At 48.4% G+C, this 71756-nt stretch overlaps 7 protein-coding genes across 7 annotated transcripts; 5 read left to right on the plus strand and 2 right to left on the minus strand.

Annotated features, from left to right (window-relative positions):
* Positions 1 to 4559: 4559 nt before the first annotated feature.
* On the plus strand, positions 4560 to 6190 carry UCRPA7_6658 (putative glycosyltransferase family 31 protein; the record flags this gene model as incomplete). The annotated part of the gene is made up of 3 exons (XM_007919200.1): positions 4560 to 4674; positions 4744 to 5534; positions 5606 to 6190. 3 exons carry the CDS (start codon positions 4560 to 4562, stop codon positions 6188 to 6190), a joined length of 1491 nt encoding a protein of 496 aa, XP_007917391.1.
* A 9599-nt stretch (positions 6191 to 15789) lies between these two features.
* Positions 15790 to 16899, minus strand: UCRPA7_6659 (putative integral membrane protein; the record flags this gene model as incomplete). The annotated part of the gene is made up of 1 exon (XM_007919193.1): positions 15790 to 16899. One exon carries the CDS (start codon positions 16897 to 16899, stop codon positions 15790 to 15792), a length of 1110 nt encoding a protein of 369 aa, XP_007917384.1.
* Positions 16900 to 23418: 6519 nt separating this feature from the next.
* On the plus strand, positions 23419 to 24060 carry UCRPA7_6660 (putative extracellular conserved serine-rich protein; the record flags this gene model as incomplete). Its single annotated transcript, XM_007919195.1, has 3 exons — positions 23419 to 23470; positions 23548 to 23850; positions 23909 to 24060. The coding sequence occupies 3 exons, from the start codon at positions 23419 to 23421 to the stop codon at positions 24058 to 24060; spliced, it is 507 nt and encodes a 168-aa protein (XP_007917386.1).
* Positions 24061 to 37250: 13190 nt separating this feature from the next.
* On the minus strand, positions 37251 to 37712 carry UCRPA7_6661 (putative six-bladed beta-propeller -like protein; the record flags this gene model as incomplete). The annotated part of the gene is made up of 1 exon (XM_007919192.1): positions 37251 to 37712. One exon carries the CDS (start codon positions 37710 to 37712, stop codon positions 37251 to 37253), a length of 462 nt encoding a protein of 153 aa, XP_007917383.1.
* A 4356-nt stretch (positions 37713 to 42068) lies between these two features.
* UCRPA7_6662 (putative trichothecene efflux pump protein) lies at positions 42069 to 43584 on the plus strand (the record flags this gene model as incomplete). The annotated part of the gene is made up of 3 exons (XM_007919196.1): positions 42069 to 42308; positions 42371 to 43508; positions 43559 to 43584. 3 exons carry the CDS (start codon positions 42069 to 42071, stop codon positions 43582 to 43584), a joined length of 1404 nt encoding a protein of 467 aa, XP_007917387.1.
* A 7299-nt stretch (positions 43585 to 50883) lies between these two features.
* On the plus strand, positions 50884 to 51399 carry UCRPA7_6663 (putative metallo-hydrolase oxidoreductase protein; the record flags this gene model as incomplete). The annotated part of the gene is made up of 1 exon (XM_007919191.1): positions 50884 to 51399. One exon carries the CDS (start codon positions 50884 to 50886, stop codon positions 51397 to 51399), a length of 516 nt encoding a protein of 171 aa, XP_007917382.1.
* Positions 51400 to 53232: 1833 nt separating this feature from the next.
* UCRPA7_6664 (putative sda1 domain-containing protein) lies at positions 53233 to 55446 on the plus strand (the record flags this gene model as incomplete). Its single annotated transcript, XM_007919197.1, has 1 exon — positions 53233 to 55446. The coding sequence occupies one exon, from the start codon at positions 53233 to 53235 to the stop codon at positions 55444 to 55446; it is 2214 nt and encodes a 737-aa protein (XP_007917388.1).
* Positions 55447 to 71756: the final 16310 nt, after the last annotated feature.

A 71756-nucleotide genomic window follows, 5' to 3' on the forward strand; every position in this document is an offset into this window, starting at 1 on the left:
GCTGACCAGAACAAAAGTCAGTCGAGAGCATGAATGATATTACACCCATACATCAGATTACAGTATCTTACTTCTCGCTCAACACGCTACACGCACATCTCATTCCAGGCTTTCTCGACTTCCATATTCCCTGCACTGAGAAGACAATATATCTGCCGAGTGTCACATTATTCCATCCTAGTCATTGAAAGATGGTGGGCAAGAAGAAGGCGGGGAACCTCAGTTTCACAAGAGATCATCAACCCCACTTGCAAGTCACTTCCCATTGCACCACTGAATGTACGGCGGTAACGATCATCAATGTTCAATCCCACAAGGACAAGTAGTTCCCTCTCTGTATTTAACCATTGTGACGTCCCTTCTGTATCTTGATTAATCCCTTATGGAATCACCGACGTATCTTGGTATTGGTTCATGGACCCAATTTGAAGCTTGGGACTGGTGGCTAATTCGGTTGGCTTGGATCGCTCTAGCTAGGTATCCAGGTAGGGGCCCTTAGAACCACTTCCTTTATGAACCTTGATAACAATCATGTCCATGAACCAGAAATACGCGACGAAAATCTTTCTTGTAAATCAAGTGCTACCGTCCTTCGAGGTTAGCTGGCCGATAGGTGTTTACCAAGGTAGGGTAAGGTGGTTTGCGCCTTCATGTCCTTTTCTTCCAGGACCAGGGCTCATAGTGCCGCAACTTACCCTTCAAGAACAAATAATGCTCGCATCGATTCCAGAGGGCCAGACAGCTTTCGCCGCATATCTACGGAAATGATGCTCCATGTTGCCGTACTACTCCTCGTGCTTCTACCTAAGCATCTCAGCGTCGGGTATGGCCACGATTCAGAGTCGTCCGAGGCGACAGGAGACCTCGACGCCAAAGCGCCCTTCGGAATCCCACCGAACAAGTTCAAAGAGGCCACATCTAGACCAAATTCATCCGCAGCATACCCCATTGCTGGCTACGATGTCTCCGTGCCCGCTGGCCAAGATCCCAGCGGAAACGGCAACATGATCGACGGATGGAGGCTATCTGCAGCAGTCGCTGCCGACGTGGCTTTGACAGATGCAGACGATGTTCCCGAAGACAACAGGTCACTCTTTACAGATGCGACGACCTTGTCGATATATCCGCCCGATGGCTTAGAGGTTGACGAGTCGTGGAAGATGTGTGCAGTAGTGTATACCGGAGTGTCCGGCGACGCAGCAACCTCAATGGCGGAGCTAGACGGGACATGTGAGGCTGTCCTGCAAAGCGACTGTATCAGACAGCTTCAAGTCGCCATGACTTACGGCGGCACCACCAAAGCCGGGGAATGCTCGAGTCCTGGCATCCCCATAAAGTGCGAGGGGCAGTTCCCCAACGGGGTGAAGGGCAGCGCTTTTGGTATTTGATTTCATCCTTCTATTTTCTTCTCCTCTTTCCTCTTATTTGCAAAAGGCTAACGTTCTCCAGCGCTGAGCAGCTCAACTATTTCGAGAAATCGCTTCTATGCATTTGGCGCACCGCCAACATCTTCTGGCAACTCGACAGCGCTGGAAGAGGCGACTCGGAACATCTGGCCAGTGATAATCGCATGGGGCCACCTGGCTGAGAATGGCGATTTTCAGGCTGTCAATGCGTACCTGCAATGCGTCCGGGCAAGCAACACGACAAGCACAGGAGGCGGTGGAAGTGCTTCGAATCCATCAGCCAGCGCACCATCGGCGACACCGAGTGCAGGAACAACGAAGTTAGGCTCGAGCAGTCGGTGGGCATTCGCTCTTGCGACAGCGATGGCTCTATGGCTTTTGGATATAAGGCTGTGATGTTGACGGCCCCAGAAAGTCCGGTAGAAGTGTAGCCGTGCCTCATATCATATGCACGATGCATGTCAGATCTCTCGATCAAAACATTGTCGAGGAAAATCGATATCTCAAAGAGTTTTTATGATTTTGTTAAATTAAAGGAGGATTGACCAGCCTGGTTCCCGAGCCTTGTTTAGCAGGTAGTTTGTTGACTCTGGGAGAAATACTGCTCTAACTTATCGAAGCTTTAATACTAAATTCGATTAAATGCTCTCATGTCGTTCCCAGAGCTTCAATTTGTTATATTTTGAGTGGAGCATTGGTGTCCCGACATAGTGCATATAGAGCGACTAGCAGGATAGATTGCTTCGTTGATAAAGCACAGTCACCTCCAATTTTGATGCTGCAATAGCCTATCCGAACCTCAGGCAATGTGGCATGCTCGGGTCGATGTCCGAGGACAGACGATTCTCATGTTCGGAGGCTTGGCACGATTTACCCCAGACATTCGAAGCAACCTCGTATTCTTCGAACAGGGGTTCAGTACATGGAAACGTATCTGACCCTAAGTGCCATACACAACGTGACAACGGCCAGTGATCCGACCCAACGCGGAGGATGACCGCGAAGAGCCTCAAACGGAAACTGCAAAGCTCGGAAGGCTTTTCTGCGGATATGGCTGGAAACCGACGTCGACGGGTTCGCATCACCAAGCTGCTTTGGGTGACAACTCAACAATGTTCTAGACTCGGCTTCAAACAGGGGCGGCGTGGCTGCAGACAGAGTCGCACTCGGGCAGACGCAATGCGCCGACCCCGCACCCATGTCTGGGGCCAATGCCTTCGCATGACGGCAGCAAACCCGAGGCGGCCACCTGTTGTTCTCTCTCCCTTCTTTTTGAGTGCTTACAGCCATGTTGCTTACCTTAAACAGACTGCACAGACTAGGTTGTCTTCGACGATCACCGGGTTTCATCCCCCGTCTCCATATTGAGCTCTCAGGTGCTGTCTAGAGATCTTATTTTCACCACCATGCATCCGTTTACTTCTTCACTCATTCATCGAGCCGGCTACAGTATCCAGACACGCGAGGCGTGCTGCTAAAAATAGGGGCGAAGAAGCTTAAACCACTAGCGCTGGTGGGAAATTGATGGTGCTTGGCGCTACCGCGAGATGCACCCCGCCAGAATGGTACAGTACCTCAGTACATACAAACACTCCCTCCTTTTTATTTTACAGTTGTCCCACTAGCGGAAGGGGTCCCGAGAACAGGCTCCGTAGGTGGGTAAAAACTTGACTGCTAGAGCTGCTAGAAATTGTCGAGCTCGTGTGGAAATTCCTGTGCTGCGCCAGGTGAGACAGTCCAGGAACGGTCCCTTAGATTGATTGAGAAATGCACCGGTCGCAAGTGGGAATGCCCGTGTAACTCTGTATGCCGCGATTTAGGGGGACAAGAAACCTCCTTTATAGATTTAGAGACACGGGAGAGGTTCCTCATTCAATTGCTTTCATTGATAGCAAACCCTTTGTATTGATTCACTACCGCTTCATAAGCACAGGGCTGTGGTGGTGGTGGTGTGTTTTATGACACCTTTCATTCCTCTGGTGAATATTCCGAATTGGTTAAATGTTCCTGCATGTCAGAAGGGCAGGGTTGCCATGTGCTCAATTGAGTGGCCAGGAGGGCCCCGAGACTTCCGTAGTACCAGTAGCATTGCTGAGGATCTTCGCCCGCGCCGCCCGTCACCTCATAGGCCCCTGGCCGATTGCAAACACTTTCGGCCGGAATTCTGTGGTCTGTGAAGCAGCCGCCCCTTATTGATCCGCTTATGATCGACACGATATACGGGCAAACTTTGGAATCAAGCATTCGAGAAGATTGGCAACACAATGCAATAAGCGTTTGAAAATCAGTCGTGTAGACGATAGAACCAGAACCAGGTAGTGTGGCCCAGGCGCAGCATACATGGGCGCCCGATGAATGAATCCGGGTATGAGCAACCGCAACCTGCTTCCCACAAACAGAGGTGTCCGCTATGTGCCGTGGATCGCGTATCGTTGAGGTATAGTGCCTGGCAAATGTAAGATGGTGGTGGTGAGCAGTCTTGCGCGCAGCCAGCAGTGTACACTAGATTTCTCCATCTGAGACGTCTCTAGACAGATACGCCACCCATTTTCCGGGTTCGCGGTTGGCGACACTGCCGGGCGGGTGGCTTGCCCTACACTCTCATAAACGTTGCCGAATATCAGATCTCGAATTCCTGGGAATGCCCGTGTTCTGTGCCCATCTCGTACGTCTCAGGCTCATGGAGGCGATGTGGTGGGCTTATGGTTAATAACCTTAGTTACTTAGGCTCATGCGGCCCCCCTTTCAGGCGGGATTTTGATCCCCTCCCAGATCCCTGGAAGCTCCCCGTTCCCACTCCACCAACCCGTTTTTTTTTTCAAGCTCAGCCCGTCGCATCACAAGCCCAGCACCCATTAAACATTAGCGCAGCCACCAGCCTATCCAGGCTTCCAACCAGGTCTTCCACGCCGTATCGGTAGCCACGGCCACCTGCACAGGTGCACCGGAGGCGCCCATCCCTGCCTCGTATTGGGTCTTTCGGCTCATTTCCCAGGCGGGCACTGCTTGTGCGCTGCTATGGCCAAGTTAAGGAGAGCACCAGACAAAAAGAACGCCTTTGCCAATTCTAGTCCTTCACTAACCGTCTTTTTGCGTGGCCATGCTGTCTGCGCATCCCAAATGATCCTAAGGCAGCGTCAATCTCCCTTCAAGATGCTGTCGCGACGCTCCCTCGCCGTGGTCGGGTTCGCCCTCATTTCGCTGGTTGTCCTGCTCGTCACATCAAAACGGCTTGGCGATTGGGGGTTTGACAGTCCGTATTACCACGGTAGGCCTCCGCCGCCACCAGGGCCGCCGGGTGGCCCTCCAGGACCCTCGGGACCACCAGGACACAAAGACCGGCCGGACCATGGATCGAAAAACGATAATACCAATGCGACGGACGGCCACGGCCACGGCGATTCTTGGGATTCTGGCATCATGGTCGGCACCGATGATTTGCCCCCACGGCCAGGACGCGATCCGCTCTGCGATGCATTCCCGGACACGTCGGGCATCCTTCTGGTCATGAAGACCGGTGCCTCCGAGGCATATGGCAAGGTCCCGACGCAGCTCATGACGGTGCTGAAGTGCCTTCCGGATTTCCTCATCTATTCCGATATGGACCAGCACATTGCAGGCTACCACATCCACGACAGCCTGGAGACGGTCCTGCCCGAGGCGATGGAGGGCAACTCTGATTTCGACCTGTATCGACGACAGAAGTCCTGCCCGGTCGACCAGGACAACTGCAACAAGCTAGGAGACCCAGCGTCCGAGGGCTGGAATCTCGACAAGTACAAGAACATCCACATCGCCGAGAAAGCATACAACCTGAAGCCTGATTACGACTGGTATGTGTTTGTAGACGCCGACACCTACGTGCTTTGGCCAAACCTGGTGCAGTGGCTGCACAAGATGAAGGCGTCCAGGAAGCGGTATCTAGGAAGTGTCACCCTGATCAACAACTTCAGTTTCGGCCACGGAGGAAGCGGGTATGTCGTCTCGCGTGCCGCAATGAAGGATTTTGCTGGAAAGAACCCGGGAGTTGCAAACAAGTACGATATTCGTGCCAAGAGCGAGTGTTGCGGCGATTACCTCTTCGCTCTGGCGTTGAAGGAGCATGCAGGACTTTCTGTAGAGCAGGTGGTAAGTGCAGTCCCCGTATAAGCTCGGACAAGGCGTCTTTTTGATGAACCCATCGCTAACGCAGACTCCAGTGGCCGACCATCAACGGTGAAAAGCCAAACACGCTTCCATTTGGGCCATCGCACTGGTGCCACCCGATCGTGACGATGCACCACATGAACAGCGAGGAAATCTCTAGCTTCTGGGAGTTCGAGCGCCGACGATACGCCGCACAGAACCTGCCCACCGCACCGCCCGTCCTGACTATGAAGGACATCTACACCGAGTTCCTTGCCCCGAAGCTGCAACACAAGCGCGAGGACTGGGACAATCTCTCAGACGATTGGTACTACCTGGACAAGGACTCGAAAGACCACGAGTGGGAGGACTGGCGACTGGGCCGCACCCGGCAGGAGTCTGACATGAACGAGTTGGAGAAGAAAGCGCACTTGAGCTTTGAGAACTGCCGCAAGGCTTGCGAGAGCGTGGACGAGTGCTTCCAGTTCCGGTGGTCAAATGACTGCTGTGGGTTTAGCAAAGCTTTCATGCTGGGCAAGCCGGTGAAGAAAGACAGCAACGAGAAGAAACGCTCAATGAGCGGCTGGGCCGTTGAGAAGATTCATAAGTGGATCGATGAGCAGGGCGAGTGTAAGAAGATCAACTGGCCGGGTCTTTGAGCGAGCCACATCCGAAAGGCTCGCAGCACCGATTTTGGGGTCAGTAACCGAGAGCGACGACGATTCTGCATCTTGTCGCCATCTCCGGGGAGAAGCCCTTGCGACGGGCATCGTCAACGACTCTGATAATTGGCCGCGTTGAGCCATCGATCATTCGAGCTCTGTACTATTGAAACACCCCAAGCGCGGCAGGAGTCATGCTTAAACCTCGTCACAACTTGACGACCAGCCTGCACTCCGCTCATCGCGGTGAACAAGTTGCGCTCTCTGTTCCTCCGACTTGAAACAGACAGAAAGAGGACCGGCAAGCACATAACTTTATGGCAAAACGACTTAGTGGAAATGCAATGTAGTGGCGTTGGTGGCTTGATTGATTCCATTTTCCTCATTACACGGACTTGCGTGTTATTGCATCATTTGGAACGCGGCAAGGAAGAAATAGATCTGTCACGGCGTAAGGTACCGATAGACCATTGAAGGCATTCCGGCCCGGACGGCACCAGCATACGAGGACTGGTGGGAGAGGAAGTCCCATCCGCAAATGACATATGTAATAAAATAAGAAGCAAACTGAGCGCTGCGAAAGGCAGGCTCGTCGATATAAATGTATGTATGTATGATAAAAGAAAAAACAGCAGGCGCCAGATTACGTACGATGCCCCTTTCCCTTGCCTCGAAATACCCGGACTGTGGGCCGCCGCTGCCAATTTGGAGATGAAGTCGTCGTAAGCAGGTGTTTTTGGTGCGCAAAGAGCCCCGGAATCGCTCCCGCCACGCGGCCGCCCTTCGGGGCCTTCGATTGCGGATTCGAGGGAAATCTGCCTCCGCCCCTCGCTTGCAAAACTAAAACAAAACAGGGGAATCACGGCGGCATGTGCTTGTTATGGCAATGCATCGCGTGCAGACCCGAGAGCCCGGTAGCCTATGATCGACAGCTATACCCTCAAGTCTTTCGCTTCTAATTGCAGTCGTCCTCGTCCTTCTTCCTGAGGTGTTCCCGACAAGTCATAATGCTAAGGACTACTGCTAAGGACTACTGCACGGCACTTGGGTCCCCGCTTGCCCTTGTCAATTGCCGGTGGTTCGGCACGCCAAACCTCTATGGTGGCCGCTGTAGGTTCAGCAAGCTCTCTAACACTTTTCAACCTCGGAACAGGACGAGACAGAATGACATATTCCGTAGTAGGAACAGTGCCTAGACGTTCGATGAGAGTCGATACGGGAACAGCAAGCGGTGTCTTCCTTGTCATCGTAATCCTTCATGTCAATTTGACCAATTTTCGATAGCCTATAGCTATGTTGCATTCGAGGCTTCCCATCACATCACAGAAAGCAGTAGAGTATTTGTGGGCACGTGAGTAATGCTCACTATAGAAGTATATCGCCGGAGTTAATTTTTCACGCCTAGATATGCCATGAGCATGTATCAGTCTAGACACTCTTCAAGTAGTGTTATTCATTCCTTTACAGTCGGCCTGTATGGCTCAAGGTTGGCTCCTCAGATACCCTACCCCGATCGGCAAATCAGCTCGTGGCGATTGAAAAAGCCCAAGGCGATCGGACATTACCAGTCATACCTGTAACGTAATGTCCGGCTACAGTAGGCGAACGGATACAACGTAAACGCCGTTCCTTGCGAAGCGCAATGTGCCGTTCAATATCTTCAACACTATCGCAGCGCGTCATGTCAATTATCGATGAAAATGAAATGCATGTTGGAAAAAATTACAATGTCTCTATTGGGTATCTAGGATTGACAAGGGGGAATACCTTAATGCTACACCGGCCGGAGTTCAATTGAAATGTGCGGCTGTTCCGCCAACCTGAAGTAGCCGCATTTCCCCTTACGGCAATGGCTACTCGGACTTTCCCATCTTTGAACCTCATGATAGCATGTTCTAAAGACAGACTTTCATTGTGCTATCATCAGTATTTTTTTCAGGATTCAAGACGATACGAATCCTTCGGTCGTCTTTGTGCATTATCGGACATTTCTAAGCCGACATGATTACTGCAGCATGTTATGCAAGAGGAGCCATTGGCTACCTGTTACGGCAGGTAGATTGCAACCTCACGGCGTCATTCGTGTAGCAAGCGCCGCGGGGAATCGAGACACTTCCTAACGCCCGTCTGCTTTGTGTATATACGCCTGCTTGTCTTTGGATAAGACTCTTCATTACTTCGATCATATCAGGTTGCTAGTATATTTCTTGCAAGAGACAAACATGGCCCTTGGCACCCTCAGGTTCGTGGACATCGCCAGCGCGGCCGTTGTTGTGGTAGGTTCACCTCAGTGTACCCCGCTTCGACGCTTCAGATCACTGACACCATACAGCTTCTTGTCTTCGCAGTCGGGAACTGTGTCTATAACCTCTTTTTCCATCCATTGCGAAAATTTCCCGGTCCTATTCTTTTCCGAGCGTCACGCCTACCCTGGATTAAACGGCTTATCGATGGAACTCTTGCACCAGATATCTTGGACCTAACCAACAAATATGGTCCTATCGTACGCATCGCACCGAATGAACTTGCTTTTATTGACCCGCAAGCATGGAAGGACATATATGGTCACCGGACAGGTAGTCTGGCAGGCGATGAGGAGATGTCAAAGTATGAGGTATTCTACACTAGGAAAGGACGCCCGCGGTCAATTTTGAACGAAACCCGAGATAATCACACCCTTTTGCGTCGGCAGCTCTCGCATGGGTTCTCCGAGAAAACAATGAGAGAGCAAGAACCAATAATTGGTGGCTATGTTGATCTGCTCATCAAGAGGCTAAAGGAGCGCTGCATCGAATCGAACCAAGACGAAAAGTTCCATTCACCGCCACTGGACATGCGCACTTGGTACAATTGGACTACGTTCGACATCATTGGGGATTTGGCGTTCGGTGAGCCCTTCGGATGTCTTCAGAATGCCAACTATCACCCCTCGGTCAAAGCCATTACTAGCACACTCCGAACTGGTGCATGGATGACCGCCGTAAAGTACTTGGGCTTAGATGGAGTAATCACAGCCCTGATGGTATACCTGTCCAAGTCACGCGGTAAGTTCGTGAATGACACACGGGAAAAGTTGGAGAGACGAATGGTTCTGGGTGTTGAAAGACCGGATCTGGTTGAGGGATTACTAAAAAGGAAGGACGAATGGGTGAGCAGACATCCCTTGTTTCTCTGACTGCCTCAACGGACTACTCATACCTGCTCTCAGAATCTCGATATGGGTCGTCTGCAAATGAACACCAGCATTTTGATCATTGCAGGCTCAGAAACGACTGCAACCTTGCTGTCAGGTCTGACCTACTTGCTCCTGACAAATCCTGATGCCATGAAGAAACTTGCGGCCGAAATTCGGACAACTTTCGAATCGGAAGATGAAATTACAATGGCATCGGCTGCCAATCTCCCTTACATGCATGCGTGTCTCAATGAAGCTCTTCGTCGATATCCGCCTGGCGCCTCTGGCTTCCCACGCGTCGTCCCAAAGGGCGGCGCTAATATTGCCGGCACTTTCGTACCAGAGGAAACGGTAGTTGCGGTCTGGCACTATGCGGCGTATCACTCGACGAGAAACTGGAGTGATCCATTCTCGTTTACACCAGAGCGGTTTCTCGAAGGCGGAAAGAATGAAGAGGATAAAATGGAATCATTACAGCCATTCTCCGTTGGCCCGCGAAATTGCATCGGCAGAAAGTGAGTGGGATCTATGTTTACCGTTGTACACTTTGCTAACTCTCATTCCAGCCTGGCCTATGCTGAGATGCGTCTCGTTCTTGCACGACTTGTCTTTAATTTCGACATGAGACTTGCAGATCCAAACAGCAAGTGGCTTGATCAGAAAGTATACATCCTTTGGGACAAGCCAGAACTCAACGTTGTCTTGACTCCAGTACGGTAAGATTTGTGTATACTTTCTGGCTTAACTCCTCTGGGGCATTCCATATGAAGTTACAGATCAGAGGATGCGGATTGACTACAGCATCAGGGGTCCCCAAGTTTTTTTTCGTCATTTGACAAGACAGTTGGGGTTAGACAAAACCAGTCATTTCAATGACAACGAGGTGCACCTTGTTGTCGCGAGAATCTCTACCAGAGAGCGTTCGTAATATACGACTTCTCCGTCTACATAATGGGTGTCAGCACAAAATTGATATTCAAAGTCGTGAGCAATGTCACAATTGCGGCCATTAGATATTAATCGTTTCGAATCCTGAGAAGCAGTATTTCTATTTCCGCAACTTGCTGTAATACTCATAATCACAAATCCATGGCGATTGTGCGCAAAACTTCGCATCTCTTGCTACAAAGGCTTTGAACGAAATTTTAGGAAGATTACCTGCCAGATTATATCTTTGCCCTCGGAATTATTTTACCACGAAGAGTGCTGATCTAGTGCGTCATGCCGTGTGCCTTAGCATTCTCAACTGTTGCCCAGTATCTCTTTGCACTTCTTTCTCGCAGCGTTTTGCCAAACTTCATCATCACAAACATGGACGAATCCCATACGAGGCCGATCGCGGCAACTGTAATGAAACAGTCAAGGCAGCCCTGGGCTTTGATCCATGGAGTAACCCTATAGCTAATTAGCTCCAAATTTTACTAGAGGCTGGCACGAGAGGGAGACACATCCCATAAGATAGCCGCCCCATGTTCTATAGACTCAGTGTTAGTGAGATGACCGTTCCATACGGAGGTGAGCAAGAGTACCGAAATCATTTAACTAAAATACGCGCTGACTGGCATCCGGTAGACCCACGTAGCCCGTTTCATCGGAAGCAGGCTTTTGATCTTGGTGATGCTGGAGCCGGAAGCACAGCTAACAACCTTGCGCTTGGTTGCGACTGTCTTGGTCTGATACACTACTTTCATGGTTTTCTCAATAATGATAAGGGAGAATCGGCTGAGACTGGTAACGTCATATGTCTTCATGAGCAGGATGGAGGAATTGGATGGAAACATACAAATCACCGGACCCAAGGTGTTTCAATCACACGTGCTCGAAATCTGGTGCTCCAAACAATTCTAACTGTTGGAAACTATGAATACATATTTGCCTGGCTTTTCTGGCAAAATGGCAACATCGAGCTTGAGACACGTGCGACAGGTATCCTTTCCACGTCTCTCATCGACCCCGGCAAAACTTCCGAATGGGGCAATGTCGTATCAACTGGTGTTCTCGCAGCTAACCATCAGTACTTATTCTCCTTACGGATCGATCCAATGTTAGATGGAACACTGAATAGTATCATTCAAGAAGAGTCAATCCCGGTTTCACAGTCCGAGGAGGAGAACCCGCACGGAAATGCATGGCGTGTGGTTAAAACGCCACTTCTGGTTTCGGGCTACGTAGACGCGTCGCCGATGACAAACCGGTGCTCCAAGATTGTGAACGAATCAGTTAAAAATCCAATATCTGGCAATGCTGTGGGCTTGAAACTTGTACCTCAACTGTGTCAGCTTTTACTGGCGGGTGAGAACTCGGTAGTCCGTCGGCGGGCACGCTTCGCGACGCATCACGTTTGGGTGACTAAGTACCGAGATGGGGATCTTTGGGCTAGTGGAAAGTGGACCAACCAATCTTTGGAGGAACGCGATGGTCTTGCAGATTATGTCGCTCGACAGGAGGATGTGAGAAATCAGGATATCGTCGTGTGGCGTACATTCGGAATGACACATAACCCTCGCGTTGAGGACTTCCCAGTTATGCCCGTGGAGATATCAACCATCTCCCTCAAACCGGCGGACTTTTTCACGGCGAATTCGGCAATTGACGTCCCTCAAAGTACACAGTCGGCTAATAAGAGTCAGCTGGTGTCCGAAGAAAAGATCCAGCATGCTATGAGCTGTTGCACAATTCGACACTCCGAATCACAGTCGAAATTGTAGGAAATCGTTGAATAAGTTTTGGTACAAATAGCAAATAGCAGGAGGAAAAAATTTAATAAAAGCACCTTTATGCCGAGTTCAAACCAAGCATCACGCTTGACACTACGATGAAATACAGAAGTTTTGATATATCTCGAGACTCTTGGGTTGAGAAATTTGAGAAACTGTAAATAGAGTTCTTGTTTCAATATGTAATGCGAGAAGGGCCAAAGACAACCAAATACATTTTATCATACTCAATAATACAGAAGGCAGACACAACCATGGGTGCATTAAAGAATGACTATCCATGGCTCTGCCATAACGGACGAATCTGTTCATTGCATGTGGAGTAACGTGGAGAATGGCCTCATATTGCTTGATGAATTTGATTTATTTTGATTCTGATCATTCCGTCAATTTTCCTAGTCTTCACTAGACTTGGCTAAGATGTTTTCCTGAAGAAGACTACCGAATGAACATTTGAAGGAATGGTACAGATTTTGTGCCTGCTCATACGGTGGCTTTCATCCATTTTCAAGTCTTGGACTAGAGAATGTGTCATAGAAGCCAAACCCGAAATTCAGAGATCAAATTTGGAGTTTTCTTTTCAATTTGTCAAATCCTTGTAGTTCATCATTCAGACATCTTCATGTTTGGCATCAACAAAATCACGTGTAATTTGATTGCTGTTGATTACTCCCCCCAGCATCAACCTCAACCTGGATTTGGACATCTTATTGTGATTTCAACCCTCTATATGACGTGGCGGTGTCACAAGCGCCTTACCTTTGTATCTTGGTGGGTTCGACGTGGCCGGTTAATGAATCAGCCCTCGTCATTGTGATGTGGCTGTGGCGAAACGATGTCAGATCCCAGAGTCTCCCGAAATTTCCACCCTCTGATAATTGGGCTACCAAAGACTTGTGAGACTCAACTATAGGAACCAGCTATAGCGAGAGTCGGTATATATATATATGAGTTTATCTGCCCATAGTATCTCATAGTTTGGCAACTGGAGTAATTTTGACGTCCGGCTCCTTTCTCATTCAACCTCAATGGCTGCGCCACTATTTGTCACACGACAGTACACCTCTGAACAGTTCGTGGAGTCTTGTGGTGCCGTTCTCTTTGATGTACCACTCCTCTCTCAGGCAGAAGAGCACCACCCAATCAAAGTCTGCTTGTTACACAATTTGGTCGACGACGTATGGGTGCTGTCTAAAGGGCGACGAAACTGCCACGAGTCTCGCCTTGCTGCAGCAATTCGCGAGACAAAAGAGGAAACAGGGTTTAGAGCGAAATTGTTACCAATGACAATTGCCACTCGCGCCCCCTCTTCACGCGAAACAGCAGACGTGGCTGATATTGCTCGGAGCTATCCAAATCTTACTGAGCCTTTCATGATGACTGTCAGGGAACTCAATGAAGGAGGCCAAATGAAGATAATATGGTGGTATATTGCTGTTGTGAATAAACGAGCAGCAAGTACAAGCGCGCGAGGAGAGAGCTGGTTTGATGCGGCTTTCTTCTCGGAGGAGGAAGCATTAGGAAAGCTTACATATTGCGCTGACAGGGATGTTTTGAATCAGGCGTTTTTCGTTCTGAAGCGCAATATGTAACGTGACAGACTTTCTTCTTCAAATTCAGCCGGGCATTATAGCAGGAGCTTATAAGGCATTGAGACTTGCAAAGAATTCAAACAAGACTGTGTGAATACATAATATTGGATAATAAATGAACGACGTAACGTGGCCTAATTGCTGCGCTCATTTCACTCCACTTAGATCCAGCAAGACAACTCTGAAATTGGGGTAAGTCAACCAGAAATTGCCAGACTTTCGGCTTTGAAGAGAATCCTAAAAGATCTGCTAGACAGGACTGCCGCTTATTCGTAATGCCGGGCCATGGTGGTTCCATGCAAAGTGTCATCCCGCTTGCCCAACCGTGGAGCGATCAGGGTCCTTTTATATTGAATCTGGCAGCGAAAGGCGGGGAGATTGTGGAGTTCCCGGCATTGAGTTGCATGAGTCGGGAGCAGGCTGAGAGGAGAAACAATCTAAGAGCGGTATTAGGCGAAGCACATGGCCGTCTCGACCCCGGATAATTCTACGACCCCCAAGTAAGTTGTCAAAGCAAGTGCAAGGCTAAGCTCTATAAACATGGACTAGGGCAAGAATTTTGATTCTGGAGGGCTTGAGATAGACCGCTCTGCAGTGACTAGAATACTCACCGGGAGTAAAGAGCTTGCCTGAGACTTCGTTCTTATAGAGATCGAAGCATTACAATGGCAATTCCTTCAAGGATGCTACTAAACCTTGCTTCAGTCCTAGGCTTAGTCCTATATCCCATGTTCTCACATTGTATCAATGCTGAGGCGGCAAGTGTTACTTCAGGACCCCTTTTCGGCGAGATTGCAGTCAAGATTGATGCGGCTCCAAGGCCAACTACAACTAGACGACCAACCACAGAACCGCTAGAGATCAGTGAAGATGGGAGCTGCGGAAGTGGCATAACCTGTCTCGAGTCGGACTATGGGGATTGTTGCTCGCAGTTCGGGTGGTGTGGAAACACAACTAATCATTGCGGCCTGGGCTGCGACCCTGAATTTGGATATTGCGACGAAGTGGAACCGGCGGCGACATTAACAGTCACCGAAACAAGCACAGTCATAGCCCGAGTAACTCGAACCGTTCTTTCGACGATTCTGACATCGATCACACGGCTTCACACCTCAACTATTTTTATACCACGGACGACTAGCGCAACTGTCATCACTATAGTCCCGCAGACTTCATTGATTTCAGTGACGAAACTTGTCACGAGCACTGTGGTGTTGTCCGCCACTTCGACGTCCTTTTTGAATGTCGAGAGAACAAGCACAGTACTGGAAACCGAGAAGTTGACCAGCACGATCTTCCAGCTGCCAAATTCGACAAGCATCATACTATCAACCTTGTTCACGACGCTTTCTCAAAACGTCACTAGCACAATTTTATCGACGTCAGTTGTACATGCGACCAGCACGTTGACAGTGTCGTCGAATCAAGCGTGTTTTTCCTCTTTTGCGAATACCACACTGCCACTGCCTACCAGGCCCGCCTAAGCGTATGGCTTCCGGCTCACCAATCTCAGAAATGAAAGCAATTGGCCGTAATAACTGGCTGGAGCCAGGAGGTCATAGGCCTTTAGCTAGGGCTATCTAGAGATCTACCTTTACGTGCCATCGATGCCAATTTTCCAAAGAGGAAATTGACTGATAAAGAAGCTGTTGCAATAAATCACTTCTAGAGCATCTTGAGACGCTTCACAATGAGCTTCTTAACAGATTTTATGGTGATTTCAGTGTAATCCTCGTTGATTCCTTTGCTGAATTTATTGACACAGTAGCCCTGACTTGTCCCTGATGGCTTCATATTATACACTAAACTCTCTTTTCCGATATTTCCCTTCGCTAAAATCCCTAACGTCCATGACTTATATCCCATTGTCCCAATGGCTATGCATTATCATTAAAGGAGTAAACAACATCTAATGAAGTGTGTCATGGCGTCAAATGTAGTCCTGCGTCGAGCGTCCTGGCAGACACCTTCGGCGGCACAGGGTATCCTTGGGGGTATCATTGCATATTGCGCATTTTTCAAACCAGTCAGATGGACTAACGCTTCGACGCTTGTAAATTCAATCAAGAAGTCCAAGGGACTGTGGCGAGTCCTTAAATCGACTGACGGAGATCAATCGTCTTGCTGCAGTTGAAGTAGCAGCTTGAATCTCTCTGCAGCTGACTTGTGCTCCCGGGCTAGTTGTTTGGGGTCGTTCGTCTCGTACTGGAAATTCCACAGTCTCTGAGCCTCGCTCATCTGCCCAGGCTTGTCCGTCCCCCAGTTGTCACCCTTTGAGCTCTGACCTCCGATGTGCTGTAGTAAGACAGGGCGAAGGGCCCACCGGCTGCCGATCTCGATGCCGTGGGGCTTCTCGTTGGCTAGTCGCTCTGCCAACGTGTCGACGAATCCGATCCGGCTCTCTTCGTACCATGCGGTCAATTTCTCGATCTTGGATGACGGGTACACAATGCCCTGAGCACAGCATCCGCCGCGGGGCATCTCGCGAACACCAGCTCTCGGAGGCCAGATAGACTCCTTGCCGACCGAGAAGAACAGGTAGGTAAAAAGCCCGAAGGACATTGCAAGAACAAAGAAGGTTGTCTTGGCGTACTTTGCAATCAACGGCTTGCCCCAGACGGTACTCCTGAGGTAGACGAAGCCGAGTATATACGCAAAGAGGATGCAAAGCCCGACTGACGTTGCATATGCGATGTACTTTGGTATCTCTTCGTCCCGCCAACCCTGACTGTGTTCTGTGTAGAAAAGACGAAGATAGAACCACCCATTCTCATCCTCCTTGGTCCTCCTCTCGATCTCGTTTATAGCGGCTCGCACCCTGTGAAACCAGCCGTCCAGAGCTAGCACGTCATCCTCAAGCATGAGAACATATGGAGCGTTAGTGGCAGCACACTCTCGAAGCAGGTGTGTATAGTCGCCCAGATGCTTCTCACGGTCTGGTACTCCAGTCCTCTGTCTTTCTAGCTCTAATTCTTCGATATGCTTGAGGTGCTCCGGCGTCATAAGCTTGCTCTCCTGATACGTGAGCACGCGGTCTGCCAGCTTCTCCAGCCACGGCTCCGTATAAATTGGATGGTCTGTGGCATTGATGTGTCCGATCATGGGCATGAAGAACAATTGGTCACGCTCCTCTTGCGTCAAGCCCGTGATCCAGCTCGCCAGAGACCAGCGTGCATACACGGCGCCGCTCGGCCTTGAGATAGTGTTCATACCGATGCACATCCATGGCGCCTTATGCGACTCTTGCCGGTGAAACGACGACGCAGTCGATGTGTTATGCTCCTTCACAAAGGCGAGGGCCTCTTCTTTCCTGATCGTGCTGTATATCGGTTCGTAACCGCGCTTCACATCGAAATATGGCGAGGTCGGATCCCGGTAGAAGTGGGTTCGGGCATACCACCGACAGAGGAGGTATATTGTGAGAGGAACGAGGAACACCAGTAGATGCGGGTTGCGGGCCGCTCTACGGTAGATTGGTTTCGCAAGCATCTCGACAGATTCTTCGGCGCTGAAACTGGGGCGGTCAAATCGCTTCCGAAGGAAAAGACTTTGCAACGGTCGACTGGGTCATTTCCTCGACGGTGCTCTGATTCATTTAGAGGACCACATGTAAGCCATATGTCGTTAGCGATATGATCGTAAAGCAAGATGGTTTGGAATCATTCTATGGGCGAAATGTTCATGATTCCAGGAGAAATGAGAGCCCAGAAGCCTCGAGACCGTAGAACAGCGCGACGCAGTGTCAGCCCAAATCCTTCGAAATCATGCCCTCTTGGCTCTTGGCGACTGCGCCGCATCGTCAGGGGTCACTAATTGGTCGTTCGTATTAGGAAACGCACCGTCTGCACGCAGGCCCTCCACAGGAGATGCGGCACCCCGCGGAGAGACGGCGTGCACGGGGTGGCTTCGAGCAATTCACGTCCATTGGCGGACGGGGATTCGGCAATGATAGGCCCAACTAGGCCCAGACGGCGTGCCATAGCCTGTAGGGTAATTGACGCCCCAGAATACGAGGAACATCCCCTGAAACATTGCACGATGAGCAGCCATGTAGGATCTTGCTGCCTGGATGATTGGCGTCTGACAGACTCTTGGATGGCAGATTTAAGATGCTGTTGGGTTTCATTCGCATTATCTTCATCAGTTGCTAAAAAAATTGACGGGTCGGGAGACTGGCAGACTTAGGCTAACGAATGTCTGATCGTTGCATGTCTCAGAGACACAAGACCTGATTCCATGTGTGGCAGGCATCGCGCGCTGTTTTTGTTTTCTTCTGTGGTGTGGCGCCCCATTGAAGAAGCTTAAAACTCAACGATCTTAATTTCCCAATTTTAGGGCGGGTCCTGACGTCGATAAAACAGGGATCAGGTGTTAGTCTCACGAAACTCTTTTCCACAAGGCTCTGCATGGTCCAAACAAAAAACACCATGAATGAATTTTTGGTCAATAATCATCGTGACAATTCTATTTTCTCTTGAAGTCATTGACTTTTCAAAATGCAAAGATTGATCTTGCTCGAACCAAGCCTTATTCTGCCGATGTCAAGGACAAGAACCACAGTACCTGCTATTTTAGTACCAAACTTGGTGCAATAGCCTACTGCCGCTGTAGGTAGGCTATGTGTTTTTTTTTTACAAACCATCATATCCCGCCTGTTCTCTCGTTTTCTTGTACCATTATTGAACGTACGGCAAGGTCACATGAGGTCCATATGGGTCCTTCTCCCACTGAGGCTGTAAAGCAGCGGACCCAGTCTCTTCCGTGAAGCTGGCCGTAAGCTCTTAGGGGTGCCGCCACGGTTGTACAGTTTTGATGTGTTAGCAATGCCCGACATGCCACATCGTGCCAGGCTGGTCCACAATTGACTGGAGGGAAGGCATCCGAGGTGATTTTGATGATGATGAGATTTGGCTTGGCATAATGACAAGTGATATGACTTATCAGGTTCCGCGACCAGACTTTCTGATTTCTTTGATCCGACTACTGCAGTAGCACCAAAAGTAAGCCCAGCGCAGCGGATACTGGAACGACAGGTGGTGTTCGACTCGGGGCTGCGGCTTCTATGCTGGTGGAAGAGGTTGACGTTGGTGTTTGTGTCGGCGTAGAACTACTTTGGTTTCCAATGACCGTCGATGCACTTTGAGTCGACGTCAGAGCTCCGGATGCTGTGGTGTCATCGCTACCAATCTGAAGGCACGACTTCCAGTTCAAGCAATACTGCCTCGGTCCGCAACACTTCGTGCCGCAGGGAGTTTGAAAATCTGCAGCATCACAATCGCTGGGTGTAGCTAGGGCTGATGCGGTGGTCGGGCTGGGCACTCCTCCGCCGTCTGTGGCCGAAGCGATGGAGGCAAGACTCTGCGGATTGAGCGTGACACCCGGACACGCCTCAAGACAGGTCCGCCATTCTTGGCCACTGTTCCAGGCGGCCTGGTAAGGTAATTGATGATATGAGCATTCCCGTGCGCAATTATACGAACTGCACGGTATTGGGCCAGCAATGTTGAAAACGTAGGCACTGAAGAAGTGGCCCAGACCATAGGAATTCTCGTCGTCAGGAGCCTCGGCCGAGGACCAAGGGAAAGTGCCATTGGAGAGAAAGAATAGATTTGTATATTCCGGTATGCCGAACGGCCACGATCCGCTAATGTTATACGGATCAGTTGAAGTGCCTGGGATGAAGGCAAGTCGGTAGTAAAGTCCCGAGGGACCTACTGAAGTGGGGATTTCAAAGGAGTCCTTGAGCTTTGAGAGAGAGGTAATGCCAATGGTACAAACAGGCCAATTGCTGATGCTGTCGTATAACATCACTGAGACTGGAGATGTCAGGCTTGACAGGTCGGCGTCGCTAGTGAAGTTTACCGGAGTCAGCGCGCCGGCGGTCACGTTCCGCGCAATCTCGACGTTCAGCGTGTTGGTCTTGTCCACTTGGCCGCAGGCAAGTCCTGCGAGCCAAGCAACGCCCGCGGCGGTGGCGGTACCTGTACGCCAATGCATATTCGCCAAAAGGGGGTGCGGCGGGCTAGGAATCGCTATTTCTGCATCAGATCTAAGCGTGGCGCCGTGGTGCGTCCAGGCCAGAAGCGAAGCACACGTACAGGCTCAAGTGTCCGATATATCAATTCGACGTGGATGTGCAGAACTTGGCTCGCTTTAACCCCCTCTTAGATCAGAACCCTCACGGTTGGAGCCAGGAACTCGAAGAAGATGAGAAAATAGAAAACATTTCAAACGTAGGCAGCCTGGCTCCATAATTAGCGGCAGTGTGGATGCTGGAAACAAGCTGTTCCTCTTTCGGTAACCTAAGTGCCGCACGCGCTGTGAGGCGCAATCTCATTTCGCGATTTCAGGCCATCTCTGCTTTCAAACAATTTGCTGACTGGAAAGTTTGTTGCTAAACATTTAGATCCCCAGAAAGAGACGACACACGAAAGGTACTAAAAGTAGCAAAACTACAATGGTGTTAGGCCAAAAGTTTAGAATGCAAAGATTGGTTGACGCCCAACATGATGAGAATTTGAATCGCCATTATCCCATGTCTTCATGTTACGGCATATATGTTATAAAGACAAGCTGCTTCGCGTTCTTGTTAAGTCAATGTATGACATTGAGAAGTATTGAGCCATGTGAAACAAAACTTTGCAGCTTATTATATAATACGCTCCTTGTTTTCCTCGTTGATATGAAGTATACAGGCAGTAGATGACCCCAACGCCGTGTCTTGCCCAAGTTGTTACAGACATTGCGAATAATAATCATTCTGAAATCGACAATTCGTTCCAGAAGGGCAGTTACCACATCCATTCCAGTTCTTCCCAGCACATTGGTCATATTTCTTGGCTCCACATCCACTGGTTTGGCCTCCCCCTGCTTGACCACCTCCTGTCTGACCTAGGAAATTATTATGTTAGTTCCCCAAACAGAGAATTTTCACTTTGTAAGCTGTGAGAGCAATATAGAAAGTCATACCTCCGGTCGTGGTTCCACTCATCAGAGCTGGCGTACCTATCTGAGTGGTCTCGTCAATCGTGCATATGTTTTTGCAACTGCCTGAGCGAGTGTAATTCGGATCGGTGTTGTTGAATACTACGTCGATCCATTGGATCTGCAGATATGCAGCCTGATTGATAGTCATGTTCCCGCTCCAGGTTCCACCATCACTCCATGCATTGAGCATGATCCGGCTTGGATCTCTTGGGGCCTGGAAAGTGATAGTTGATGACACTTGACCGTTCACGAACCACGTGCTGGAACCCGGGGTCCAGTCAAGTCTGTAAAGCGTCCAGTCGCTCCATCTTCTACCACCAGAAAGCGTAACATTACGTGTTGCCTGTGGGACGGGATCTCCGTTGGTGTTAAATGATGGTTGGTTTGTATAGGAGACGAAACTGGCAGGATCGCTTGTGCGAATCTCAAGGTCAGCCTCTTGAACAAGAGTCTGCTGCTCAGGACCAGGCGGCGGACGATATGTAAACATTGCTGTGACTGCGCCAGGTGCACCTTTGGTTCTTGCTAACATGCGTATTGACACATACTGGAAGCCGGACGAGTAGGATTCAATCTCGGCGGCCGTCTGAAATGTCGGGAGCCGTGCCGTTCTCATGGTCATATGGGTTTGTGAAGATGTCCCTGAATCCTTGTTTCGCTCGATGTAGATGTTGTTGGGCGAATGAACCATCAAAAGAGTAGCATCGCTAGAGTCATCATCCGATCCATTTGCTGGAGGTGTGTAGCTATTGTTCCAATTCTGCGCTACCCAGAAGCTGGTCCATGATGGATTGGTGAAATAGTCTGCTGTCGCTGGAGCATCGGCATTCGACGCCGCATCTGGAAGGACAGAAGGTTCCTTGACGTATTGTGCTAATGAGCGAAAATCGAAAAATCGATGGTGTGCAAAGTAGTGAGAGGATGTTGCATTGGTCTTGTAGCAGTTACAGGTCGAGTCTGTGGTCAGGGGATACGCCCCGTCCACCCCTAAAGCCCACAGACTGAGACCCAGTATCTGGAACTTCTTCACCCAGTTACCGTGATCAAACATCGTGGTGTTGCTGTCAAAACTTAACGTAGGCACCAAGAGAGAAACCTTCGTCTACAGATCGGCAGAGCAAGTCACCTAGAAAGCGGAAGCAGGACGGCACATTTCATATGCACCTCAACCTCGCCCGGGCGAGCATCGGCTACGCAAACCATTTCAGCAAATCCGGCGGGGAAGGCGACGAAACCAGGGAATCGTGGCGAAAGGCACATTCCCCGATTATTCGCAATTTTAGCAGTCGAGCAAGCCTTCGAGGCAGTCGTCGTCAGCTGTTAGATGTTCCTTTGTGGAATATAACGAAACAATTATATGTAACGATGTTGATTGCTAGCGGAGCTCGCTTAGCCGACGAGATCGATTTGAGCGACATGGCCAGTTCTGGTTCGCCCGGCTCTTCGTTCGTCTTTTATTCAGTTGCGTGCCAAGACATTTACCCGCAAACTCCTTGATTAAGAGTCTGGGGTACGCAAGTAGGGTTTGACCTCTTTAGCCGAGCCTATATACGTTCTAAAATCTTTTCACGCTGCTCTGTCGGCATATGAGAGTCCGTTGCGGGCACAGAAACAGACCTATAGGTCGCTCGATTCATGAACCTCAGATCTAGTTGACTATGGTGGCATGGCTCTCAGCATGTCTTTTTTACTCATTATCGAGTCTAGTCAACTGCTAGGGTCAAGACGTTGGAAAGTGGTGTTTTCAGGAAGCCCAGCGGCCAACTCTTGTGACCCAAATCGCCTCACTAGCACATTTCCTGTGATGTTTAGTTCCCCAAGCCGCTCGCAGAGTTCTGACATCCCCCGGTGAGCCGTCGAGATCTATGTCTGCTTCCGGAAGCGTCGAAAATTTCAAGGCACCTAGATACAAAAATTTCAGGGTTCGTGGCTCTTGAAGCGGATGGGTTGTTCAATATTCGATTATCGCTTGGGGTTTTCGATTCTTATAACTCATACAAGGCCGCGGAAATTTCCGATGTGTAGTCTTTGAATCTTCTGAAAATGGAAGTAGGTATCTCAAACAGCTTGTTTGTGATATCTTCGGTACTTGTGTTCTTGGTAAGCGCGGCGTGAATCCTAATGCTGTGCCTCAGACTGCTTTGATTGGTAAATTAGCTGTGCCTCCTCAGCCCTAGAGCGAAGGGGTTTAAAAATATTCCTGGGCCTTGTAACTTCGCCTATTACTTAGTCAAAGAACAGGGGAGCCATCTCACTGGGATCCGTTCTGCTCGGAAAACTCATACCAACAATGTCCAATTTGGTGTGTAGATTTCAGCTCTCTGCAGCCAGCAGCATAACGGTAAGCTGACACAAGCTTGGCGCAGGCAAGCCCACAAGATAACAAGCCTCAAGCGGCCGCAGGGCCACGCTAAACATGGATCTGAGCAACAACTCTAATTAGCTGAACGGCGGGACCGTTGCTGCTCGTGCTTATGTGTGGCCTCGCTTCTGATGGATAGACTGCATAGTAAGCCACTGCGGCTTAGGGGGCAGAGGCTCAGCCCGCCATGACCTTTGTTGGCTTTGATTTCTCGTTCGACGCCGTACGCCATGGTGATTAGCGCTGACATGGGCTGGATTACCAGACGGGTCAAATTTGTATATGAAGCATCAGTTCAACATTTTCCTGTCGTTTTGCTGTCGTTACCCAAGTCTTGCTATTTGTCTTTACCATTGATCGCGTTCGTCACTGTTATCCTTTCCTTAATCAAAATGATGTACAAAACTGCTCTAGCTTTTGCCAGCTTTCTTGCAGCGGCATCTGGTAAGTCAAATAGATACCAAGAACCAATTCATTCCCTATGTTGTCGAATCATCGCTGACTAGACGGTTCGTAATTAGCTCTCCAGATCACCGAACCGACCCTCAACGACAAACTCGACTTTTCCAAGACCAATACTATCAAGTGGAGCTCGGTAGACACAGATCCCGACTCATTCGAGATTGTCCTGGTAGACCACTCGTCCTCGCCGCCAAGTCAGTTGACTATCGCCGATTCTGTTAAGACATCGGATAATTCATACTCGTTCTCAAACTTCGTGGCTCCTGTGGGTACAAAGTACCAAATCAACTTTCTCGGAAACGAAAAGACGAATTCCGGCATTGTAGCACAATCCCAAGAGTTTGCGGTCACAAAATCAGGGGGTAAGCAAATGTGCCCTTTGAACGAGGCTTGACATAGATAATCTGACCTTTATTATAGTTGCTCCTACTACCACCACATCGTCTGGGCCTACCGCAACGAACTCACAGGCTGCTGCAAGCACAACATCCGGAACCAATGCGGCGGTCGCCAATGGTCCCACCTTCGGTGTAGCTGGTGGAATCATCGGTGCGCTTTTGATGCTGATCTAAGCACGAATGCTAGACTGTTCTATGCGCATGTTTACAGAGGCACAAATGGATTGAAACGTTGAGGAGTCTTTCAGAAATCATGTTCATCAGCACGGCGTTTTGTAAGAGCGGCAATAAGTCTGTACAGGCTCGGCGTAAACTTCTGTAGATCGTCACCGTTTCTCTGGATAATCATAATTAATGGCAAATCCTTTTATTTGAGCGCGCAGGTTTCAACGTCATAGACTGGCACAAACATGATAAGGCGCCTTTTTGCATTCGGTGTATAACGGTCAATCTGTAACATTTGGTGTCCTTCTAAGGGATCGCCAGGTTGTTACAAACAAGTGCTTAACGTGTCCTATCGCCACTTGAACGCTGCTTCAAATGAAGTTTGAAGGATCCGCTGAAGCGCTGCCTAGCGACCATCACTCGGGATGTCTCGGTCTCCCTCCACCTTAGGTGTCTGCGACACCTGTGATGCTGAGTGCACGCCCTCTAAAACATCGGCCTGGACAGCAAGACGAGCTTTTCTCCACTGTGCCATTGTATCTAAGCAGAAACTCGATAATTCCCACGCAAAAATGATGGGCAAGGCTCGACTCAGCCGATTATAGCAGCCTTTGGACCAGATTTGAATGAGAATTTCCCAAAGGCTATGGGCCGGAAAGATGTATCCAATTCTATAAAAGCCCACGCTTATGTCAAAAGGCATGACTGTACTGGTAATATTCAGTATGATCCAGGTAAAGGTGAAGAAAGGAATGAAGGGCATGGGCAGTGTCGCTGCCACAGCATCAAGAACCAAGTAATTGATGTGCATGACAACCCAAAGGATCATCCATGTCTCTAGTAGTTGTACAACGCCAACAGACCAGTCTTCTTTGAAAGCCCAAATGTACGCTACCGACAGGAGTGCGCCAACAAAGGTATATGTTATGGAAAAGGCCAGCCGGATAACAATGATTTTTTTCGCGGGGACGTTCACATAAATTTGGAAACCGTTGGCAATTCCGTTTGTGGCTAGGACGAAGAAGAATTGCATCAAAGTAAAAATAACAACTGAGGCAGTGTTGTAAAGCACGCGCGTGCCTTGTGGTGTTTCTGCGAGATTGGTGGATGCGTAGTCGATAGGATTAAGGAGCACGCCTCGACTGGCTTCGTCCATGATATTAAAGTTCTGCAGGATCGCTGTGAGATTGCTGGCATAGTATGTGGAACGAGTAGTCGCAAATAGCAGCTGCATGTTGCCGTAGATATTGGCCTCAGCAACGACTGGATAGCGCATCTCATTCCAAACCAAGACTATGGCTGAAGTTGGATCGTAATCCTGAGCAGCCGAAGCCTCTATTAGAGCTTGTTTGAGATTCAAGGACGCATTCTCTGTTGCATAGACTGCGGCCCAGTAGTCCCCTCGACAAATAACGTCTCTGATGGTCGTTGGGTCGTCGAATCCCGAGGATGTATGTTCGTGGATTGTTGGAAATGTATCACCGGACAAGCTCGCTACCGCTTGTCTCAAACTTTCGCCGACGACACCCTGGTCATAATCGACAAACAGAACATCGAGCTGCTTAGTGTGATGACTACTCCGAAAAAGAGCACCATAGAGGTAACACAAGTTGCCTAGGAATAGGATTTGAAGCAAGACGAAGCTTGAGATCACTGCTATAAAGAAGGGCTTTCGGATATTGCTCCAGAAGGCATTGCGGGAAGACTCATCATAGAACGACATCTTGGTGTGAAGCAGAAAGAAAGCCAAGAGGATGGAAGATAAGACCTTATAGTCAATGAGAATGGAGACAATATTAATCAAGGTAAGAAATGGAGCTGGAGAGGCGGCGCACACTGTTGCTTCCCAGCTGTCCCAAGACACTGGGGAAGAAATAAAAAGCACTGCATTTTATATCACGAACGATAAAAACACCTGTAGTAGTCTAGCCGGGGCGGAATCAATGAGTGGTGCTCGCTGTGCGCATGTGTTCGATGGAAGCTATGTAAGAAGAGAGAAAGGGGGAGAAATAGAAGAAATCGAGCGCTTCTAGAGCTGGGGGCTTCGTGAGGTCCATAATGATTTCAAGGAGTTCATACTCGGCCCTTAAATGGGTCCTCTGCCGAAGCACGCTAACTGGCGAGTGGAGCCCCTGTGGGCGACAGATCCACCAGGGATGTCGCAGCGTCACACCGTTTTTGATTTGTTCGCGGCGCTGGGGACATTTGGCAGCAAGTATAGCTCACAGGAGGAACGCTGTGATCAGTCCAAAAACCTCATCATCATAATTTTGCGTAATGTGGTGTACCGACATAATCTAGGTCACAGCTTAGTACAACAGAATGGTTGATGCTTTTCAGGTTTAAATACTCCTATGTTAAATTTCTAGTAAAGGTGTATCACATTACACCATGTATCAGTGCCATGGCCAAGATGTACCAGCCTTCACATAACAAACGAATGTGAAAATCCCGACCACCTCCGCAATTACTATGCTAGTTGTCGTGGATAAGCTCAAGGCCTCAGATCCAGAAGATACAACTGAACTCTGAGACATTGAGATCGTTGGCGGAGACGTACCTGTTGCCATCCCGACAGACTTGCAGACGGAGATACTTCGGCTCACTACCTTCGGATCAATGAGGTGAGCTGGGTGAGTCTTGCTGCTATAAGCTCACCTTGGTCTGTTTTCTCGGGTTGGCCGAGGTGATCTCCAGGTGATCCCTATTAAAGCCTTCTGATTTCGTTAGGTAACCAGGGGTCTAGTTACAGTAATGCACCACTTGGGGTGGTTAACAACTATCGTGGTGTAACACCGTTATTGCCAATCGAAGGCCAGGCAACTTATATAGTTATCTGGTAAGGTGTTCTATTTAAGTTAATCAGTACTAAGTCCTACTACCAGATAGCTAGGGAAGCCATCCTACTGAAGTAGGTTGTAAGAAGGCTAAGGTCTAGTCATATATCCTAGGTAAAGAACAAGTGGAGAGGTTATTTCTCAATTAACCCCTAAGCTAGATATAGATAAGTAGTAAGACTATCACTTGCCGATCAGTCTCTAACTAAACAATAGTAAGCGATTATATTAAAATTCTAGATAATTACATAGATCATAATGTACTGGCTTGACCCATACAGGGAGATGACTATCTAGGCAGGGGTAGATAAGCACTTGCATTTTGGTGATATAGCTACGTCGAGGTAGGTAGCATATATCTATCTTTGATGTTGAATGGGAACTAATTCCTGTGCTTCAGGGCTGAAGGTATCCATTCATTGTTGAAGTCACACATCAAGGCTTCTACCTTCCACCTTTTCGACGTCTGGCAGGCGATTAAACACGCCATTGTGAACCAGCTAAAAGAGCTTGAACATGTATGAGTTACTTAGCAGCTGCGAATCGCCCTTGATATCTCTGGAGTGCTATTTGAAGCATTACGATGTTGGGCTTCGCACCATGCCTTGCGGAAGGTGCAAGAGCAATGACAGCTGCTTCAGAGATCACCTTAAGCTACTTGCAGTCATGTCTTCACGTCTTCACTTGGGCTGCCGTGGTCGCACACATTAAAAATATTAGAAGAGGAGAGGCAGAGCCTCTTACTTGAACATTTCCATCCACGTTGGCACTTGAAACGAGATGTGGCTCAGCCACAGCCTGTGCTAGAACCAGACCGAGTCGCAAGCCACCTCACCCAGAACCGCATCCTTCCAGAGACAGATGCATGGCGTGAGCCCTCTGGATTTGAGAGAATCGAAGGCACCAGGAAAGTCCCAAGCAAATTCAGCAAATGTCACGCCGTTGGCTACAAAATGACCTCAAAGAACTGTCCCCTGTGATTAGAGTCACCTAGGGAGGTATCAAGGGAAGAAGTAGATCAGGCTTAACCCCGGGACACAAGTCCACAACCAGACTCAGTTGCTGTTCCCATTAGTCCAATAGAGCAAGCCCGGACGGCCCAAGAGGCGACTTCATCTAGCAGGGTGGTCGAAGTCTAAAGAATTCTATCGGCACTCTCCCTCCATTGCACCTATGTTCTTGATTGCATCATCCCCCGTATCCGACAGCTTGACTCAATCTACCTTCACTCGTGTTGCTATTTCTTCGTATCCAACAATTCTTAGTAGCTTAGAGGCAGACATCACAATATCCACGTCAACAGAATCTTCGGCCACAATCCCAAGTAAGCTCAGTGTGTGGACTTTACTCGTCGTACACCGGTAACCGCGAAGCATTTTACTGACGTAAATGATGGCAGTTCATTACAGCAAACTTGCAGAGCGAGCTCGCTAGAAGCTCACCTAGATACGCTACTTAAAAAAATCTATAAGAACCACTTTAGGTAAGTAGAGCCCCAAATGATGCTATAGTAGGTAATCTAGATGACGTCTGTGATTTTAGATAAGCTATCGATACTATAGCTAATGTAAGCTCTTTAAAAAAGAAGATTACTCTCTATTGAAATCAAACTAATAACCTTTTTACTTTATATCTTAATATAAGTCTATATCTTTATTAAATTTAATTATTTTCTTATGAATTCTAGCTATTCAGTAAGAGTCATAGCTCGACTCTTGACCCTTACTCGGACTCCTTTACTGTCTAGTCTCGGCGCTGCAACAAAGTAGTCATGTAAGAACTTCACATCATCCTCATCAGTTTCAAAAAGCTCCATATCCCACTGTGCTATCACAGAGAGTGCAAGGCACAGCTCTGCATTGGCAAGGTGAATCCCAAGGCACTGCCTTGGTCCCTTATTGAAGGATAACAGATATTTACGTCTTGACGCACCGTCTGATCCTAGCCATCTTTCGGGTTTGAAAACCCATGGGTCCGGGAAGATGTTCTCATTCGTATGCAGGACAAGTGTCTGTACGCCCATGACCGTCCCAGGTGGATAAACGTAATGACGGTCGGTCGATTTATCAGCATACGTGATATGGTTGTCAGGATCGATTTGTGGATGGCGTCCCGAAAGGCCAAAGAGGAGTCGGTGAGCCTCCGTGAGAACGGCATTGAGGTAAGGAAGCCTCTCCAGTTCAGGCAGCGTAGATGAGGGTTTCTCCGCTAGCTCTTGCCTAAGTTTAGCCATGATGGTGGGATTCTCAAGAAGGTAATAATGGGCTATAGTTAACGACGTCGCCGGGGAATCGGTGCCAGCCATAACAAGCAATGTTGCTTCATCCTCGAGTCTATTTAACGTTTTTTCAGATGGAGGAAGCTTCGGACTTGCGATCAAAACATTGAATATGGACGTGTCTCGCTGGGCTGTTTGCATACTGGATGGTTTTTGATCAAGTATCTCGACGATCTGCTGTCGAATTTGCCTGCGGAACTTCATCATGTCTTGGACGCCCGGGGGGGCATATTTTTCTGGCAACAACGCCAGGAGGTCTCGGATCCATGGGAAGTGCTTGGCAAAGTTAGTTGTCCGCAAGAGACTGCGAATATTGTTGCGAAGTACGTTGGCTCGTGCAGGGTCAGCAAGGAGATCATCATTTCGCCCAAAGCTATACTCGCACGCCACACTTTCTCTACTGTAAGTTTATGTGACGTATAATGAGTACTTAGATGCACCTACTCGTTAGTGAGACCGAAGTACAGGTCTGACAGGTTCAGTATCTCTGCGCTGATAGAGGACCGCGCGAATGTCTCGTCTAATTGTTTAGTTTTGCGCTCGATCAATGAGGGTGCCAGGCGTAAGATGGCTTGGTGGGAGAAGAATCCGCTGAGTGGTTCTCGGCGGCTTTTATGCAGCTCATGCCCAATTGTAGCACCGAGACCCTGAGCAGTTCCCAGTGCCCTAACGCTGTGTAGATCCTTGTTACGTCGCTGGCCAGGGCCAGGTGCATATATCACATCTACAAACGATGGATCTGAAAATGACAGTTCTCGGGGCGATATGCGGACAACTGGACCTTTTGAACGTTACTCAGTTTAGCTCAACCAGATTAAAATGATTAACCCGATATAACACTTACCGTACTGCTCATGCATTTCTTTGATCTTGAATACATATTGGCCCGGCAGGATAACATCGTAGTAGAATTCGTACCAAGACGTCAGGGCTGCGAGGACTGGACCCGGTGTTCCTGCTAGAGGGGATAGAAAAAGACGGTAACTAGCGATGTAGAGTGTATAAAGTATAATCGCCAAAGGCGTCCAATAAAACAGCCATGAAGCTAATAGCAGTGTCTGGGTCATGGTGGGGGCTCACGAACGATGCGTGCATATGGCCCGACTACGCGACTTTCATAGCTAAAACAGGCATGCATTCGAGGGGGGTATTTATGCTCGACAGCTCCCTAACCTTGCGCTGCACCCAACTTCGACGCCTTCCTTACCGAGCTACGGACCTACCTCGAGACCACTGACGATCTGATCCTGAAGGATCTAGCTCGACACCCTCAAGTGGCACAAGGACGCTTCCACCTTCTTCGCGGAGTTTGAGCGCCTCTCCTATGCGTGTGGCATGGGAGGCGAGAATAGCGGAAAATCCACCCTGCTGCCTAGTAAAGTACCCGAAAGGCAGCGGTCCATCGTCGCTCGTCAGAATCCCCCATCTGTGACTTATAAAGACCACCGTGACCGACTGTTGCACATCTGGGCTTACCGATCCCTCCAGTGCTAGTGCCAAAACAGACAAGGATTCCCCCAGAGCCACTTACGGGAAGTGGGGAAGAAGGGACACATCGCCATCTCACTGCTTTCCGGAGCGACGGGAGAATCCATTGGTTCAACCCCATGCCCTTTGGTCTAAAGACCGCCTCAGAGGTGTTCTAGAGGACGAAGCAGTGGACGTATTCCTACTGGTACATGGACGACGTGCTCATATAGGGCGAAGACGAAGCACGGCTCGTCGCAAGACCCGGCGCGTTTTGGCTACCCTCGAGGCACAGGGGCTCACTGTGAACACCGAGAAATCCGCCTTCAACCTGCCCTCCCTCCTGTTCGCAGGGGTGTGGTTCACTTTGACTGGGGTTGGTTTGGTTGTTTGACCCCCTTTGGAATCGCTAGCAGAGAAGCTCTGCGGAACTCTTCCAGTGGGAGAGTTAGTTGTTAAAATACTGTTTGGTAAGCTTGTCGCGGTATATATATCTCTCTTCAGATGACTATTCTGCGGGGAAGATCTTCCTTTTGCTAGATTGCTCATTTGTCACAGCTATGAGCCCGGTTAGCATATACACAATTCCGCTGTGCTATACTGTAGACCGCGCATACGACGCTTTCAACGCTATCGAGACCTACTCGCCATGACAAAGCTCACCGACCAAAGCTCTTGGACCACTTGGTATCAAGAGCTCCAGATAGAAGCGAGCTTATATGGCAATTGGCATCTGATCGATCCGGAAGCAAAGGACGTACTAAGTCCTTTGACGGAAGCTGATTCTCTAATGACCCAAGAGGAATATATCAACAGTTTATATATATCCGCACTTAAGGAGTACTCTATAAAGCTCTCCTTATGGATAGAGAGTCCTGTACCTCAAGAGCAAAGAGAATCTGAGCCTATCAAGCCTACCATCAAGACAAAAGAGCAGACAAAGGACGATTATACTGTCTACTTGAAGCTCTATACGATAACTGAGGCTGAACGATCACGGCAGAGAGACAGATACCAAGCAATCTACAATTGGATTAGGAAAACAGTGGCAGCAGAGCTCTTCACTCTCACTTGCATGAAGCTAAGTATAGAAGGGACCGAGCCTACGCTACAGGCGATCATACGAGGCCTGAAACAAAGGCTCGCCCCTTCGGAATCGAACACAACCCTATCACCTTACTATAGGATCTAGTCCTATTCTGGGGCCTGAGGGTGAAGTAGCGGTCAAGCGGAAGTTGCAGGAATCTAAGGAGTCCTCCCGGGCTCATAAGTGTGACGGACCGTAGAGCACGTACGAGCATGCAAATGGGTAATGGAAAGTTCATTGAACTATATGGATCATATAAAAGAGGATTAGGGTGCTCTCACACCATATATATACACTGCATTAGCCCCTGTCACTGGTTAGGGAGCTTACTACTAGGCTTAGCGGGGCTCCCTTTTGTCACAAAGCTACTAGGCGATGTTGAAAGGGATGCAGATCAGAAGTAACCCGAAGCGATGCTTCTGTAATGAATGATGATGTTCCTTTGTTGGTTGGGATTGTAGAAGAGGAAGTAGTCTCTCTATCGTAACTGGTCGATGTATCCGTTATCCAGTCGGTTTGCGTGAAAGCTCCCCAGCAGGGTCCTTCACCCTCTGGCGAATACGAAGTCACTGCCATATTATTAGGACAGAAAATGAACTATATTCCCAGTTTTCTGCATAGTCTACAGCCAAGGCAAATGTCAACCCTCTCGGGTCGTACGCTGATTTGTAGTTCATGACACTCGACGTCAAATCCATCCCCTTTGAACCGGTGGGCTGGGGGTTTGATACTATCGGTACAGTCACACCCGGAATTGGCGCTGTCTCGCACACAGTGGCTTCCATCTGGTCTTTATTCTGTAATGTACCTTCCCATACATAATGGTCGGGCTACTGGAGCAGAAATGTGGGGAAGACACTAGGACCTATCTATCAATATCACCTTGAGCGGCGTTAGAATAATTCAAAGACACTGATAGAGTGGTAGTGATAGAAACTGATGAAGTGTAATCCCAGAGAGTAATATACGCCACTTGTGTTCCTTCCGAGTTCGTGAGAATCGCCGTATATTCATCAGGGAATTTCGTGGAAGTCGTGGTTGTATTATACACTGTATTGATGACTGTCACTATTGTCGACGTCATTGTCGTAGTTTCGAGCTCAAAGCCCCAGGGGAAATTATGTATATTCGCAAGGTCAGTCCGGCCAAAGAAGGTCGGCTCGTCGTTGATTCTGCAGTTCGACTCGCCATCGCAAATCGAGTTTGAAGTAGAAATTTTGGACGCTGCTGTTTGAATAAATGTTAACAAGAAAGGTGTGTGGTAATTACAATAACGTCTTACCATGAGTTGTGCTTATTACAACCTGAACGGCTACAAGAAAAGGAAAGATATGCTTTGAAGTAGGCATGGTTTCAAGATTAGAGTCGGTTTGCTAGCTCGAAAATACAGCAACAACCTATGTCACTTAGCCTTTAGTGATGGTGGTTGTAGCATTATTATACACCACATTGATAGAGCCATGTGGGTTCTTACAAGGCTCTGATTATTACCTGTGAAAAGTTAGATGCCCCATGGCTTACAAACGGCCTTTTTGCTGAGCGAAGAGGTGTATGTGATGGGTAACAAGGCTCGCCACCGATGCAACCATCATCCTCTAATAGCCATTTTCAAGCAGCGTTGCGCAAGATTTCAAAGACCATTAGGTATGACAAACGTAGTTCTAGCCTGGAAATTCACGCCATCGGTTGGTTCTTTGAGCAATATTTCTCTAAACAGGAGCAACACAGGGGATGGCTACATGAGCATGACGCTAAAAGGTACCATGCAGAAGAGCTGGCATGACACCGTAGGCAGCCTTGCGAGAGGATAAATTTGACACTGAAATAGGGTAGCAGTAGGTACTGCTGCCCGATCTCAAAGAAGCTTGTAGCACACCCAAAACAAAGCATCTGCGATGTCGGAGAATACTGAGATTGCTATGGCGCAACAATCTTCAAATAGAAAGGAATAGCTAAGTGAAGTAAATAAAAGTAAAGAAGTATTAGAAATGAAGTCAGTCGATAACTTTGCAAGGGTAAGAGCACGCTCCTCGAACTTAGCACTCGTAATTCTCGTAGGCTGAAGCTGAAACACTTTAAAGAATCCCTAAACGTTAGACAACGTCAAGAGCTGTAACCTTTCATAACTAATACATATCTTCTATTTCGAAGCCCTAGCTTCACTATGCGTGACTGGAATATAGGTCCGGTCTAGTCTGACGACCGGTGAAGTTCCTAAATATCCTTCGTGCATATTGCTATATAGCAAACAATAATGTCCAATTCGGAGGACAGAAAGTAGCACGTTGGAACAAAAATATGGCATCGTAAGATTAACACATCTATCTCCAGCTTGCAATTCAAAAGTAACATATCAGCTATTCACTTCTTCGTATGAGGACAGACTTCAGCTCTGCGACATCTTTCTTACATCAAATGGTACAGGCAAGCTAAGAGACATCAGTTTGACCGCCTACAGTAGGCGCAAAACAACTTATCCGAGCTTTGCTTGTCACCATGAGCAGGGTTTTATTCTGGACTGCTATTTACGATAATTGGGAAGTTATGGTCAAGCCACTCGTTATCTAGCTGACCTGTAACAACAAGAGCGTGAGACTACTGAACGCAGCCATTCTAAGAATTAATACTTCCCCCACCGTTCAGAACTGCACACCGGTGCAAAGAGCCCCGTCTACATTGAGGTTTTGTCCACTGATAAAGCTTGCTTTTTCGCTCGCAAGGAACACGACAGCATTTGCAATCTCCTCTGGGCGGGCCATACGCCCCATCGGATTGAGCTTCAGCTGTGAATTGTACAAGTCTGGGTTGTCCCTCTCCGCTCCAGCCCAAAAGCCATCCGCGACATAGGTATTTCCAGGGGATACTGTATTAGCTCTCACGCCTTTCGGAGCTAGAGTGTGAGCTAACTGTGCTATGTAATGGATTACTGATGCTTTCATTGCCGCATATGGAGACGGCGCGCAAAAGTCGATGTCACGGCCACTGACGGAGGCAATGGCAACAATGTTGCCCTTCGTTTTTTCGAGGTGTGCCATTGCAAGATCAATCAGATGAAACGTGCCCATCACGTCAGTGTTGAAAGTTTTATGCCAGTTCTCTGATGTGTTGGGTATTGCCAGCGCGGATACATTGGCCACAACGGCATCAATTCGGCCGCTTTGTCCTGTGCAACTGCTAACCCATGAGGACAGTTCATCCGGCTTGGAAATATCAACTGTTGCACCATAAACCTTAGATGAGGGAAAGTCGGCAGCTAGTTGCTTCTCGACGCTTTCGACATCACCCGCTGTTCTAGCACAGAAGTGCACAAAGGCCCCTTCTTCCAAAAAGGATCTTACGATAGAGCGCCCGATGCCTTTCGTCCCACCTTATCGCGATCAGATGTGCAGATATGAATACAAAAACGTAAGAGGCTCACCGGTGACCAAAACCACCCTACCAGTTAACCCTAGATGCATTCTCACTTAGTGTAAGCAACAAACTCTCACAGTCTCAAGTTCACGAGTCGAGTAATGTCAGTCAATCGTGAACCCGCGCAGTACTTAGGACGATATTATCAGCCACCTTTCGGGGCAACCCAATTTTCTTATCAGTCACGTTTTCCAGGAGGCTACAGCTCTTCACGTCATTGGTGGCACGACCTCCTCCCCGCTCCTTATCTGATTCAATTTCGCGGGGCTCCCAGTGGCGGAAGATTCATGAGGCTTGAGCCTAGATGCTCAAGTTGAAGGTTTATCGCTCTTTCTTGTAGTAGAATAGAGGCCATAGATACTGCTACTCTGGCTCGGAACGTAATTCAGTACTTTCCAAACCAGCACATCTAGTTCTGTAGACATCCCATCTATAGTTGCATTAACAGTCCAAACAGAATAGGCCTAGGTTGAATCCAACAAGCTCTTTTCGAGTCGTCCGTGCCAATCAATCTATCGCATGACTAATTCTCTATCATTTTCATGGGACGGATCTGGCAGAGGTCTGTCTATCTAGATCATTTCTGTATTACAGGGAGTTTGCATGCGGCTATCCGATTGACTTACGCTTGTATGGCTTAGATTTACGAGGTATGAGCTACGGTACCAACCACGCACTGTCAGCAACACATAAGCCCTTAGACCGTGCTGTGGGGTTCAAGATAATCCATTAAATAGGTTGCTTCAGTCAGCCTTTAGGATTGCGCAACTGAAATGAAACCTTCTGCTATCTTTGTCATATATTTCGGGGCTGATCATCAGCTCCGTCAACGACGTATACTCATATCTCGCCTATGTAACCCAATAACTTCAACACATTTACATGAACAATGAGCCTGAAACACTTTTCGGGGCCATGGGAGAGGGTTCCTCCGACACCTAAGCTACCACAATGGAATCACGCAGAAGGGGTATGGATCAACAACATTTGTCTGTGGTACGCAGAGTATGGCATCTCTCTAGGAAAGTCATCACATCCACCAGTGGTGTTTCTGCATGGAGGGCATATCAGTTCAAGGTGGTGGGGTCGGCAAATCGAGTTCATGATAAATCTTCCTTACACGAGTCTTGTGGTAGATACCAGGGGTCACGGTCGATCGACCGACGACATCACCACGCCCTTAACTTATAAGATAATGGCCGATGACCTTTTGGCACTCATGGATCTTCTCCATATTCCCAGGGTCAGCCTCGTTGGCTGGTCTGATGGGGCAAACAGCTCTCTCGAAATGGCAATGAACTACCCTTCCAGGGTCGATCGTCTATTTTGTTTTGGAGCAAATTCAAATCCTGACCAATTTGACATTATGAGCGCAGCAAACTCTTTGACTTTCCCAGAAGTTGGATCACGATATGAGTCGGAGTATAATGAAATCAATCCGTCGCCGAACTACGGACAGCTCTCAGAACGGATTGCTGATCTCCAATCAACTCATCCCCATTGGACCAGAGAATCATTCTCTGCCATTCCAACCCCTTATTCAAATAACGACTGGCCTCTAGTATGGATATCATCTGGGGATCGTGAAGAAGCGATTAAAAGACATATACCACGTCTCATCAGTGATATGGTATGTAAACAAATTTCTAGATTTGGACCTTTCCACTCATTACTATAGATTCCCAATTCCGGACTAATCATTCTACCTCGGGTTAGCCATTTTGGGTATGTGTGATCTCTGCGGTTGATATAGAATTCATTGACGTTCTTTACAGCCCTCTGCAAGATCCTGATACCTTCAACGTCATGTTAAAATTATTCTTACAACAAGCAAAGGAATCGATGTAGACAAAGCCTGCATAATCAGCCATTCGCGAGCAACGATAAGCACGTGTCCGCTACAGCTGCAGAACTGCTAGTTCATAAGTTCTAGCCTCGATGAGAACTTATAAACAAAGCTGAAGTCATCAGAATAGATTCGCAACGGTCATATTATTTGAAGAATAACAATTATTAGTGAAGCGGTGTCTAATATAAGTAGCATTGCTCGAATACCCATTTGCCATTCTACCCCTCTGTATTTTCTAGATCAAGATGTGGTGTGATGGATTTTCAACTCTCAGAGCTTGAAACCACTTGTGTCAATAGCAACAACCTTCCCTCCCTCTGTTATAGTGCCATTGACTGGAGCTCCCTCGGCCCCGCTTGTCGAAACGTACAGGACCTTTTTATCGGCCTTCAGGCGACCAAATGCTGCAGCTGTGTCTCCAGCTACTGTGAGTTCGGTCAGAGAACCTTCGACAACTACATTCTCTCCAAACGGTTTGATTGCCAACACACGATTGTCCAAATTGGTCGCCGCCCAAATTACACCAGTTGAATCGATGGTGAAGTCATCTATGAAAGCTGCGTCCACAACAGCCACAGGCTCCACCTTTGCGCCTTTGGCAGCATACCCCTTAGCATCGAGTTTCAGTCGGTAAATGGTAGCCTCAAAGCTATTCGCCCAGTATAGATACCCGTGGAAGACCTTGATTCCGTTGATGCCGATTTGTAGGGCAGAGTTAGCCGGAATAGCCATTTCTGGTACTTTAGCGGAGATGTCATATTTGCCGGTTCTGGTATTCAAACGCCAGACAAGACCCTCAGTTGAATCTGAGATCAGAACGACGTCTTGACATTCTGAGAAGACATCCACGCCGTTAGGGAAAGTTGCCTCGGGTATGGCGGTAATCAATTGGATGACCGGCTTGCCATGCTGAAAGTTGACGCTCCATGCTGAGAAAGTGCCAGCGACAGGAACTCCAACTTGAGATGAAGTACCCCCCACAACGACGAACTGGTCATGCTTCACTTCGGTCAGTCCCAGGAGGCCATTAATGCTGTCGAAAGTGTGGATAAGAGCTATCCTTGGTGTCGAACTTGTTGGATTTGAGATGGAATAAAGAGAGGCAGATGGGCTCAAAATAGTAACTAGAAGGTCGCCGTTCCCACGGACAGCGATGTTCTCCACCCATGTGCCGTTTGGAAATTGCGTTACCAGATGATGTGGAAGTGGTAAGGTCACAGCTTTCTGTCGTTCGGGTACTGGAGATGCCGCAGTCAAGGGAACCAAAAGCCCAAGAAAGCTCAGGACATAGCTCATAGAGGAGATAATTCTGCCTTGGAAGTGCATGTTTCCCAGTTCTTGAGAATCGTTAAGTGTCGGTGGACAATGAGGCATAACCACCCTTGATTGTGACCATGAGCAACTTTATATATTGGAGACTGAGAACGGAGGCTTACTCAATCATTCGCATTAGCTTCAAGCATTTTCACTATGTTCATGGATTTTACAAATGCTATACGAGCAGATGCATTGTTCATGTTGTTGGCAACGCACAAGTTGCTCGGCGTTAAGCGTTCAACAAATTGCAAACGTCCGCAGCTATGGTGCGCTGCCGGGAATTAGTAAGAGGCTCAGCACGCTTCTAAGCTATGCCATGTCCCATTGATCAAATAACCTGTGTAACCTGTGTCCAATGGCAAAGAAGGGAACGCGGTGTCACCACTGCGGGAACCAGCAATTAGGGTGCGACAACCTAGCAGTAGCAGCAGCGCGCCGTAGACTAGAGTACATTAAGTGAATTTTCACGCGCTTGTTTAACAAGGTTATTTGCATCATCTATCGCCGAAGGTGCTTATGGCTCGTGAATATTGCGCAAATATCGCCTGCAAAAAGGGTTTAAATCCGTCCAAGAACAGTAAATTCCGCACGAACTCAGTGTGTACCAGCACCCCGCTGAGTAATGACGAAGTGACCAATCAGTGCTACCTACTGAGGTATGGCGTTTCTACCTAATGCGGAGTAAATATGCTAGCCACCGAACAAATTACCTGAGGTAGATTAGCGCCTTCGCTGAATTGTACACTTAATGAACTCAAGCACAACACAAATGCACAATTCTCACAAAGCAGCTTTCCCTTCCTCCCAAGAGTTGAAGGAAGCATTGTAATTTCCATTCGTTGCCTTATGATGGATTTCAGATTTTCTACCAATGTGCTAGTAGCACGAGTACTCTATTACCCGCACTATTAGTCAGTTCTCGACTACTAACGTACATTCTATTTCTCAATATGTGCCTGGCTTGACTGCGGCCTGACCACCGTCAAGAACAACTACAGTACTATTCACATATGATCCAGCTTTTGAACACAGATATAGTACGGTACCGCCAATATCCTAGTTCGTCCTGTCATGTTAGCTTCCAAAGACACGGATGCCCTTTGTTGCAAGACTGACCTCTGGAGACCCGCTTCTCGTAGCAGGAAATATCTCCTTTGGCATGCTGCCAGGACTTCTCGTTGTCTCATCAAACCAAGCATTTGTCATCTCAGTGATGAAGAGACCTGGCACGATACAGTTCGCTCGAATGCCATACGGCGCGAAGCCTGTACTAAGATTCTTTGTTAGGTGAAGTAACCCAGCTTTGGAGCTAGCATAAAGATAGTTGGGAGCTGGGCGCCGGGTAATTGCTGCTTCGCTGCTTATGATCAAGAATTGGCTCTGAATATGATCTAGCTTTCCGGGACTTGAAGCTTGGGTGTTGCCAGCGTCAAGGAGACGCAGAAAGGCAATCAGAGAGTAGTAGACACTGACGAGGTTCATATCTACCACCGCCATACTGTCAGATCTCTCCAAATTCCAGAGTTGATCGTAAACTTCATCAATCGATTCTTTCCCAGATACGGATGGAAGCGTTGTCACATGGCCCAAGAGACCGGCGTTGGCTATCACAGCGTTGACAAAAGGCGATTGAGCTTCAACCTCGGCGACAGCTGAAGCTAGCGAATCCATGGAAGTAATATCACACTGAATCGGAACAATGCTTCTGTTCACCTATCAATGTTTAGCAATCCTAAGCAGGATGCGCTATCGCGTATGCCTCTCGACGTGTCAAATAGATAAATCAAATGCACTTACTGCATTTGATGCGACATCTCGCAGTAATTCCAAACGCCGACCAAGAATGAACACTTTTGCTGCTCCGTTCGCATCTAGTGCTTCTGCCATCCATTTGCCTAAGCCTGATCCACCGCCAGTAACGACGAACACCATGTCTTGGACCGAGAAAAGCTTGGCTGCATTGAAAGTTGACATGATGAACTTCGCTCTCCAAATCGCGTAGTTTGATACATAATTGCCATTATCAAGCGACCCAGGCTTCAATTTATACATTTGTTGCGTGTAGGGCCAATATTTTCACGACAGTTCTCGAAGACCTCACGATTTCTCATCTTGTCTCGTATAGCATTAATAATACTGCAAAAGAACATCGGTTCTTCATTGGACGACCTCGCAATCTTCTGTACTCTCCGGTGTTGGATTATCCAATTCACCTCCGTGGAGTTGCAGCGCTGATGAGCCGTAATTATTTGACTGAAAACACAGAGAACACCTTTTGATTGATGAAGTAAGCTCGCTCGGCGGAAGCCGGATTTACAAACACTCACCGGAGATATCTATCTCGCTACCAATCCTAGAAATGTGCCATCATTTATATAGAGTAAGTTGGTCACATTAAGATTTGGACTTCTGGCCGATTAATTTCAGACAGTGATAGAAATAGTCAACTTCTCGATAATCCAGTAAGGCGTCAAATGTGGGGCCATATGCCATGGCAATAATAGAGATTAAATTTCCCATGATACTTTTTATCACAGCGCGGTACTTTTCAGGACATTGCAGCAGTCCCAGCTGCTGACAGCCTAGAGTACGATGATCAGCGGTTCAAGATCCAGGTGCACCAAATGAAGCCTTCAAGACGCCCAAAGTGAGATTACTAGTTGATCTAAGGAATATCAAGATAGTCCGAGGAGAGTTCGGAAAAGTGGTAAAGATGTCAGCCCTTGGTGCGTGCGCTTGACATAGATATCATCCCTCAGCCACCGTAAAGTACGTTCGTTTCGCTCTGAGGAACAAGTCAACGTGTCGCACGTCCTGAATCCTGAGCCCCTGGCAGTAGTAATGACAGTAGAGAATTGTATTATAGACCAAGATTAGGACTGGTCTAAATAATTAGCCTAACCTACAAGTTAACGAATCAGCAGGATTGCAAGCTTTTTGCTCGCTTAAGCTGACAAAAACCAACTCTGCGGCACACCACTGGGACACCCTTCCAATCATCAGTGGTTCCATCCTCCCGGGTTGTCAGTGGACCCAGCAGCCCGGATTCGTATGGAAAGGGACATCTGATGATTCATCGGTGTCGTGTTACTCAAGCGGAGAGGCGTCTGATGACTCCTTGTGGCGCTCGCACAAGACATTCACCAGTCCTCGGCCAAATGGAGCACTTAGGAGCCTCAACGGGTCTTATTACCCAGACCTAATAGCAAAGACAAAAGACAAAAATACCAGCCAAGAAAGTCAAGCACCCACTTCGTTCCCATGTTCTTCTCTTGACTGACTGGCTGTCAAAACGGAATGATAGGCCAGAATGGTCCAGACCTCTCGTGCCCAAGCCGCCTTCTGGGGCAGTCCAGACTAAGCCGAAATTCCATGACTGTGTCATACGAAGTAATGGTTAGCAATTCAACGAGTGCCTCATCCAGCCCAGTACTTGACCACTAGCGATAGCCATTTTAGCTCGCAGAGAGTAGCTATTACCGCCAGCGCGTCCCCATGGGGTCCCCGCGTTCTTAAAAGCTCCACCGCTCTCGGAAAACATCTCCCGCCACCACTCTAATATTCTAGATCAATGTTCAAAGCGAAACCTAGTGCAAGCATCATGTTGGAAAACTTCACGCGCATGGTTACAATAAGATGGCAGGTCTCGCTTGAAGATGCGTCGGGGACTCTTGGTTCAACTTCGGAGAGGTGGTAATCTTTCCTTATTCTGATAGGCATCAGAGTATTTACTTTTGAAGACCAAGTGCTAGTTGATTAGCGACGCACAATATGGATGCAACTAAAGACCATGGTATCCTGGAGAAGACAGGTGCGGAGCATGCTGACTCTGCCGACGACTCTGCCAGCGCTCATTTTGAGGTCGACGAACATGCCCTTCCACCAGGTTACTTCCGGAGTCGGTTCTTTATTGGATCTATGACAGGTATTGGGCTTGGCTTAATGGCAGGTGTCGCTGGTTTTGCATATGCAGCTCCAATCTTATCCATCATCAACGCTGATATCGGTCCTGTATGTCACTTGTTCATCCAATTACAACGTCCTCAAATGACCCTCGCTAACATCTGCCATAGGATCCGAATATTGTATGGGTTGCACTAGCATATACCCTGACGAGTGCCGTCACTCTCACAATCATTGGTCGAGTAACAGACATATTCGGACGACGCTGGATTTTTGTTGGCGGAGCTGCTCTTGGAGTCATCGGTAGCATCATCTGTGCTGTTGCGACAAATGTCCCGATGTTGATTGCGGGTACAACGATTATAGGCATTGCCGCTGCCACTCAATTGTCATATTACTACGTGATGGGCGAATTGGTGCCGATGAAGTACAGACTCGCTGGCAATGCATTCTGCTACATCTTTACAATTCCAGGCTCGGGTGTCGCTCCGCCCGTTGCTCATGCCCTCCTTCTACACAGTCCCAACGTAGGCTGGAGAGGCTGCTACTATATCCTGATTGGAATCAACGGTGCCAGTTTCTTATGCTGGTTTTTCTTTTATCACCCTCCTACATTCCGAATGAAGCATGGCAACAACGCAAGCCTTATGCGATACATCAAGGACTTTGACTACATCGGAACGCTGCTATATACTGGCGGTCTTCTGATCCTCATTATGGGCTTGAATTGGGGAGGATCAGTCTATGCATGGAAATCTGCTCATGTCATCGCCACGATTGTCGCTGGATTTGTTGGCCTGGTGCTCTTTGTACTGTGGGAGTGCTTTGTCAACCTTAAGGAGCCTCTCGTTCCTATGCGATATTTCCGCAACCGTGGCTGGGATGCCTCAGTCATTCTTTCAGGTCTTGGTGCCTCTGTCTATTATGCATTCGCCATTGTCTGGCCTAGCATGGTTTCAGTTATGTATGGCAAAACAGATGATCCTATGTACGGGGCTTGGCTATCAGCATTTGTCGGATTGTTTATTATCATGGGACAAATTGTAGGTGGATTCTTGGGCAAGTCGATTGGGTATCTCAAATGGCAGTGCGTGGTCGGTATCATCATTGGTGCGGTCTGCTTCGGATCTGTCGCAACTTGCACTCCGGATACTCGGGCGCGGGCTAGTGCTCTAGTGTCTATCGGCGTTTTCTCCATCGGATGGACTGAGGGCCTTGCCATCACTATTGTTACCCTATCGGCATCCGAGCAAGAGCATCTTGGCAGCGCGAGCGGTGTTGCTGGCTCGATTCGATTTTTCATTTGCAGTATCGCCTCGACTATCTATACTGCCATCCTAACAAATCGACTTGCACAGACTATAGCATCGATGGTCCCGCCTAAAGTCATTCAAGCAGGGCTTCCTTCATCCAGCGTGGAGCAGTTCATTGCAGCATTCTCGGTTGGATCCTCCGCCTTTGAAGCTATTCCAGGAATTACGCCGGAAATTCTGGCGATAGGGACAAGAGCATATCAAGAAGCAAACGCTGCCGCATACCGAACAGTGTTTTTGTCAACTATAGCATTTTCAGGAGTGGCAATCATTGCAGCACTGCTGCTTCCAAATGTTGACAGGCTCCTGACTGGCAGGGTGGCTGCCACTTTGCATAAGGGAAGAGATGAGAAACACATTGCGGGAGAGTAACTGTGGCTTTTGGATTTGTAACAAATCATCATGCACGGCTGTTGAATAGGTTGTAATTCTCGATATAACTGAAGTATTCAACCATTTTATATCATTTAAAACATCGAAGTGATCTGGAGAATGCCTGTCCTGGTGGAAAGCTGGCTGGCATGAAACCACTATGGATAAGCGGAGTTCTTGAGAATGAAGGAATTCGTCACCATTGTCCGCCATATTCGTCGTTCACGAAACCTCTTGGGGTGACGACACCCTCAATTCAAGGCTAGACGAAATGAAGAAGGAATGTTACTTCAGTTGGGCTGTATGCAAGATCTAATGTGCAAGTCACACAGGTCTAGAGGTAAGCACATTGAAGGCTGTAACCGCAAATTACATGTTTTACACCTCACATAAGTGCAGTGATGAAGCAGCTTAGCCAGATTTGAAGATCCTCTTGACAAGAGTTTTTGATCTAAAGGCTTGTCGAATGGAGTGTGAGCAAGCACAATGGGTCGTAGGCACCATTCAGGCAGTGGTTATATAACGTCTGTTCGTGGACGGACATACATAGCGCTGATCTTCATCGTTATTTTCGGCTTCTTCCCGCGACTCAGACTTAGACTCGCAAGATGAGGCAACCTTTAGGTCTCCGGTTCCGGGCGTTTCGAAGTGGCGGTGGACACTTGAGTGTGTCTCGCTAAAGACGTTTCTGGTCTAGGTAGAGCACAGAGGCTGACCGCTTTATGCCAACAAAACAGCACATGTTCTAGGAAGGTGATGTGTCTCGCCAAATCGGTCAACTTGCATCCCGTCATCAACGATCTCCATTAGATACATCAGGGAAACCACGACTGCGGAGACTGCGAAGTACCATGCGCCATCATGAGCCGCAATGGTCTGCGGGATATTCAGCCCTAAAAGTCAGGATCTGTGTATTTCTGAATTGGCATGTTCTTAAACAACACTCTCAAGTCAAAGGCTATCAAGATCTAGACCAATGACGTCCGTATCCGATGGAAATCTCTCACTTGGTCGACCCCCTTCCCTTTGTTCTTGCGTCTTGGTGCACTTCACATCTTCGAGAACACACCGCTTTACCGCAACGCAGTAGGATATGTCTGCTACCTCACAGCCTCCTCGAGGATGCCTAATAGCGAATGGCCATTTCATCTCTGGAGCCAGTTCAACGTGTCTTTCTGCAGCACTTCTTATCGGGACTTGTCCATATGTATATAACTCACGATTCCCGCTTCATTTGTGGGAGTTTCTTGGTTGAATAAATTCCAATGATTACAATCATTCGCATCTTCGCGCGTTCCAACATCCATATCTTCGTTTCATTCATTAATATACTTGGGTATTAAAAAGCTAGATACACGTGAAGAAGACAGATTTTTCTGTTGTTGATCGATCCAAGCAACCTTGCATCATCCGTGCCGGCTTTTGTAAGTGTACCCTGTTGCATTGCATACGGAATGCTTCCCGGTCCCTTTACCACATGGCAGAAAAACTAACTTCATGCAGTGCGCTTGTCAAATGTCTCCACAGTCCACGAAAACGATCACTCACGCCTCGAAACCATCTACCGTTTCTTCAACAATCTCGGGTGCCACTTCTTCTCGAAGTTCTGACGGAGAACTGGGCGTTCAATTGCACGGATACCTCGTGCAGCCGTGTTTAGACGACGGGACTGTCTACGGTCGTCTACACAGTCTTCCTCCTAGCACCACATCGGCTGAACGAGTCGCCTTTTACAAAGCAAAAGCGCAAGAGCTTGTCATTTGCTCTTCAAGCGGCCGACCATAGCGTCGGTTGCGCCAAAGCTTCCAACCACATTCTTTGAATCTGACTGTCCTCGACGCTCAAGTGACTGAGCTTATAAACCCACCTACAGTATGTACCATCTCAATACGTTTCTCTTGATGTAAGTGCCATGTTATGCTGGATAATCCAGCATGTATCATCGGCACTTTCTCGATGGGTCTTCCAACAGCTGGTTACCCTGGCAAGTGCCGCGCAGGGTTCTGCTACAGGTCATTGCTCCAATAATTGCCGTGCATTTGACCAAAGACCTTCTAGGTCCTCGGCAGCTAACGCAAAGACCATGCAAGAGATGCAGGTTTCTTTTCTTTTTTCTTCACCCGGAGATCGATCTTGCAACTAAAATTCACATAGGTCTTGTACGGACATTGCCTACCAAAACTTCCCATCCGCTCTTATCAGGTTTCAGCGTCGGCTTCAACATCGACCGATATCCTGGCCGATGAAATACCTCTATACCCTATTTGTTCACTCCCCTCCGTCACTGTTTTCCAATGGCGACCATCAATCAAGTGCTTCTACATGATGCCGATTCATCAAGCTGCAGGGTTGGCTCAAAGTGTCGCATGCCGTAATATGTAGTGGAGTCAGCGCTCGGTGCTCTGCTTAGCTCCCGAGGCGGGCCGGTCCACCGGCTCGTTGGTGGAACTCTGGGTGCACTGACAGTGATTCCTAGCCCCGCCTCCATACCACCTTTCAGCATTTCACTCATTAATAATTGTTCTATTTTTCAGTGGATGGGAAGAACCGTAGAGTCGTGATAACAATATGTCTGTTGTTCATATATACAGCGGATCTTGTCCGCCTAATCCAGTTATTATTATCTCCAAAACGCCGTCGCCCGAGTTGGTCTGACTTTTGTTAAGGCCACGTTCCTTCGCAGCAGAATCCCGTACACGCCACTGCAACGCCAAAATAAAAACAGCAAATCTGTGTAAGAATAGGGTATCCATAGCTGATCATGACACTTTGCGTACCCCGGGTATCAATTTACCATTATCTCATTCGAACCATTCAAATATTTCCGTTTTGTTTGGGCTTTGCATGCGGCAAGCACCACTCATCTAGGAGGCTTGGATGTGGGACGATCCCGAATCCGAATTCGTCACTTCTTTTCCCACTCAGCAGGCTCATGCATGCTTCAAGCCTGCCATATTGAGCGAGGTTGTTCTTAGCACTGATGAGATGATGGTCAATGAGATCGATAATGCCGCGTCCGTCCGCATCCCGTACGTGCACATTCGCCCCTCTTTCAAGCAATTTAGTAAGGGCGGTCTTCCGTCCAAGTCTCGCCGAGACAAGAAGAGCTGTTTCTCCGTGTTGGTTTCGGGCATTAATACTTGCACCTGCGTTCAGCAGAGCATTGAAGATCTTATCAAGGCCCTTGTCTTTGTCGTCATCCAAATGATTGATGAATGCGATGAGAACTGTGTTGCCATCTCTATCATAATGATTCACATCCACACCCGATGCAATCAATCTCTCCACTGTTTCAAGACGTTTGGCCGTCACCGATTCAGCTTCATCTTTGCCGTGTTTGCGCTTGCTACCGCGGCGGGAAGCCTGGCCATTGACTAAATCCTCCACGTTAAGGATTGCTTCCGCGATGCAATGAAGGGCATTCCTGCCTTTGTCATCTTCAATGCTAGGATCATCGACAGCACTGGTCACAATCCTCAAAAGTTGTTCGTGATGTCTCGCGAATTGGTCTCCCTCGGGATTGTCCTCGATGAGGGGTGATAGGGCGAAAGTGCCGGCGCGCCGTGGAGGTAAGGAGTGATCGTTCTCCAGAATGTGGGCTTTGTTATCAAAAGCATCTCGTGGGAGCTGGAAGTCTAGTCCCGCTTCCTGTAGAACGGTGTGGAAGATGCTTTCATCTTTTACGTGATCATGCAATCGATGCAGGAACGTGCTGCCATATGGATCTCGAATTTTCACGACATCAACAAGCCTACCCTTCTGAGAACGGAGGAGAACTCGAAGTGGGGCAATGTGATTCTGCAGGCCCACAAACCATGCTGGCGAAAGCACTTGAAGGAAGGTCTGGTTTGCGGTATTTACCACAAATGGATCAGAGCATCTCGGAACGATACTAAGGAGCCGTTCTGGAGTGTGATCACAGGCTGCAAGGAGATGTAGCCGAGTATTGCCGAAGCAGTCCTGAGCACAAAGATCCATCTCCGTCATGTCTTTGGCAAGAAGCTCGCCTGCATTTACCGAAGAGAAGCCTTCAGCCTCATCTGCAATTGCGCACCAACAGAGCACGGAAGAATCACGGAGGTGTCTCTGGCAGCGGCAGATGCGTTGATATTGGCTAGCGATGAGAAAATCGCCAGGCAGGGCGAAAGCAGCCTCGGGCATTGTGCCAGCAGCATGCGAGCCACGAGGATGAAAATTGCCAGAAAACTTGCGGTTTCCGAACGGGATAGGATCTGCCAAGTCAGAAGAGCTCCGGACGGTAAGCTTCTTGACAAGCGCTGTGACTTGTTTCATGTATGATGCTGATACACCTGAGAGGCGATTTCGTATCAGGCGGCTGCTCTCTGTGCTCATGTCTGTCGAAGATGTGAAAACACGACTGTCTCTGGCGAACGGTTTCGGTGGCGCAGGAAGATCGTTTCCAAAAGTAAAGGGGTATCCGTTCATATTATCGAGCCCAGGATTTGGATGAAATAGAAAGGGATCCTCAGGGCGCGACGGCGCCTCAGGTTGAGCTGTCTGAGGTGAAGTGATGTTAAGCGTTTCGATATTATGGCCACCGAGACTGTCGGCTTCGCTCGAGGGATGGGATTCATGGACGCTCGGAGTGGCACTTGACATGTTGTAATCATCGTCAGGAGGCACTGCAGATGAGGGCTCCGTATCCTGCCCGCTCGGCCGGCGCCGGCGCCTACTGGACGATTTATGTAGCCAGCTAAAGCGTTTCTGCATTTCGGTGCGTGAGTCGGGTCGGAGACGTCGTGGATCATTGCCCAGCATCTTATGGAGGGTCTTCTGGGCCGAGTTTTTCCTTCGCGGGAGTCAGCAATTTCATCGCAGGTGCAAAGACCCTGACATTCCACGTACTTCACAGCATCTTCTTCGCCGAACAAGACCTTGATGATCTTCTCTAGTGGGAGCATAGTGTAGATATACAATCTCGCTAGTTTTCTAGACCGTTCGTCGGTCCATTGCGGAGGCCGGCCAATTCTGGCACCTTGATCTCCAGACTTGTTGGAGGCCGGAGTCGCCATTTTGCTGACAAGGCTCTGGATGTGGGCGTGGGCGTGGGCGTGCGGTCGGGACAGCAGTAGCTGAGAATGGGACAGGTCCACCAGGACAGCCCTGCTAACCCAGTCCCTTTAACTGATGGAGATGTTCAGACGAAAAGACAAAGTGAGGGCTCGATTGAGCGCGCGGGCACTGAGATGAGAAGAGTTCCATGTTTCTGGGGGAAGGGGGCGCAGGCGCTTCTTGAATGAAGAGCGCATGCGCGAGGCTACGGACTGCAGCGGATTGCCATGGTGTGTGGTGTGTGGTGTGTGGTGTGTGGTGCGCGACACTGGCGACCGACCTGTGAAGGAAGGATCCTCGGAGCTGAACCTCGAAAGGAGCAGTGGTGGGGTGCATTTGGGCCAGCTGGGCCCTAGCTTCTGAAACTAGCATCTTGTTATCGCAATACATGGCTGCAGGTGTGGCTTGAGAGATACTCGATCTGGCAATTCCAAGGATTCGAGACTCTTCAGATTCACTATGCAGTAGGATGAGGGTCCAAGCCACCGGTTCAGGGAGGGCCCAAGCCTCCCTCCCTCTCAGACGATAGTATCTTGATCGATCGTCAGTCAACATGAGAACTTTCATGAGATCTAGATATTCCTCTCAATGGAACGAGCATTGCCAAAGAATATAGGCATTGTCTCGGTACGGACTGGAAAATCGCCCATCAGAGGTAAGACCGAAGTCTTAGTCCAACGTTAACAGAGGAGCAAGTGTAATAAAGGCAATGCCCAGAGCCGTCAAGTGGAAAATTGCTTGCATATGCACCGCACCACCCACTGGAAGGGGCCTAAAGTAAGGCCTCCATTCCAGGGCTGTACTGAGAGAAACCTCTACCTAGCGAGCCTAGGTATGAGAAGCTCTGTCATCGTGCATCGCGAACCGCAGGCTACAGGCAGCAATGTCTCGACACCAGACCACCTAATGGCTACCCTATCATCACTCATTCGAGCAGGCGCCATATGGAAAAAAGGCACTGGGAAGCAGACAGAAGCAAGGATGCTTGCTCGTATTGGCTTTCGAGTGTGTTTTATCATGCTCGTGTTGTTTTTCCTTCTGCCATGTAGCCGCTATAGGCGCTGCCCACTGGTATTGGAACCATGTTCAGCCTGGAGGCCGTTGCGGGCGCTCTTGGCCACGAGGTCGTCTTACTCGGTGGATGACTAAGAGGTCCTTGGAAGGCCCGTTCCGTTGTTTACTGCATAGTAGGGACCTCGAGCCGTGTGATGACAGCAATGACAGCGGATATTCCCCGCCAGGTCACGCCCTGGCTGAGCCTGGGAGTGCATCCTGAGGCCCAAAGTGAGGCGCAGCGCTTGCCCTGCCCCGCGCTATGGCAGCCCTGTTTGGGCAAGAACAGCGGGTATCGGGGATGGAGCTCGAATCAGCGAAAGATAATATCGGCCTCGCATTGCCGTGAGTTTTTGCAAATGTCCGTAACTCTGGTTCTTGGCCCTGGATAACATCGTAGATGGGGATGCTTGTTTGTCGTTCATCACCGTTGCGGCTCTTCAAAGCCTCAGGGAAGCACCATCAAACTGTTAGTCAAGTTAAGTTACTCGTCAATCACGGCAATCACCCTGGGAGGAAGGCGGGACGCCGCCAACTGACATTGCGTCATTGGGTTATTGGCATGCTTGTCTTCCCCGGCCGAACGCTGCCATCCATCCCCACGCTCGCTCCCAATGAATGATATCATCATTCATGACCAATAGCATACCCATTCTTGGGTAGGCAAGTACCGTAAGTATCTGCGTATGTAATTGAAAGGCATATGGTCGTGTTAGAATTTCTACTTTGTGCCTTATACACATCACCATTTGCTTCTCTCAGTTGTCCACGAGTCTTTGACTGCTCCTCCCATACCCCCTAAGCACAACGTTCTCAACGAAGCCTGCGAAACTACTACCGAGCCAGTCCGACATCCTAGCTGCTCTCACGACATGCAACGTCTAAGCATCCGCCTACGGGCAGCTCACATTCGCGCCTCGCCAGTGACAATTACGCGGTCGTTACCCATAGCATACCAAGTACGCCGAAACTACTATCCCACAGCAGCAGCCCAAGCAAGCTCCGCTCCGAAAGAAGCAGAGGAGGCAAGCGCCGATTCGGGAGGCTCACGCTCCAAAGACGCCGCCGAGTCCGCATCCGCCTCCAGCTCCCAGGGTGATGCTGTACCCGTGGCGGATGTGCCCGACCAACTCGCTCACGGCGGAGCCAAGGGCGCTACTGGCGGTGGCGAGCCTCTGGAAAGCTCCAAGAACGCGCCCCCGCAACCAAAGATCACCAATGCGAGCATTCCCCAGGGTGGAGAGAAGCTCACAAAGGAGCAGCAAGAAGAGGTTGACGAGCACAACCGAGATTTCGAGGCGAAACACGACCGTGCGGCGCCGGCATCAGATGACAAGGTGGACAGCAAGTTTTGGAGTGGGAAGGGATCACAGAAATCGAAGGACTGAAGTCGACATCCATATAGGGATGCACTTTGTACAATTATGCCTGGGAAGGGGATGATGTCATCTGTACAGTAAGATCTTAACGAGCAATGGCTACAGAGTGAGGCTTTACATATCAAGCTTGGCGAATTGGTTTCTCTGCGCTGCTTGAGTTCCGGTTCAAATTGACGATACCACCGAGCCACTCTTCAGTTCGTGAGGCACGTACAGTCAAGTCAGGCCAAGACGGCTCAAAATTAGCCCGCTGACACCAACGATGGGCGGCGGCGAAGAGCTTCAACATCAAAATTTATCACTAGCAGATCCGAGACTTAATAATGTGAAATAAGATAAACTGTCCAAGATGATGCTCACAATCGCCAGGACGCTGCACAGCTGGTTTCGTCCAGCCATCGATGCCGTTTTCACTCGCAATCTCCCATTTACATATCGCTGGCGGCTCCTCCTTTTTCAGCCTCTCGCCTTCATTGTTAACTCGATCGGCGCCTTTCCTTACCTCTTCTCGCGCCCTTTCACGGTTGAATATCTACCTATCGCACCCGGTCGGGCCGTACGTACTTTGATTTTCAACAAAGCTGGACACGATCGTAGTGGCAAGCTCCGACCTCTTCATCTGAACATCCACGGCGGCGCTTTCCTGGGGGGTCTTCCTGAGAACAATGCCGGCTGGTGTGCTCGCATCGCACAGGAGACTGGGGCCGTCGTAGTCTCCACCGAATATCGCTATGCTCCAGCAAACCCGTTTCCCGCCGCTCACGACGATATTGACGCCGTGCTCGCCCATTTGAGACGGCATGGTTCTGAAAAGTATGGAGCAAACCCAGATCTTATCACTGTCAGCGGCGACAGCGCTGGCGGTAATCTAGCACTTGCAGCGGCCGCTTCAGTCCCAGGGGTTATCAAAGCCAGCGTGACGTTTTATGCATCCATCAATTTACAACTTAGTCCTCAGGAAAAGCCACGACCACCAAACTTCCCGAAAAGAGACCCGGCGCAGTTCCTGCTGCCGTTATATGACTCTTACCCTGGTCCCGTACGAGAGCGGGAGTTCAACAACCCTCGTATGAGTCCATATCTCGCGAAGCTCGAGGATCTTCCAGAAAATATCCTGCTTGTGGTCCCTGGAATCGACATTCTGGTCCATGAGCAACTCACCTTCGCAGAAAGGCTACGGTCTGAGATTGAGAGGGATTCTAAGTATGCTGGTAGACGTGTCGAGACATTGTACAATGAGAAAGCCTTCCATGGATACCTTCAAGGTCAGTGTCATTGCAATGTGAGGGATGATTCTGTTGACTGATCACATACGTCTTCATATATAGTACCGGATGTCATAGTCTCACCTAAGCTGAAGGATGAAGCGTTTAATGCTGGAATTAAATTTATTCAAGATGCTCATGAAAAGTACGGCTGGCAATGGCAATGAGCTTTCCCTAGATCTTATTCAATGTTTAGCAAGCGAATTGTGCGCCGGTACTCAAGTTTATGAAGTATCATTAACGTGTGGGACTATTGTAGGAGTATACTCTCCGCTCATTCTATGGACTATTTCCATAATACAAGGTTTTATTTAAAGAATGCCTTTCAATAAATGGGTGACTTCGTTGTTGTTATACCTAGGTATTTAGAAGCAGTCTACCTAGCGGGTCGGTAATGGAGGCCAGTGCCACGCACGAAATTAGCTTCTACAGGTGGGCCATCCACACTCTACAGTAGCGTGATAGACCCCACCAACCACCCGATAAGATAAGGCCTGGGATTTTTTTCTGTTCCTGGAGGAAAATTTCCAAGACTCCATTCTATACCGACAGCGCCCCGACTGCATTGACAGGCAAGATGGGGAAAAAACGAGTCGGCGCCCTCGAGAAGCTCGATGCGGATCTAGCAAGCCTCCAGTTCAAAATCCGTTCAGACCCGCGGTCCTACACGGAGGAATTTGTGCGCCAGTACGGGCAGTACGAGCGCTTGCGAGAGATCTTCCTGGATAGCCCGTCGAGTGTGACCGACGATGTCGCACGGTCGTTCCATGACATTGTGGACTTTGTCGCTCATGTTGCAGACTGCTACCCAGAGTTGACAAAGTCTTTCCCTGGCGACCTAAAGGAGATCCTCACCCGGCACCATGCGATCCTCGATCCCGACGTCAGAGAGAAGATCGTGGGCAGCCTGGTGCTGCTGCGGCGGAAGGACTTGATCGACTCAACCTATCTCTTGACGACGCTCTTTCCCATCCTGGTCTCGTCGCCTAGCAAAGGTCTTCGCGCTCTTCTATTTCAGAAGATTCTGAGTGACCTCAGGACGTCGAATTCGAAAGCGACAAACCACCCTTTGAACCGCACGATCCAAACTGTACTCTACAACCTCGTGACCTCCGACCGATCCTCGCCGAAAGCATTATGGGCTGTGAAGCTAACACGCGAGCTTTGGACTCGTCAGATATGGGTAGATGCAAAGCCCGTGGAAGTCATGAAAGAGGCTTCCTTAGCAGATAATGAGAAGGTCGTGGTTGGAGGTGTAAGGTTCTTCCTTGGTGGCGACAAAGAACGAGAAGAGCTAGAAGACGATAGCAGTGATGAGGAAGCCATCGATCTTAAGAAGGTCCGACATCAAATGGGCATCAACAAGAAGAGCAAAAAGAAGGAAAAGGCATACAAAGCGGCCGTGCAGAAGGTGAAGAAGACGGAGAAGAAAAAGAACCAGCCTCACCCGCTCAATTTCTCAGCCCTTCATCTTCTTCACGACCCTCAGGGATTCGCGGAGCAGCTTTTCCAGAAACATCTCCAGAATACCAAGTCGAAGCTGGCATTGGAGAATAAGCTGCTCGTCCTCCAGCTGGTGACTCGACTTGTCGGTCTGCACAAACTCACCGTCGTCTCGCTATACTCCTGGTTCAGCAAATACCTTACTCCGAGGCAACAATCCGTTACTTCTTTCCTTGCCTCTCTCGCTCAGGGAACACACAATCTGGTTCCACCCGATGCACTCGAGCCCCTTGTACTGAAAATCGCCAATGAGTTCGTCTCCGAAGGCTCAGCTTCGGAAGTTGCATCAGCAGGTCTCAACGCGATCCGAGAAATCTGCGTTCGCCAACCTCTTGCAATGACCGAGACACTGCTACAGGATCTAGTACAATATCGTAAGAGCAAGGACAAGGGTGTCATGATGGCGGCCAAAGGTCTGCTGTCCCTCTACCGTGAAGTGGGTGCAGATCTGCTGAAGAAGAGGGATCGCGGCAAGGAAGCAGCCATGGGCCTACGAAGTGGAGAGTTGAAGCAGATCAAGTTCGGCGAGCAAGAAGCTGGTGGAATTGAGGGCCTTGAGCTTCTAGCTAAATGGAAAGAAGAACAGAAAAAGAGGAAGCGTGAGGAGAAGGGACTGAAAGAGGGGGAGAATGTTAACGACTCAGACAATGATAGCTTCAACTCTAGCGACTGGGAAGTCGAATCAGTGGACAGCAGCGACTCTGGTGGCTGGATCGCTGTCTCCAGCGAGTCTGAAGATGACGAACCCGTCTCAAAACGCCCAAGGCAGGGATCGTCCGAAGCACCAGACCTGGTGGACGAGAACAAAGAGAATCTAGAAGAGGCAGCAAGGTTATCCAAGCTTGCCGAGACTACTATTCTCACGCCGGCTGATTTGGCCAAGCTCCAAGAACTCCGCATGGAAGCAAATCTAGACAAGGCGTTGGGCAATCGATCGAAGCGACAGAACGAGGCGCAAGCCCGGCATGCAGATGATCCGTTGACGGCTGAACAGATTGAGCTTCCTGCTAAGCTCAGGAAGCTCACGAAAGAGGAGCGCGTGGCCCTTGCAAAAGAAGGAAAGCCGAATCGCGAGGAGCATAAGTCCACACAAGCGATCAGAAAGTCTAAGAAGGATGCCGAGGGCAAATCTACGACGAATAAGGAGAAGGCTCGAAAGAAGAACTTTTTGATGACCATTGGCAAGGCGAAACGGAAGAACAAGAGAAGTCTTGTTGAGACCAAAAAGGTGTTACAGGGACATATTGAGAGGAGTAAGAACGGTGGCCGTAGACGGAATAAGGGTTAAGGATCTTGTATCAGTGTAATCATGCATCGCATATAGAAGTCGCTTAAAGGAGCATCTGTAGTGCATCAAAGATACCAAAAGTCGTTTATTTGAAAGTCAAGCGTTGTACTTTGGAACAGAGATGTGAAGAGAATCGAGTCATGAACATCTTGAGGAGAAACCTCTAGTTTGCTGGTGTTGTGTCATTAGCCGATCACCAGGCCCTTTACGTGCCAAACTCCCAGCGCAGACCACCTAGAAACCTCACCACACGTCCCCTAACTGCTTACAAATGCACATCAACATCCACTTACACCAACTCTATTACTTACGATTTCTTGCAATGCATTATCGAATGACTGACTAGGTAGAGGTCCAATAGCTGAGCTTGATACAGTTGGCAGCCTCCCACAGCTCTGGAAGATGCCTGTCACTCCGCGCCAAAAAGCCTGCATTGCCTGCGCAGAATCCAAGCGCAGATGCGACAAGCAGCTTCCCGAATGTCAACGCTGCTTGGATAGAGACGTGGACTGCGCTTATCCGCAACCCAGGAAGAGACGTCGCAGAGATTTGAGTAGTACGCCACGCGACGCTCAAACCGAGAGGCTCTCAACAGTTCCTCTCCAACCCTTTTCGGATACCAATGGTTTGGGAAGTGTTCTGGATCTTGGGGACTGGGGCACCATGGACACTGCCGACTTTGATGCTTCTCTATCAGATATGATGATCCCGTTCATGCCCGCCACATCAGCGTCTATCAACTACGTTTCATCTCAGGTGTCCGTGCCTGAACGCGGGAGGATTGCAAGCCCTTCGTCGTGTCCTTGGTTCCTTAAGGATGATACTTGGGTTATGGATCATACAGACCAAGAGCCTAGCTGCCAGACATCGGTTGAGCTTGAGCCTTTTGTCCGCGCCGTGGATGAAATGCTACAATGTTGGGTCAGGAATGGCCATTGTACCTTCATTCATGGACGATTATATGAGAAGGGCATGCTTTCATGTCTGCAAGATGCCTTCACGACCTTTTCTGCCTATACTCATCGGACACCAGCCGTGAGGAAGACCATCCTACAGATTGCCGAAGAGCGCTCTTGCGCACTGGCTCTTCAACCGCCACCTACCGCTGGCGGTGCTCAAGGCTTACTAGCTCACTTGGCGCGTGTCCAGGCCTTGTTTGTATATGAGTTTATTCGACTATTTGATGGCTCGGTACGTCTACGAGCATCTGCTGAGCAGCAGATTCCAACGCTGCGGCGATGGGTCCTCCAGATGTGGGAGGCAGCGAGGCAATACCCAAGAGAAGTCGGATTTCTGGGCCAAGGCTCACTTCGGTGGACTGCAAGCGAATTCGATAGAGAGTATGATATTGCCTCGGAGATGTGGCAGTCGTGGATTCTGACAGAATGTGTTCGGCGTACCCAACTTATCGTCGATACGATAGCCAATATATACCAGATCATGACCAAAGGATGGGCCGACTGCGCTGGAGGCGTCATGTTTACGACACGTCGTGGCCTTTGGGAAGCGGAGTCTGCGGTGCAGTGGTTTGAAATGTGTAACGAAAAGCCCCCTCTTCTGGTTCCATCTTTGCAGCCTGGACTGGTAATGGCTCAGTATGCGGCTGAGGAAATTGATGATTTCGTGAAGCTGTTCTGGACCTACATAGTAGGCACGGACAAGGTCCAATGCTGGATCGACAAGAGCAACAAAAAGTATACTACCTCATCCTTATTTAAATCAATCTTGCAGACTGAGTCTAAAAGCTAACAACAGCACAGAAAACTTGTGAGCTCATCCACAGGGTAGAGTCACAGCTGCCAATGTTTCCAGTGAAGGGAACTATATTAGAATCCTGTCCAAATCTTGTGTAGAATAACAGGCCAATTCAAATGTCATATGATCCCCATTATATCCTAAAATATCTTCAGACCACACTATGGACATTTACATCCAATGAATACGAACGTTGGGTTCTCGGGTTGTTCTAAGCCGCCGATTTAGCAACATCATCTGAAGCTGGCGCATGAGTAGGGAGTCTGCTCTATGAGATGAAGGCCGTACTCAAGAATGCGATCCCAGCCATAGCAATTGCAATCGCAAAGACTGCCTTAAGGCCATGCATGTATGCAAGAAGAATGCCAGGAAGTTCTTCCGGGGTGAAGACGTCTCGCAACTGTGCAGCTCCCGTGCCGATCACCTGGGCAGGGTTTATCGTGGATGCGGTTGAGGGAAGCTTCGCGAGCAGTTGGTTGACAAAGGCCGCCCGTCCTGCCGAGGTACTGAAGGCGCCTCCTACAGTCTGGAAGACTACTCGCGCTTTCATTAGCTTGAAGCTGCCTATCGGGAAGACAGGGCAATTTTGTACATACAATACATATTAGCCACGACAGCGGCGATATCCTCCGGGCCTACATTGGCCTGAGCAATATTTAGAGCGTTTTGTATAGAGAAGGCAACGGCAGAGCCAACTACAATCTGGTAGCCGATCTATTTGGCAGTCGATGTATCGAGGTCGAGAGTGTACAATAAGCCAATGCCAATTGTCGCAACTGCCGCACCAGCGAACATGGTTGGTGTTGCATGGCCAGTCTTAGCAACAAATAGGCCACCAACCAGGGCAAAGATGCTGACAGATATCACCATTGGTAGGTTTTCGATACCGGACTCGATAGGATCTGCGCCGCGAATGCTTTGAAAGTAAATGGGAAGGTAATAGAGAAGTAGTACCATGACGCAACGTAGAAGCATTGATAGGGAGCAACACTCCATAACGCCCGCTTCTTGAACAATCTTGGAATCAGCATAGCATAGTCGTCCAAGTAGATTGCCCAGGGAAAACGCAATGCAGATAGCGCCAAATCCGACATGGAGGCCGATGACTTCGCTATTATTCCAGGGCAGGCTACTTCCTGCAAACTGGAGGCCGCGAATGAAGCAAATAATAGCTGCCATGGCCAGTGCAATACCGACCGGATCCAATTGCAATAGCTTTTCCTTGAGGGTTACTTTGGGGGGCTGAGCTGCGCTTGGCAGATGGAAGAAAATGAAGATGACTATTATCATAACACCGCCAATTGGCAAGTTGAGATAGAAGCACCAACGCCAAGTGACTTTTTCTGTGAAAGCACCGCCGACTAACGGCCCCAGGACAGAGGCGAGGCCATATGTCAGGCCAATGAAGCCCAATAAGATGGGCCTAGTCTTCGGTTCGGCACTAAAGGCCACGATGCTTGTGCCTCCAACCGATATGCCGGCACCCCCTATTCCAGCTATCACGCGCCCCACGATTATGCTTTAGAATTCGGCGCGACACCGCAGACCAGACTACCTATCTCAAAAATGAAGACTGCGAGAATGAATGTATACTTCAGGTCGAAGTACTTGAATGCTTTGCCCCAGGCGGCTTCGAGCCCGTCGAATGTCATGAAGTAGGCTACGCCATACCATGACACATCGTAAAAGCCGCCAAATTCGTCTGTAATTTTGGGTATCGCTGTCCCTGAGATCGTCTGAGCGATTCACTGGGTCAGTTCTATTGAATTTATAGTTTCAAGAATATACATATAGATGCTTACTGGGTCCAAAGAAATCAAGAAAACGCCCATGATTGAAGAACCGGCGAGGAGGTAAAATCGCAGACCATGAGGGTATCCATCCGCGGTCGCTGCTTCATCGCTATTAGAGCCTTTGTCTGGCGTCCTTGGCACTCCGTCACTATTCGAGTTAGAGGGTTCCGATAAGACGGTTTCGCCTTCGAGAGGTCTGGACGTCGCTTTTGCCAGGCCCATCTTTCTGGCACTGCTAATGCGGTAGATACTCAACGTCTGCGAAATCGAAGATGTATCAAAATAAAACAGAGAGTAAGAGATAATCTGGGAGAGTGAAATAATCACAATAAGAGGTTTAAAATGACAATGCTTGTTCTGTTGTTGCAGGTTACTCGTGCCCGAGTTCCTTGCTAACTAAAGAGCACTTTTAAGCCGTCAAATGACCAGATATACGGTCAGGGATCGGAATTTGGGGCTGACAAATTGATTAATCTCGGTTCAAATTACTTTCCGAATGAAGAGTCAAGAGGAAAAGAGCTTCGGTCAGGAGAGTGACTTATTCGGCGGGCAACATGCAGCCAAATCTACGGGAATGTTGCGGGGAGTTTGCGGAACTCGACAACCAGCGGAACTTACATTTTCTAAGACTCCACAAGGCCGGTTTTCTAAATTAAGGAGCCAGCATATACTGTGCTGGAGATCCTTACTAGGAAGGATTGCCAAATGGTGGCATTTTTATTGTATCTGTGATATGTGTTCTATACTTTCAAGACCAAACTCTCATGTCCATAATGTTGCAGTCAACCTGTCAACTCCATAACTTATAAGCAAGGTGGATAATCAGATGTCCGCTAAATGAACTCCTCAAAGTTCCGTCAGCAACGGTCCTAGAATTTCCATATCCTTGCTGCTGTTGATAAGCCCTCCTTTCGGTGATGATATAGTGCCAGAAAACACAATGCAAAACATGAGGTCCATCATGACCTTGAAAGCTTGAAAGCAACTCCAATGAAGTCGCACGGCATGAGAAGGATGTTGTTGCTGCTGAAACGAACGGATATCCCCAAAGTCTCTGACTTGATGTTTTGGCCTTCGTATATGTCATGTCTCGTGAGACACATACATGTAATATGAATATAGCTGAGCAATCCAAGTTCGATGTTGATGAAGCGATCTGGTAAGTAGTATGCCTAGAACGTGTCTCATTCTCAAAAATTGACCCATATTTGGCACTACTCCGTGGAGGGGTGGGTGTTGTGGAGATCGGAGTCTGATTGACTGATATCGGTGGGGTGTCATCAAATCGCTCTGGCTTGACAAATGTCATCGATAACAGCATCTCCGTACCCACCAAGATAAAAGAAATCAATCTGCATACCGCGCTTCAGCCAAACGCACAACCTCGACCTTCGCGATCAGTTCGGAATGTCTATCACAAGTGAAGAAGCTGCAAATAGGCTGAAGGCCAGGAAGCCGGTGCCGAAGCCGGTCCCCGCGTACCTCCCCGCGGCTGGTTCGCCATTAACGATAGATAAGGAACTCTACAACACTATTCAAAGGGCACCACGAGCCCTGAACTATGAATTCACCCTGCCCATAAGGTCAGGTAAAGCGTGGAAAGCACCCGCCGGATCGATCGTGAGAATAAGCACCCCAGAGGGTCCTCAGGTTGGCAAGTGTCCCGATCCGAACAACATCGCGATCTCAAGCTGACACGCAAATAGGTGATCTGAACATTTGGAACGCCCATAACCCGCGTGAAAGATTCTGGGCTAGTCGCACGAAGCAGCTTCACTCCTCACATGTGTCGACACATGATCGTTTGTGGTCTTGTTTGCCGTATATGCGTCCTCTAGTCACCATCATTGCCGACAGTCTTTCATGGTATGGTGTCGACGAGAACGGCGGGCGTGTTCATGATCTGTTGGGTACACGTTGCGACCCGTACATCAATAATGTTCTTTCAGGAGGGCAGTACGATTTTCATTGTCACTCGAACCTCACACGTGCGGTATTACCCTATGGTCTAAATGAGTCCGATGTACATGATGTCATCAACCTGTTCCAGGTGACTGGTTTGGATGAACACGGACGTTATTTCATGAGTCCGTGCCCGGCACAAGCAGGTGACTATATCGAGTTCTTAGCGGAGCAGGATATCTTGATGGCGTTGAGTAAGTAATCCTAGAATGGAAGGTTGCGAGGACATGCAATCATTCTAACGACAATCTATAGGTACTTGCCCAGGCGGTGACCTGTCTCTGTGGGGATTCGGAGAGGATAGCGAGAAGGATATGATCAAGGTTTGCCGTCCGTTAAAAGTCGAAGTCTTCCGGCTGAAGGATGAGCAACTCTTAGAGAAGAGCGGTTGGCAGTCAGCAACACTGGCATCATACACGGGCTTGCATGGGATCAATGTATTACAAGGCGAGCATGATCTCAGATGAGGTCAGACTTAGTCAGAATGTGGATTTAAGTCAATGTTGTATTGCTCAAGATGGCGTATGTGGGGTATATTCTACAGCATGACGGACTCCAAGTCAGATATCATTCTTTACTCCACAGTCCGCGCTACATATATGCATATTTTGCCTTCTTGATCGAAAGATAGTAGGATTTCTGGCATACTGCACTAATAGTCACTCCTGTTTGGGGGGTGTCGAGCCCACCTATCTGCTTGAACCTAGAGGCTGCAGCACTAGATTGACATGGCAGAAATAATAGCCATGAGAGGCCACAGAGTCTCGTCACACAGCCTTCATCACGTGGGTTGTAGCTGGCTCTCATACCCCTCACACCAAGACCTGACAAGGTCCTTGACCAGTTCCTCCGCTGAAGCCTCATCTCATCGACTAAGGACCCGAGGTCGTTTGGCCGAAGCAGCATCAAACCTTCTTGCCTTATAGAGCAGATATCAACTTAATTCACAAGCGTTATTAGTACAAAATGGCCGAAGCCCTGGTGGCCTTTAGCCTCGCGGCAATTATCCTACCCTTTATCGAGGTCGCCGGTCGTGTCATCTCTATGGTCTGGAAAGTGTACAAAGGTCAGAGTGTCAATCGAGATCTTTTCGATACTTCCACCGTGGAAATATATCAAAATCTCACTATGAGTCTCAAAGACATTTTGAATGACCTCAAAAAATCCGAAGTGCAAAGTAATGCAATGGGAGGGCTTACCAAAGATAGTCAAGGCTTGAAACCATCTGGATCGAGGATGCCTCAGCTAGCTCAGGATTGTGTTACAGTTGCTGAGGAATTACTTAATCGTCTACAGTCTGTGAGCTTGACCAAGAACGAGAAGAATAAAAATGCATTATGGCTTATCTTCTCGATGACCTGGGAGAAGAAGGAAATCGAAAGGCTTGAAACACGACTGAATGGACTTAAAGAAAACTTGAACTTTGAGCTGTTACTCTCCATGCGGTTTGTGGCACTATTCTTTCACAACTCTCTCCAGTCCACTTCCTTTGCGGCCTTACATTTTTCTCTTTGTGATAGCTAATACCATCCTCCATACGACAGTGAATATATAGCAACTTCGGTTCAGTTACAACGAGTAGCACTAGATTCACTGAATGATCCATCAGAAGACATGAGCATGCTAAAACAGATGCTAAGTGAGATGATGCACTCAGCTAAACCACTTGCTCCTTCAATACTTCACTATGTTTCATTTAAGCTCGAGTCAGAACACCGGAGAAGCTCTTATCAGTCCCTTGAAGACAGCCTATTCCAACAAATCCTACTCGACTACGAAAATGATGCGCTGCAATATCACAAATCTGTAGGAGGACCATGTCCAAGTCAGGAAACTATGGAGCAGTGGATCCTAGACAAGATCTCTTTTGAAGGCATGAAAGATCGAGAAGAGCGAGTTTCAGCTGCTCATACAGCTACCTTCCGTTGGATCTTTGACCAAAGCCAAAAGGACAACCTCAAATGGTCGAACTTTTGTGAATGGCTCGAATCAGAGGAACCACTTTACTGGATAACTGGAAAACCAGGGTCTGGGAAATCGACACTAGTAAAATTCATCGCCCAGCATAAAGATGGGAGCCATATACCAACGTTTAGAAAATATCTATCGTATTGGGCAAATGGAGCTTCAATCTCATTGGCTTCGTTCTTCGCGTGGTATTCTGGCACGGAAATGCAGATGACTCAACACGGAATGTGTCGGGCGATAGCTTTCAACTCCTGACTCAAAATAGAGCGTCATATCACAACAGTTCCCTGCGTTATGGGAGATGCTTGAGCTATTTGGACACGGGTTGCCAAGCCTCTTAGAGCGTGATTGGGTCGATTTTCTTCCCTCTTTAGTTCAAGAGATCTCCAAATCGTCTAAGATATACATCACGATTGACGGACTAGACGAGATTGGTGGGGATCTTGAAGAATTGTGTTCCCTGATTTCGCAGTTGGCTTCGCTCAAAAATGTCAAGTTGTGCGTATCAAGTCGACCCTGGTCTGAGTTTGAAGATGCTTTTGGTGACAAGCCTCGACTCTTGCTTCAAGATCTGACTTGGCCAGATATAACGGCCTACGTTCAACAGAAGCTGAACAAAAGCCGCTACTTTACCCAGCTTAGCAGCGAATCGCCAGAAATTACGAATAAGCTCATAGCTGATATTGTTGACAAATCCTCTGGAGTTTTTCTATGGGTTGCACTTGTGGTTAAATCAATATTAGAAGGGCTCAGAGACGTGGACCTGATCGAGGAATTGAACCAACGGCTCGATGATCTACCATCGGATTTGGACAAGCTTTTCGAAAGAATCCTGGGTGGCCTGAAGGAGTCGCATATGAATGGAGAGAAGAAATATTTCGACATCATGGAGGCACATAACCGGACAGGGCAATTGCCGATCACCGTTCTTTTCTTCGCCGATCAGCCATGTCCTACTTATGTGATAAAACAACCCATAGCGCCTAGTCTGCTTTCTCACTGGCACCAAGATACGATGTCTCGTCGAATTAACAGCCGATGCAGAGGACTTCTCGAGATTTCCAAGAGCAAGTACGTGGGATATCTACATAGGACAGTTGCAGACTATATAAAAACACCCCACGCACGACAGATGATGTCTCGGGAAAGTTCACAGTCACATGATGCTCAGTTGCTTCTTTCAGCTGGATACTTGGCTAGTATCAAAAGCTTGACTGATGATGCATCGCGAAGTCCAGCTTTCACAATCCTAGTTACACGATGCCTTCATTTTGCAAGCCTGGTCGAAGCAAGGAGCTTTGAAGCTCGTGACCTGCTACTAGATGAACTCCACAAAAGTGGCAAAGAGCTAGCAAAGAGAGTCGCGCCTCATGAAGGATATAGTAATGAGCAGCGCTTAGTTCTGGGGAATGGCTTGTGGGTTTTGGATTCTCCTCCGGTCCTCGACCACGGATCTATTGTTCTAGGCGCACAATACTTCTTTGGCAGAACGTTTCTATCTCTTATAATCCGTCACGGTATTACAGACTATATTCAAAGCCGTGTACAGCGTGGCTGTCTTGTCCAAAGGGTGGGAGAATATGCAGCAAGAAAAGGGGTCAGCACTATCGTTTGGCCATTATTATTGGATATCTTGTACGGCTACAGAGAAGGTGTCGTTCCTATGTCGCTTCTCCAAGAACTTCTAGCACACGGAGCCGATCCAACCTTCAAGCCACAGTGGGCGGTCGTCACACGAGAGAGCCCACTCATATTTGCGCAGAATCAAGTATTCCAAAACAAAGAGGAGGTTATTACCGAAATGGAGAAGCATCGACAACACAAAGTATTGAAGAGGGTGAGCTAGGCTTTGGACTCCTTGCACTTTAGCGCGAGCGCTCTTTGGATTAGCCCGAGCTTTACCTCATCACCGAGTAGAGGACCCCGGTTTAGTCATTCGGCAAAATAACAGTCCGAGGCCAGAGATACATAGTAAAATACTGCTGGAATCTTGCTCTCGTTTCTTTCCTGCTTCGTGAGTGGACCGGTGCTGCTGCTGCTTTAACCTGTGCAGTGCTTGTGCAGCGGGTGTGTGGCGGGTGCACTTGTGCGGAGCTGTGTGAGAGCTTCAATCTGCCTCCACGATTAAGAAAATGGACCCTTGACAAAGTTATATCAAGAGCAGGTGAAAGCGGCCGGGATTGAAGTTAAAAGAAACTTACGACTCGGATTTCGTTCTTGAATTTACAGCCCTCCTAGTCTACATCACTGTTTCATCTCATCAGACATGATCAAGTGATGATTCTCTACTTCAAAGTAGTATCGCTTTTGATACGAAAACAAAGAAATAAATAAATAAATTGGATAATAAACGAGAAGACGTAAGGTAACGGTAGATGGGCCAACCTCTGTCTGAACGTATCAAGTTTTAGTCATTACGCTACCCCCTCCTGCATGTTGATTCTCTCATGTATGTTGGTTCAGTCAAAAATCACTCAGGATATATTTTAAAGCCTACCAAGACCTCCTTTAGAGGTACAGAGCTTTACTTCAATGTTGAATAGCAATTCATAACCTGACTAGTTACTTGATTCATTTTTGAGACACTTTGTGACCACGACTTCCAGCAACGTATCTGATCTTCAGATCCTGACAAATGTTGTGTCTTTCTTGCATATCCCGGGACAAGTCAGCTGGGTACAGGAGGCCGAATTCAAGTACTGTTGCGGAACGAAGAAAGCTCAGGCACCGAGTGAAGCTCAGCGATGCAGAAGGTTATTGTCAAAACAGATTTTCAATGATATCATGGCTTTGAAAGACTGTTTGGTCGTAATGGCTTAATGTTATGATAGTGTTGAATTTTACAATACTCTCGAATCTTTTGTTTGCCTCACCCATTGTACCTGGCACACGAAAGAAGCAGAAGCGCTGTTCCTAAGCTGGAAAAGTGCTAGAACGTCGTTGTCTTCGCATCCCGACGAGGCGCCAATTCAGCTATGTAGCAATTTCATCGATACAGCAATACGCCGCGTTCAAAGTGCACCAGAAATAGGCTCCGTCATTTCCGTTGGAGACATATCTACAACCTATCAATCTGGTACTAAAATTGTTCCATCTACGGATAAGAGTGGTATTCTTCACCAAGCCAACAGTCATTAGATTCATTCGAGTACGATAATCAACCTAGCCAGCCCAGCACCGCATTTACCACGCCTGACAGACAGTTGCCTAGTACCAGTCAGACGTGTGATCTCAGAGGCGAAGGGCGAGCAGATTCACCAACACCGGGTTATAGACAAAATTCCGATAGCGACGCCGGGTCCTGGGAGGGCAGCATTGAGACCCACATTGGTAAATACGTAAAGAAGGTCTCCAGATCAAAAAGCAAGCTGGTGCATCACATGAATGCACCTTTCATCGCCTCGGACAAACAAGTGGGCATCGTTTACGCGCTCCAACATATTCAAAACACGAATATCATCAAAGTTGGCTGGAGCCAGAAGTCTGCCGAGATTCGAAAAGCACAGCACTCAAATTACTACCGCCACAACACCCAGATTGTGTATCAGAGTCCACAATTTGTCGGTGCATTTAAAGTTGAGAAATTGGTGCATGCCACTCTCCGCGATAGGAACATTTCTGTAATCGTGTGCCATTATTGCGGAAATGGTCATAGGGAATGGTACGTAGCTGATTGAAATGAGGTGAAAAAGATTATCGAGGCCTAGATGAAATTTGTCCAGTCGGTATACAAAGATGGTGTGTTAAGTGACATGGGGCAGACAATCATAGACAGGTTGGTGGACTTGAGTTCTCAGCGAGTAATGCAGCTACTCGAGAGTGAAAACTTAACAAAAGAGTCAGGCGATAAAGCTACAACGACTGATCAACTCCATCATTTTGTCAAAAAAGCGACTTATCTTACAGCGCAGTGGGGCGATCAGGCTGCGATCCCAGAAAGTTTAGAAACACGAGATCCAGCTGTTGATGATACCAGTGCCGAAACAGCAACAACTCAATTCGCAGAGATAATTAACGATATAGCTTTATTAGAGGCCATACAAGAAGTCGCAGGGACATCATCGATTAGAAGTTATTCTGAAGGACCCAAGACAGCGTCTATCGATGGCTTTCTACAGGACGGCGCCCAACATGCCGCTTCCACACCAATTCTAGGTTATAAAGGAACAACCATGACTAAAATATCTGTCTTTTTGTTAGTTTGTTGTCGAATAAGACTCAGAGAGTGTTTCGGCATGCCAAGATCTCGGCTCAACCGAGAGGAGATATTCCGAATGAGAACACTGGCAAGGAAGCGGATAGAGTTGCAGAACTTCTCAAGGCTATTTGGGATCACTTTCAAGCACGAGACCTTCGAGTTGATAGAGAAAATGTGTCTGTTGCTGAGAGGTCAACCGCAGACAAGAACTCGAAGGTAGAAACACCATTTCGATTTCTACTTACGCTAAATCAACCTCTCTCTTGTATATATCGTGAACTGGAAATTACAGTTGTACAAAAGAAAGACCTTAAGACTTACTCACGTCACCATAGGAATGTCGAAAGAACACCGATCATTCACCAGGAAAAGGAATTGGGGTCCGAAACACCACACCTCATAGATAACAAACTACCCAAGCCACAATACCAACCCGAACAGATCAGCTTCGTTTTAAATACCTCAAAGCGCGAGGTTCCCAGCATTTAGACACCAAAATGAACATAAGGGACCCAATAAAGCGGTACATCGTCACAGGACAAAATATCCCTCGGATCTCTCGTCTTGCCTTCGCTTGAATTCGAAGTTCCCCGTGTTAGTCGAGAGTCCTCTGTGCTACCTCTCGACCCGTGCTGTATTGTTCTTTCTGCATTCTCCGAGACCCACCGCCTACGGAGACTTCTGCTTGCATGATGAAGTCCATCGCTGATCGACTCGTCGTTCATTCCTTGCTTTTGCATTCGTTCATAGGTCATGATTGCTACATCCACGCAGAACTTGTCATTTACTTCCCATAGAGTACCAATAACATGCCTGAAGCCAGCAAGTTGGCAAGCCGCGATTAGATGAATTCCTTCGTCAACAAGCGCATCATGCTTAATTTGTCCCGTCCCGCAAGCGGAGAGGTATGCAAAGAATGGCCTTCGTTTATGAAGGTTAGACTCGAAGAAACTTGCCACAGTCAGCGCTCCATCACTTAACATCAAGGCACTCTTCGACGGGTCAAACAGATCGGTCCGTCCATGACCAGCAAAATGGAAGATATCGCAGTCATCTAAAGCAGCTAAGACGTCACTTCGGTAGGCCCGTGGCTTTCGGACTTGTAATTGCATGCAATTGCAAATGATTTCCAACTTGGCGATCTCTTCTGGCCCATACTGAAGCTCTGACATGCCAACGAGACTCGCTTTCTCAGGTCGATGTACCGTTTTGGTGTGTAGGCGGCTCTGAATGAGTGCTTTGATAGAACAGCTATAAGATGAGACAACCCGATCAAGAACGGTATCAGAGGGGCTGCGAAGATGATACCCCGCTGCGTGGATTGGAAATTTGGCGAGAGGTCCGGTGAGAATCCACCACATATGCGGCCAAGGACTCTGAGCTGGTTGAGTGAACCCTAACGCATCAAGTACTGGCTCTGCGATTGTATCCCACATCCATTCCAGCAGTCGACTATCTAGAAGAGTCAAGTTTTCTAGAAACCCTGCGCGCGCTTTGATGTCGTTCATGCGAAGAAGGGGAAGTTCTAGTGTCCGGAGCTGACGTTCCTGGATGATTAACGCATCACAACGATAGTTGCTCACATTGATGACCACGATCGGACCCCAAGCTGAAGCACCTTCCAGTTCATTCTGTGAGGGGCCCAGGAGAAATCGATTGAAGCCGGGCAAATCTCGAATGGCCTGGATCGTTTTTTCCAATTTCTGGCCCGCATCATAGCGCTTATCGACCGGACTGATAAATTTAACGGGCATATTGAATTGAGTGCTTTGGCTCGTTGAATCTGTTGCAGCGTCGAGCTTATTTCGAAGATTCAGGTATTCTTCTGCCAGCTGGGGATGCACCTGCCGGAGATCCGTCATATCAATGCGTAAATCGATCAGAGAACCAATAATGACCCCCCGACCGATTTCAAGTAGTTGCATTGCTTCAAAGGGTGCTCTCCCCACCGTCAACGCGACCGCTGCAGCTTTGGAAGCTAAACCTGCAGTTTCTATGAGTAGATGTTGCTTGTCCGAATTTGCGAGAGAGCGAGGCGTGAGAAGAGGAACCAAAGCTACTGCTGTAGAGGCTGCTTCGTAGGCGGATGCCCAGCGTTTAGCTTCTGCTAATAACATGATCAATATCATACCAGATTTAAGTCTATAAGTTGGCGGAGATAAAGAATGATTGAGGGACTCCTGGAAGCTCTTGATAGCCATCTCTAGATCTGAGCCTATTCCCATTCGCCGATACCTATCTGTATATCCAGTTCCGAGAATGTATGATCGACTTGCCCTATTGGGGTAGTTTTGTGGTGTTTTGTCAAGGACCGTCTCAAATTGCTGGATGGCCATATCTAGATCTGTTGGTGCTCCTGATGTTCCTGAAGCTAGATATCTTTTATGATATCCAGCTCCAAGAGCTTGGAGTAGATCTGTATGGTATTGATAATTTTCTGGAGCCTTATCGATAGCCACTTGAAAATGCTGAATAGCTATGTTTATATCTTCAATCGCTCCTTTACTCCGGTGTCGTTCTCCATATCCAGCCCCAAGACCATGTAGTCGATCTATATAGTGGGGGTGGTCTTCTGGTGTTTTTCTAAGAACTGTCTGACTTTGTGTAATAGATATCTCTAGGTCTTTTATGGATTTTGTTTGCTGATATCTCTCCATATATGTAACCGAAAGATCTCGGAGTTGACCTATCCTATCAGGATGGTCTTCAGGTGTTTTCTCAAGGGCTTTCTGGATTTGTATAATAGATGTCTCCAAATCTGCCCTCGCCCCTAATCTCCGATATCTGTCTCTGTATGAATTGCCGAGATGATGGAGTCGGCCTATCTGGCTGGGATGGTTCTCTGGTGTTTTGATAAGGGCTTTTTGATATTGCTGGATACCCATGTCTAGATCATCCATTGATCCTGTTCTCATATACCTATCATGATATCCAATGCCAAGTATATGGAGATAATCCGCATAGTCAGGATGTTCTTCTGATGTCTTGTCGAGAGCTGCCTGAATTAACTGGATAGCTTTATCCAGATCTGACATTTCTTTTGATTTTAGGTGTTTTTCGCGATAACCCTTTCCAAGAACATGAAGCCGACCTGCACGATCAGGATGGTCTTCTGGGGTTTGATCAAGAGCTGCTTGAAACTGCTGGACGGCTAGATTTAGATCTACCATAGCTCCTGTTCTTTGATATCTGTTATGATATCCGGTCCCAAGAGCTTGGAGTTGGCGTGCATGGTATGGATGCTCTTCTGGAGTTTTTTCAAGAGCCTCTTGAAAATGCTGAATGGCCATATCTAAGTCCATGATCGTTCCTTTTCTCAGGTACCTCTCTCCATATCCAACTCCAAGATGGTAAAGTCGATCTGCCCTATTATTGTCATCTTCTGACATTCTACCAAGTAGCGTCTCAAAATGCTGGATAGCTGTATCTAGATCTGTTATCACTCCTACTCTTAGATATCTATTATGATATCCAATAGCGAGGCTGTGTAGCCGATTTGACCAGCAGGGATGATGTGCTGATGTGTGGTTGAGGGCTGCTTGAAAGTGCTGAATAGCTGTATTGATATCTGCTATTGCATCTGTCCTCAAATATCTCTTTCCATAGCTAAGCCCGAGGCTATGCAATCGTTCCGGCCGGTCGGGATGGTCCTCTGGGGTATTATTGATAGCTTGCAGATTTTGCTGAATGGCCGTGTCTAACTCTGCTATTGATCCCATGCTGTGCAATTTTGAGCTTTTCCTTGTCCAGGCTGAGCTAAGGACGATATGCTAGGTCGTTCCCTCCTTGTTGCATCAACAAGAGATTATGAACATTGTTGGTCAAATGGTGCATTTATCTGATTACCCCGAGTCTCATCACGTGCGGGCGCAGGGACTTGGCGCATTTCATGACCATTCGTGCTTATTCCCTCTCCCTTTCAATGTTCTGCTTATGCTAGCTGAGGTACGGTAACAGCCGGCCAAAGTGGCCTCCCCCACCGCCCCCTCCCCAAGGCGGTCGCTAGTCATTGACGACCCAGTATAGCGAGCATGACAGGGTGGTGGGGCTTAATTATTGTGTTGGTTGTGTGCCTCACAGTGCGTTAAACTTCTTCCATTCACTACTAAGTACCTAAGTACGTTAGAATTCCAGTAGAGCCAGTGATACTTGTCACATCCTAGGCACAAGATATTTCTTAGCTCCCTATATCTATAGGGAGACACGTATAGGAAAATCCAGTGTCAACCAATCCTCTGATCCTTGTTTAATAATGCTATGGCTCACCCGATTCGTAGCACTCGTCTCCGCAAGCTCGTTGAGCTTTGGTAACTCCAGGCATTCAAATGATGTCTGCTGGGAGGTGATAAAGACTTTGATCACGTCTTCGCATGAGCCAAAGCCCTCCATCATAGATGGAACGGATACCTTCAACTTTTTCTGGAATGTCCCAGTGAGCCCTGGGTAGCCACCCCTAGGTGCTTTCTGTGGAGGAATCACTTCGTAAGTCGCCCGAAGGATATTTTTCACGTGCCAACAGGGGCCCAGATTGTACACGTGAATATACAAAGTGCATATTCCTTTGTTCTCTATGAAAAGCTCCAATTTAGTCCCATCTTGTACGTTGAGCCAGTGTCCAGGGGCAAAACGCTTTT

Source organism: Phaeoacremonium minimum, assembly GCF_000392275.1.
Source record: "Phaeoacremonium minimum UCRPA7 unplaced genomic scaffold PA7_03_scaffold_481, whole genome shotgun sequence".
Lineage (NCBI taxonomy): Eukaryota > Fungi > Ascomycota > Sordariomycetes > Togniniales > Togniniaceae > Phaeoacremonium > Phaeoacremonium minimum.